The sequence below is a fragment of the Vigna umbellata genome, chromosome 5, assembly GCF_029865625.1.
Source record: "Vigna umbellata cultivar VRB3 chromosome 5, Vumbellata_1.0, whole genome shotgun sequence".
Classification (NCBI taxonomy): Eukaryota; Viridiplantae; Streptophyta; class Magnoliopsida; order Fabales; family Fabaceae; genus Vigna; species Vigna umbellata.
The window spans coordinates 14,975,193-15,033,856 of NC_142169.1; the positions used below are offsets into that span (position 1 = coordinate 14,975,193).

The 58,664-nt window shown below is 30.4% G+C and overlaps 3 protein-coding genes across 5 annotated transcripts; 2 read left to right on the forward strand and 1 right to left on the reverse strand.

The window, feature by feature from the left end:
• Window positions 1–4,623: 4,623 nt before the first annotated feature.
• Window positions 4,624–22,202, forward strand: LOC148197795 (phytyl ester synthase 2, chloroplastic-like). 2 transcript variants are annotated; one of them, XM_088091514.1, is made up of 14 exons: window positions 4,624–5,047; window positions 16,376–16,427; window positions 16,530–16,585; window positions 16,655–16,813; window positions 16,929–17,033; window positions 17,674–17,780; window positions 18,120–18,241; window positions 19,428–19,542; window positions 19,680–19,813; window positions 19,902–20,268; window positions 20,468–20,581; window positions 21,360–21,445; window positions 21,715–21,824; window positions 21,900–22,202. In XM_088091514.1, exons 1-14 carry the CDS (start codon window positions 4,723–4,725, stop codon window positions 22,088–22,090), a joined length of 2,043 nt encoding a protein of 680 aa, XP_087947640.1. In that variant the 5' UTR covers window positions 4,624–4,722; the 3' UTR covers window positions 22,091–22,202. The 2 variants fall into 2 exon arrangements, with proteins under 2 accessions (XP_087947640.1, XP_087947641.1); XM_088091515.1 differs by having other exon boundaries at window positions 19,683–19,813.
• An 18,557-nt stretch (window positions 22,203–40,759) lies between these two features.
• Window positions 40,760–41,296, forward strand: KNU (C2H2 and C2HC zinc fingers superfamily protein). Its single transcript, XM_088115631.1, has one exon. It carries the CDS (start codon window positions 40,760–40,762, stop codon window positions 41,294–41,296), a length of 537 nt encoding a protein of 178 aa, XP_087971757.1.
• A 6,441-nt stretch (window positions 41,297–47,737) lies between these two features.
• On the reverse strand, window positions 47,738–54,924 carry LOC124820084 (uncharacterized). 2 transcript variants are annotated; one of them, XM_088116416.1, is made up of 6 exons: window positions 54,707–54,924; window positions 52,163–53,937; window positions 51,788–52,039; window positions 51,109–51,189; window positions 48,601–49,215; window positions 47,738–47,971 (listed from the first exon to the last, which is right to left on the reverse strand). In XM_088116416.1, exons 2-6 carry the CDS (start codon window positions 53,438–53,440, stop codon window positions 47,918–47,920), a joined length of 2,280 nt encoding a protein of 759 aa, XP_087972542.1. In that variant the 5' UTR covers window positions 53,441–53,937; window positions 54,707–54,924; the 3' UTR covers window positions 47,738–47,917. The 2 variants fall into 2 exon arrangements, with proteins under 2 accessions (XP_087972542.1, XP_047147670.1); XM_047291714.2 differs by having other exon boundaries at window positions 54,657–54,924.
• Between the last annotated feature and the right edge of the window lie 3,740 nt (window positions 54,925–58,664).

The window sequence follows — 58,664 nt, forward strand, 5'->3', positions numbered from 1 at the left end:
AAAAGTTTGGTAAAATGTTAGAAACTCGGTTCCAGTTGATTTATTAAAAAGTCACCATTTTTAAGTTGCTTTCAAAGTTATTAATCTATAACTTTCAAAGCTCTTCGAGATAAATTCTCTAAGACCGGAGTGAAATATGAGATATGGAAAACGATATAAAAAATTGAGAAGGTATAAAAGATATTATGCATCTGGAGAAAAATAAAACTTCAGACAAATAAACCAAGAAGCGTGTTATAAAGTTTACTTGATACTTCATTATTTAGGCTTTGTTAATTTAAATAGATTTGGAGAAATTGATTGAGAGGATTTGAGAAGCTTTGTAGGTAAAATTTTTTATTATTTATTTAAGTAAATTTAGAAATAAATGAGACTGAATTTAAGTAAATTCTTTTAATATGTTACATAATTAAATCTTATACTAATTTTCATATACCTTTAACGGAGAAAGGAGAATAAAGAGAAAATTAAATAAAAAATATTGAGAAAATGACTACTGGAATAGGTATAATTTTATCACACATTGGTCGCACTGCGTTACGAAGGTTTTCTATTTTCGAAACGTTAACTATCATTATCAGTAAATAAATAGTACTAATAGATACTATGAATATTAAGATTACATCTGTAAAACAATCACTTTTGTGAAAACACATTACGACAGCAATTACTATTAGTGCACTGATTTCTCATACAATATATATATATATATATATATATATATATATATATATATATATATATATATTTATTTATATATATGAAGTGTCATTGTTCAAGTGGGTTGATGTGATACTCTATTTATTTGTCATTAATGTACTAATATTACTATTAAAATATTTAAATTATTTTAAACAATATTAAATGAGTATATCTAATTAATAAATATAATCAATATAAACAATAATAAAAAAATATATATTAAAATAATTCTTAGGTAAAATATTAATAAATATTATTTGTACAAAGATTAATGACTTGTGAAATAAGTATTAAAAAATTCATTAAATATTTATCTAATTGTTTATTATAATATTGTTTTAATTCCATTATCTTATTTATAGATTTTTAATAATTCATCTCCAATGAAAAATTCAGATATGAAAGCATTACAATCAAGTGGACTTCTTTTATTTTAAGTGTTAATAAATTGTAGAAATTTGACTACAATTTAGTAATATACGTATGTTAATGTAATATTTGGATTAATATATAGTTTTATGTACAAATAAAGTATTAAATATTGTTGATAAGGGAAGCTTGGCTTCTTTACATCTTAGTTTTTGATGATGATTGGTTAAATGATTAACCATGATTTTTTGCATAGCAAAATGACATAACAAATGTTTATATCTTATCATGTTTATGCTAGATGATTGAATCCATTCAATCATGTCTAAAACAGATTAAAAATATAGTTTATGGTATAAATAACCGATTACAGAAAGTGTATAATTTGTTAAATTTAACTATAACACTTAGAAAGCTTAAAAGGGGCAAATCACTTTGTTATGATCTATTCTATAAGTTACATAACCTATTAAAACTGAGAGCAAGTCATAATCTGTTATATAAGTGAGATAATCTGTTAAGGATGGAAAATGGATAACTAAAATGGTTAAGTGTTAATATAATCGATTACATAAGTTTGATAATCGATTAAAACAAAAAGGATAGTCTAATTTATTACAAAAATAACCTAATCTGTTAAGACCATTAAAAGAAGTAATAATAGGCTTAAGAGTTTAAATAATCGAATACACGTATAAGATAACATATTATGAACTTAACATAATCGTTTATTATGTGATAGGATTTGAAAATCCTATATATGTAACTTGAAACTTGTTTCAATAACATTTCAATTTTCAAATACTAACATTCTTGTTAAGTTCTGATTACAGGTGATTTCCAGAAACATTCTTGGAGAATCAAAGCTTATTTGTTGATTACATATCAAAGATTCTTTCAAAGATTTTGAATTACATTGGTTTTGATTCAATCTTCACTTGAAGAATGTGTTAAAGATCAGGTTTATCAACAATTTGTGCATTGTGTACCTGTGCAGGGATAACCAAGTTTGAAGAGCTGAGATTCCTCTTGTATTTGTAAGAGATTGAGTGTGTTCATCTCTTGTTTTACTATTTTGATTTTGAGTGGTGAGAGGAGTGCAATTGAGGGATTGTCATTGTATTCTTGTATACTCAATCATTATAGTGGATTCCCTTCAACTAAGGTTGTTGAAAGAGGAGTGGATGTAAGCTTATGATAGCCGAACTAGTATAAATTGTTGTGTCTTGATCTTTTTCTCTTTCTCGTTATCTTTGTTGATTCATTTGCCTTTGATTATTGATTTCAAGTTTCAAGAACTCATAAATATTTTAAAAAGATTTTAAAAAGTGTTAAAACAAATTCACTCCCTCTTTGTTTGAGATATAAGGCTTATCTTTTCTAACAAATATTATTAGACAATTTAATGTATGAAATGAATTTCATTTTCCTTGTTTAATTGAATATGTTGATTTTCATAAATTAGTTGTAAATTGATTGGATGAGATGATAAAACAAAAAAATTGATTATAAATTTATTGAATGTCAAATGTAATCTTTAAAAAAAACTGAGTTTTTATGACATAGATGGCAATGTATGTCATAGTAAGCTAATTTTGAATAACATATATTATGTTAAGTGAACAAATATATGTTATAATACATTAAAGATATTATTATAGTTGAAAATAACTACGTCATAAAAGCTCACATATATTATCATAGGTAAATCGAATTACGTCATAATATATTAGACATATTATGACGATATAACAAATGACAGAAGTACGTCATAGTAGATTGAATCTATCGTACTTTTTACTACGTCATAAAATGTGCTGACTTATCATAATTATCCTAATTATAAGGTCAATCCATTTATAATAATGTATTTATTTTGCTCATCGTCAAAAGTTTTTTTTTATATCAGTGTTTGCAGACAAACCTTCTAACTAACACTCCATTGGATATAATCAATCGTTTCCCTAAACTTTGACCGAAAGATTTTTGAAAATAATCCCACGGTGCTTAAAAGTTGGATTAGTGATTGTTATGGTTGCATGATAGTCTTCTAAGTTTGAACCATGCGGTACGCAGGTTTTACATTTTATTGTATATCTTATGCAGCACTTTAGAGGAGCAACGTGTTCTGTTCTTAAATAGTCCACGCAAAAAGCTACTATTTTCCAAATACGTATTATCCGCGGGTACGAACACACAACTTCACGTGATAAAAACACACATTTGATAAGCTTTTACTTAATGATTTTTAATCAATATTCTTAAAAGTTTAAAAAGAAAACATATACAGAAAAATTAATTTTTGTGGTGGGGTTCAATCAGCACAAATAAGCAAAAGAGACAATAGATAATTATTGATTATGTCTTGTTTGTATACGCGGATGGAGGAGCGAGAGGCTGCGGAAAGAAGACACACTAAAGACATAATTTATAATATATATAAAATGGAAATATAATGGTTTTTTTCCATTTTATCTTTTCAATTATTATTTTCTAAATTTAAATCTTAATTTATAATATAAATCTATTTTTCAATTTTATCATTTTAATAATTATTTTTAATTCAAAAACTTATTTATTATAAAACAATTATTTATTTATTTTTATCATTTTAGTAATTATTTTTGTAAATTTAAATAATTAATCATGATCCAAAAAAACTTTACATAATATTATATATAATATTTTAATTTCAATAAAAGAAACTTATTTATCTATAAATATATCAATAATTATATATACCTTTTATTTTTTTTTAATTTTAACATTTTAATTACTATTTTTAAAATTTAAATAATTTATAGCTATTTAAAAATACGTATATATACTAACTTATAATATTATTTATACTTAAGTTACGTATTTAATTATGTCATAAATATTTCTACTTTTAAAAAATAATAATAAATAGTTTTAGAAAGTAAATAAATAACATTAATAATAATTTAATTATTATTTTTGTATTTTACCTAATTAAATAACTTCATTTCTATTTTTAATTTTTTGCACTTTTAATCAAATGTTTGATTTTAAATGAGACTCTTTCGGTATCACATTCATCTAGAAAGAGGAACTTTTCCTATGTGTTTTGTTATGAAAAATAGATTCTTATCCAAAGACTGGTAATTTAAAAACTTTTAACTGTTATTTATGTCAACATGGTTTAACTGTTGTATATGTGTATTACGATCAGGCTTATTTATTATTAATTAAATAAAATTTCAATCATATATAATTATTTTTTATTTTTATAATTTAATTTTAATATTTATAAAATTATAATTTTTTGTTTAAAAATGTTGACACCAAAAAATACTCCATCTTTTTGTTAAAATCTAAAATAATTTAAGATGAATCGATGAGAAAAAAAGATATATTATTTTTTAATTGGTGTTGGAAGAAATGAAAAGTATATGTAAAAGTTTCTTTTTGATATTTGCATGTATAAATAATGGTGTCAATTATTCAACAGTTTTATGATAATGTAATTATTAAATTTCTCTTCCTTTTTCAGACTTTCTTTCTCTAAATATAAATAATTGAGTCCTCATTTGTTCTTAAACTCACCAACTTCATTTTCTAATTTGCTTTTCAGTTACCTTAATTACTTCCTCCCACCTTTTTTCATATATAGTCGAATCTTCCACCGCCATGGCAGCCACCACAGCCTGTCTCTTTCCAGCCGCGCCTTTTCTCTGTCATCCGCCGTCGCCGGTCGGAAAACTGTACTCCAACCGAACCTCAATTATGACTACGCGGGTTGCGACGTCGGTGGAGCGAGTTCTGGCGACGACGGCTGATATGGAGCGTGCAGATGAGAAGAAAGAGAACGACAAGGTAGGGACAAATGGTTGGAAAGAATATTTGGAGCAATCAAAGGAGTTGATCGTACCGGACGGTGGACCGCCGCGGTGGTTTTCGCCGTTGGAGTGCGCTGGGCGTTTGGATAATTCTCCTCTACTGCTCTTTTTGCCGGGTCAGTAATTTTTTTTCTCATCATTTAATTGCCTTCTAGTTACTCAGTTAATTTATGTATTTAAATCAATTCATTAATTTAATTAATTGATATTAAATTTATATAAATTCAAATTTTAGTATAAAATTATTTTCAGTATTGTTGAAATTAAAATGTTCTCTTTTCATTTAATTGCACTAATTATGTAGAAAGTAATAATTAAGTAATTTATAATTATCTTTTATTTTGTTCTAATAGTTCGGCTATTTATTTGCTGTGATGGTAAAAACTATCAACGTATTGTTTAACTATCATTCAATGCTGCATAATAAGAAAAAAACACTATTATGTAATACATAAGCTCAAATGATGTTAAGGAATACACAAGCTCAAATAATGAGTGTTTTTTCTTTTCAGAAATGTCGTGCATACGGAAAGAAAACAAATTGAAAGACTGAAAACGAAATTTAATATAGGAGAATGAAGTTCGTAATTCAATTTTCCACTCTCCATACAAAAGATTTGCAAAAACAAAAAACTATAATAATCAATAATACTTTTAGTGTTAAATAAATAATAATAATAAAATATTTATGAACCATAATAGTAGCAATAATAATAATAATAAATATTTTATTATTATATACTTTTACATGACTAATTAAATTATGAATACAATTGATAATTTTTTTTACTAATTATATCATTAATACTTTATTAATGTGTGTGTATATACATATATATATATATATATATATATATATATATATATATATATATATATATATATATATATATATATAATAAATAAAATACAGCAAACTAAATTAATTTTAACATTCTATTAATATATGTTTCTTTATTATAAAAAGTTACTTAATTTATGTTTTTTTAATTAATTTATTATATTAATGTTTATTAATATATATGTTTTAATATTGTATTAAAATAGATAATCAAGACAAAAGTATTAAATATTTTAATTAATTTTAATTTTGATATTTTGTAAAGTAACATATTTCAATATATTATTATTTTGAAATATAACTTTATTATTTATTAGAATTTTATAATAATTTTTAATTTTGAATTTATTTTAACTTTGATTAATATTTAAAAATTAATTTCTACTTTGAAAATTTATTTATATATTTTTTTATGAATATATATTAAAAAATTTATTTTATTACATCAAATACTAATCTTTTACTAGTTTTATTTTATTTTTCATTTTTTTTTCAGTGTAAACAGTCTTATTTTCCCTTTAATAAAAATAACTAAATGATTGAAATGATAGTTGCTTACTTGTAACTTATATAAATAAAATTCTTTTCAATTCATATTTTATTACTATTAAAAATTTATTAAAAGTTTGTTAAAATTAGTGATTTTTTATATGCATATCATTTAGTTTTTCTATCTCTTAACTATTTTTGTTTTAATAAAATTTACGATATTCTTTTATGTGTAATGCAAATATCTGACGCAAATATAATAGCTTAAAACCTACATTTTGTAAGATACTTTATTAGAACTAAATTCAAAACTTAGGTCAATATAAATTATTAAAGCGAAGATTTTATACAAATTATGTAAAAATTTCAAAAATAATGTAGCACAATAAAGTTGACATAAAATAAAATAAATTTTCATAAATGATCTTGTATTGGAAACCTTAAGTTTAGATATTCTTTTTATTGTTGGACTTTTGTAAAATTCCGATATCCTTAATATGTCTTTCATTTTCTTTGTTTTGTTTTGTTATTCTTATCTTTCATTTATCAAACCTTTCAGTTACTCTTTCCTTTACTAAAAATAGGAATATAGCCAATTTATCATTACTCTATTTGAAGAGCTTATTTTTGGCATTTTTCCATGCGAGAGCGTGACCACGGCCGGAAATGTTTGTGTAGTAACTCTTTGATGTAACCCCCTTATATTATTTTCACATAATTTTTTTGTTCTCTTTCAAAAACTTATATTATAATTGAACACTGTATTAATTATCTTTTAAATATTCTTAATTTATTAAGATATTTTACTAAAAAATAATAAATACTCCAAATTGATAACATAAAGTTTAATCTTAATCCGATTTGAAAATATAAATATTTAGAAATATTAAAATTCCAGTCCACTTATTTATATCTAAATATAGTAAAAAGATTATGAAAAAATAATATAAATTAAACCAGTTTATAAAAATAATTATTTTCGTTTTAAGTTTTATTCAATGTGGTCATTTTTAAAAAGAGCTTACTTTAATAATTTGTGATTGGCTTAATACCCTATTTTGTCCCCAGTTTCGTTCGACAATGTCAAATTAGTCAATTCTTTTAAAACGTGTGTCAATTACGTCCCTATTTAATAAAATTTATATCAATGAAATTTCTTCCGTCAAATCCGTACAAACGATAGCTGCTAAAGGCTTGGTTTTCTTTTTAGTTTTTTTAGAATTCTTCAAATTGAGTTATGGAGGTAAAAATAGGAAGAGTTTTATTTTCAGAAAGAAAATACGAAAGAAAAATACTTAAGTCATTGTTTAATGGATTTGATGATTTTATTGCTCTATTTTACATCATAATTTTCGAAATACATAGAATTTTTGATATTCTCGAGCCGTACGAGGATAAAACTTCCTATACGTTTCTAGGGGGGTATCTATATCTATCCCAACGGGCTGTTTATCGAATTGTTGCAAGGAATGTTCGACCCCAAAGAGAGGGAAGAGATCTTCAGAAAGTGGATCCTATAAAGAATGAAACCTATTTCAATATTCCTGTTAAATATTCCTGTTATTCTTTCATTTCTTTGACAAGGGGCGCTTAACCTACAGGAACTGTTCAGCATATTTAAAAAAAGGCAGGTGTTTTTATAGAACTTAGCTCGAATCAACAAACGAAATTCAATGAATGAAATCAAAAAGGGGGTGTAGATTATTTGTATATATATTTACAAAACTATGGACTAATTTGACATTGTCGAACGAAACTGGGGACAAAATAGGGTATTAAGCCTTTGTGATTTAAGGTGATTCAAACAGGAAAGTAATACTTCTAAAATAATGTAAAAATATACTCATACATATTGAAAATATTCACCAACATTTAATATATATTTATATTAAAGAAGATTGAATGAAAAAAAAAACAAAAAGGTTGGATGTCTCTACCGTGAAGTGAGCCCATGTGACTCGTGACATCCCAAAATATAGTAACCACATCATATAATTTAGGAGTCAACATTCCCAATAAAGAGAACAGTTAGAGTATGACTTGCAATTAAATACGGAATTACAGTCATCCAAAATATAATACAGAGTTTTAAACTTAGACATTTTAGAGTATTTAATCTCCAAAGGTTTAAATATCTAAATCCTAAGTAGACTGTGCAGCAGCATCATTCTCCTCCAGCTCTTGCTCCAAGGAAACCTCCTCGACAACATCTGCTCCCATCCAAGTGGATGATCATCGCAAAGAAAAACATACAAAAGCAACACACAACAAAGAAGCAAGGGTGAGCTAGATATAAAAAGCATGTTATACATATAGTACAATTAATTGATGTCATCATGCTAAATCACATATAAAAGAACAACTAACAACATACCCTTTAAAAACATGGCTCAAACACTCACACGACTCATCCGGATTTGTATAACTATCGAACTATTGGTCGTCTTTGCACTTGCGTAGTTCAGCTGGCACTCCCCAACACTATGCAAGGTAAATCCCCCAATCTGTCTATGTCTAAACTCTAAGACTATAGACGAGGACCTCCCTCTACTCTCACCACTTACACTGCTCTCCTTTATCTGAGTATGAACAGTGCTTCGAGTGTAGGGATAGACATACCAGTTCAAAGCTCCATACAGTTATACCGAACAACATCAACACCCCACACAACCACTTTCAGTCATCTCACCCTGAGATGTCCAATTCATACTCACATACATCATTATAGTTCACAACCACATTATTTCCAACCACTCATACCTCATACATAATGTACATGAAAATCTGTTAAGCAAACAATATTAATCATACATTCATATACTTTCCACATAAATATCATCATACTATGCATTCCAAACATCCCACATACAAGACAATCTGTTAAGCAAACAACATTAATCAATCCAATACACATTACCAGACAATAACAGTCCCAAGAGAACCACTAAACAACACAAAACCCCGTAACTCATACTTAGACAAAGAAAATGGCTTTGAAACCATCACCAACAGTTCCGGAAGGGTTCAAAACCTCCAAATCGACTTAAGAAACGTCCAAAACGGACATCCGGAACCCCAAAAACTATCAAAAACAAAGACAAAACAATTTTCTGCGAATACCTCGCGCCTGGGCGCCACAGTAGGGGCGCTGGGCGCGACTTTTTGCTGGATTCCCGCGCCTGGGCGCCACCAGGGGGCGCCGGGCGCGAACCAGAAGTCGTCCAGCCCCATACCAGTTGACAACAATCATTTTGCACCTGTTTTGATCAGTTTGATGACTCTAACAAGTCACAATTGACTTACCTAAGTTATCCCCACAGCCCAAATGTACTCAAAATCCTTACTTCCCAAAATCACTACCTCACTTCCTCTCAAAGTGACCCAAAACTCTACCAGCTTGTTCAAAACAGTGTATACTTTCTTTACTTTCCACTTGATCACCCCTCCAACAGAATACATACATCAACATACCAATCTCAATTATCATCTCAGCCCAACCACATCCACAATCACAAATTTCCAGCATACAATTCATGCAGCAAATATCAAAATACAATTTCAACCCATAGAAAAGGATCTAGCTCCCCTTACCTCGGAGTTGAACTACCAAGCTCACAGGAACGCTCCTTTATAGTGTCTCACACACGAAAATTCCACCACACCCGGTCGGAACGGAGAAAACGTTCGGTAGAAATGAAGCTCCCTACGCCGCGAACGCTTGAGAAGTGCCTATCTCGAATTCTTACGGTTCAGAGAGTTGGAAATCTAGAGAGAAGGCAGAGAGAGCTTTAGGGCACAAGAGTTTAGAGAGAGAAAAGAAATGAGGTTCAAGGAAGAGAATGTGTTCTGAAGAGCCCCTCCTAAGGTCAAGTTGGCCTTAGTCTGATGGGCCTGGCTGCCCCACATAAGGCCCAAAGACCCTTTGTTAAATTTACAGGCCCTCACATGACTCACATGAATTGTTAAAACGATTAAGTTGAATTTGATTTTATTTTTCTGATAAATAGAAAATTTTGTAATTTGATGCAATTCATCAAATATATTATAAAATAACTTTATTTTATATTTAATTAGTTGTTAACTATTTCAGACCTATTTTTAAAGTTCTTTAGAAAAAAAACCTATCTTATTATGTTCAAGAAGTTTTACATTATTCAAACATGAATCCTATGTTTACATATTTATAATATAATATAATATTTAAATTTCACAAGTTTTATTAATGTTCTTTATCATCTTTTACAAATTTATTCACCTTATCTTATGTTCACTTATAATATATTTATATGATTATTGCATTAAACAAAACACAAACAACAACAAAAATATAAAAAAAATCATGCATTTTATAACATTAATAAAGTTTTAATTATATATAAATCATTCAACATTAAACACACATAAATATATAAGATTCTAATTTTGAACATGAATACATATGTTGATATTTTTGTAAAGTTTTACATTTATCATAATTTTTTCTTTGCAATACATGTATTCATCAACAACAACATTTTTCTTATCTCAACATCACAATCTTCCTCCTAAAATATCATCTTTATCACAAAACCACCATGATAGGGTTAGTTTTGTTTCATTCTTTAAGTCACAGTATTATTTCATCGTATTAAATTCGCATACTAAGAACCTCAATTAACTCTTACCACCTAAATTGTTTCTCTATATGTTATTATTGCAATAATTCTAGGTATTTTCTAGTCACACAACACACTTCAATTTCAAAACAACTAACCTATATCTTACTTTTTGAAAATAAAAAAGTTGTATTTATATATTATGCCTTTTGGTGTTCGTTTAGTAATTTTTATTTTAAATTGCCCCCTTTCACCTAATAAAACTATATTCTTCAAATTCTTCAAATTAAAACTAAACTTTTTCTTTTTGAATTAAAATTATTATCACCATAAATAAAATACACAACGTTATTGTATCTCTTATCCCATAAAAGACTGTATGAAAGACGACAATAGAAAATAGGCTTAAAAAGGCTTTACATCAATTTCAAAGGATTTTTAGTTTTTTTTAGCTAATATACTAGTTTTTCTCTTAATTAATTTTTGATGGATGAACAAAAACTGTTTTATGTTCAAGTATTTTACATGTAAAAGTTAAATTAAAATAAGAATATGAACACTTTATTAAATTAATAAATTAAAATAAAATAATAATAAAATTAGTAACATCTCACTAAATAAAATAAATAAAAATAAGAAAGAGATTATGTATACCTAACCGTGTAAGATAAATGTCTAAATAAATATAAATAAAAAATGAGGTTGTAAACACCTCACTAAATTAAATTGATAGACTAAATAAATATAAATGAGATTATAAATTTCTTGTTAAATAAAATAAATATAAATAAACACTTAAGATTGAAAACATCTCATTAAACCAAATAAATAAACAAATAAATATAAATAAAATTGAAGTGGTAAATACCTCACTAAATAAAATAAATAAATGTAAATAAACACAAATAAATATAAAAAATAGATAAAAAACATCTTACTAAATAAAATAAATAGATAATAAATGTAAATAAAATATAAATATAAATACATGGAGAAAATACATATAAATAATAATAATAAAAAATTAAAACATCTCACTAAAGAAAATAAATAATAATAATTTTATATATGGTTTTCTTACTTCAAAATAATTTGTTCAAACAAAATTCCACTTCTTAATAGATTGAATTATTTTTTCAAACTACTTTAAAATCTTATCAATAAAAATATTTTTTTCCTAAAATGAAAAAAAACAAAAATAAGAAAACAAAGAAAAAAAATGAATGGATGCAAAACTTTCTTGTTACACTTCTCCCCTTATAATTTTATAAAAAATATTTATATTATTATTATATTATTATTTTAATATTTTCTTTTATGAATTCACAAATATATAATAATAAAAGGATCCTTCATTATTTAAATATTTTAATATATAATGATAAAATCATCATTCATTATTTAAATATTTTAATGTTTATTAATAATATTTTACAAAGATTAAGTTTAAACATAATCTTTATAAATAAAAAGATTAAATATGTTTTTAATTTCTGAATTTTTACACAAATTTAAAATTTGTCTATATCTAAAATTTTGATCATCTAAATTAGTATAGTTATTTTAATTCGATTACTTTAAATTTTATTAACTTGTCAAAAATTTATTATGTTAATATTTAAGGTATTTATACCATTAAACATATTAATACTTCAATATCTATCAGAAAATATATTTGATATGTAAAAAAAATTTAATATATTGGAACTATAAAAATTATATCAATGTTTAATAATTAAAATGTATTAAAGTTTAAGATATAAATGAATTATAATTTTGTGTGTCAAAGCTTAAACATTACAAACATACTTAACTTTAAATAAAATTATGATGTCATTTTTGTAAAGAAGTAGATAAGTATTAAATCGATTAGACTATAATTTGTTATTTGTTTAGTAGAAATGTTAAAGCTTATAACCAATTTTAATGGCAGAATTAGGAATGGATAGAAATGTATCAACTTATTTCCTTTGATCTGTCAAAAATGACCTGAAACATAAAAGCATCATTATGTACATTGAAAAAGGATATTGAAATTCTCACTTTGTCTTGTAACTTCCTACATTCAATACAATAATGAAATTTCTGAAATGAAAAATTACATTAAGTAAAGTTCATTCTAAAATGAATAAAAAGAGACAAAATCTTTGATGGGATATATGCAGTAACACCTGTATTCTATTTATGCTCGTGGATTACTTCTTCATCTATTTTTTAATTTAACTGTTCAAAAACAACTTACTTTTATGTTTAGATTGAAATAAAATAAAATTTTAGGATGAAAATTAAATCTTTCAAAATTGTTTCAGAATAAATTTATTATATATATATATATGCAAATTTAGGATGAAAAGGGTTTTTTTTTTCAGTTTTTCTTCTCACAATTTGGTTAAATTTGTCTCGATGTAAAGTGACATCCTGTTGATGTTCAATTTCAAGGATAAGTGTTGTTGTCTCACTCTCAGTTTAGTCATTTTATTTTAGTTCATTTTTAATTTTTATTTTTGTTTCAATTTTTCTAAAAACTAAACAATCCTCTCCAAAATAAAATGAAATTCAGTTTTTGTGTAAATGTTATAAAAATATTTTTATTAAAATTAATATTTTAATTAAATAATTTAATAATATTAAGTTATTTAAAAGTACATTGAAATTTATTTATTTATTTTTTAAATTTTAAATTTATTTGTTTTAGATTGTTATAAAATATTTTAAAATTATTTTAAAATTTGTAAAATTATTATTTTTAAATCAACTCAAGCATATGTTTAGAAATTATTGAATTTTATACATTTTAATAATATATAATAATTTAAAAGAATTAAAAAAATTGATAAATTTATTTTATTTTATGAAATAAAATTGATAAACAAGTTAAACATTTTTTTAGTTAAAATTAATTTTGAATTTAGTTTTTCTATTAAAATTATTTTCTATTAACAATTTTAAAACGATTTTAAATAAAATTCAATATAAAATATAAATATAAATATATTTAATTTTATTAAAAGTATGAGTGATTTTGCTGTAAAAATAGAGACTATTGAATGATTTAAATTTTATTTTATTAATTTTAAAACCTTGAGTGATAGTGAATAATAATTTCAGAATTAAATTTATCGTTCCTCGTTACATTAAGTGAAATTAAGTAAACCAACGATTTCATTTTAAATGTATCTTCCATTTATAATCTATTTATATTAGATAAATAATTTGATCATGGAATTATTTAAATTTGTCTAACATTGGTCTCTATCAAAGAGGAAGAAAATCGAAAAGAAAAAAAAAACTGCATAATATACAAATTTAGGTTAGTTTTCTTTTCTTAATAAATGATACCGTAATGCAATTTTTTTATAAGGTAGTCAATTGAAACTTAATCTTCAATTAATTCGGATTTCAGGTGTAGGATATTTTATAACAAATTTGGATTCTTTTTAAAATTTTTGGTACTATCTTTTTCCGAGTTTCCCAAATACACCAAAAAAATATATTGATTTTTATGTTTTAAAATATATACAAAATTTTACTACATTAATATTAATATATTTTGAAAATTTTGAAAGAAGAACAACATTAAAAAAAAAAACTCTGTAAAGAATCTGAAGTAATTTATTAACTATAATCGTAGTCCTGTTTTTCCTAAATTTTAGGCGGGTTAAATATGTTTTTAGTCCCTGAATTATCAAGCGATTTTGGTTTTAGTCCCTCTTCAAAATTTTGATGGTTTTTAGTCCTTATTGTTTTGAAACTCTGAGTAATAGTCCTTAAAATTGGACGGTGTTAAGTTTCAGTGGAGGTGGCAAACGGCGTTGCCACGTGATCACTGATATGCTCTATTCTCTGTCTGCCACGTTATCTGAAGAAAGTGGGTTCTTCTGGTGGCTGTCCCTTAGCGATGGCCAAGACGTTGATATTCGTCTACATAGTTGTCGCGCCAGTGCTGCTCTTGTTCTTCTCTCATTCACCGAAGAAGTTCTCCGGCCACCACCGCCGCCGCCTCAAGCTCCGCTCCAACTTCACCCTAGCACCGTCGCGCCACCACGCCGTGGCCTTCGACCCCTTGGTGGCGGAGCTGGAGCGGCACCGGGAGGACAAGGAGTGGGAGAAGCAGGTAATCCACCAGATTGATACTCTTGTTCCCCAAGATCGATGTGGACCCCGCCGATTGGTTCGTCACCGAGCACGAGTTGACTCAATGGAACCTCCACCAGGCACAGCGCGAGGTCCTGCATCGCACCCAGAGGGAAATGGAGCTTCACGATAAGAATCACGATGGCTTTGTTTCGTTCTCCGAGTACGATCCTCCCAGTTGGGCTCAAAATGCAGGCCTGTCCCCTTTTCCAGCCTTTAGATCCGAGTAACACTACTATAATCGACTAATGTAGTTGCGTGCTATGGATTTGAACTTGAGATCGCCGTGCGTTTAGATACCGATGATTAATCATGGTGACTGTCTATTGAATGTTGTGTTTTTTTATTTTTTATTTTTACCAGATAACGAGTCTTTCGGGTATGATATCGGTTGGTGGAAAGAAGAGCATTTTAATGCATCTGATGCTGACGGAGATGGTACAAGACCGAGCGTGCGGCGGAGGAGTACAAGACCGAGCGTGCGGCGGTCGTCACGGTCACGAAGAAGAACCCAACTTCTTCAAATCTGATTTATAAAAGATCATTAAGTGGTTAACTAACTTAATCTCAGTCCAAACACTTAAACATCCAACGTGGCACACAGAGAATAGAGCATATCAGTGATCACGTGGCAACGCCGTTTGCCACCTCCACTGAAACTTAACACCGTCCAATTTTAAGGACTATTACTCAGAGTTTCAAAACAATAAGGACTAAAAACCATCAAAGTTCTGAGCAGGGACTAAAACCAAAATCGCTTGATAGTTCAGGGACTAAAAACATATTTAACCCATTTTAGGCCGTAAGTTTATATTTATTTAGTCACGTTTCCTTTGTTGTTTGTTTTTTTCAAGGTACTTTGGTTGTCGCATTCCCTGTGTTTTCAATTCTGTTGCTAGCTATAATGTGTTTGGTAACAAGTTTTCAGCCTTTTAAACGTGCATTCAACTAAAAAGTTAGAAAGGATTATGCGTATCACTCTCACCGACAAACATAGAGGAAGTCGTTATAATGCTTATTTTTCTTACGCTTTGTAAAAGAGTTTCACTGTACGCGGCTCCTATACTACCACTTGAAAGAAACGTTTTATTATAAGTAATGGAAACGACGAATATAAATCATTGGGTTTTATTTAAATAATCAAGATTAGAAAATAACTATGAGTAACTTTTCAAGTGGTTTATTTCACTATTAAATAATTTTTAATCTTACAATTTGTCTCTATGAACATGTTAGAATAGATTTTTTTTAATTTAAAATTATCTTTTTAGTCACGTTTATTTATCTTAGCTCATTCAACCTCTTAGTTTGATAGCTCTTTATAAATGTGATTCTTAAAAGCAACACAGAGAGATTCTAAAAAATTTTCATTCTAAATTTTACAGGGATTGATGGCGTGGGACTTGGACTTATTTCACATCATCAGAAGCTGGGGAGGTTTGTGTTCAGGCCAAATTACACTCACCAGATTGTTATTTTACATCTTCTTACTGATTTTGTGAGAAATACTATTTTTGTTATTTTCTTTCTTGAATGAAGGATTTTTGATACGTGGTGCTTGCATATCCCTGTAGCAGACCGAACACCATTTCCAGGTACTTTTTCCCCTCTACCTAGTTACACATTTATCTAATCTTTCAATCATGTATTTTCCCCTGTTGCAGACCTTGTCAAAATAGTTGAGGTAACAGTTAGGTCGGAATATCAACGTTCACGAAACAGGCCCATATATCTTGTTGGAGAATCTTTAGGATCATGCCTTGCACTGGCTGTTGCAGCACTTAATCCTGATATTGATTTTGTATTAATTCTGGCAAACCCAGGTAACTTGTTAAAGCTCTGAATGACATGTAGTATACAGCATTCGAGTTGATTCTCTGTAACTGCATATCAAAGATGGACAAAATCTGATGTCACCTTCCCCATCCAATTTTGCAGCTACTTCGTTCAGCAGGTCAGACTTGCAACTTCTAACACCATTATTGGAAGCTTTGCCTGATTCACTCTCTCCTGGTTTGCGTGACATTCTCAGATTGACACAAGGTTTGTGTATCTTGCTCTGAAGTGAAGGCTAAGCTTTTTTCCTTTTTCTAAGAACTTGTTTCTAATTAATAAAGATCCATACCATATATCTTTAGGTTTAAATTTCACCTTAAGAGCTCTTTGCTATCTTGAATTAATTTTCATGATAATTCGAGCCAAAAGAAACTGTTTGTGTTTTGTTCATCTTATTATTTTATTCAAAATGTTTAACCTATTTTTTTGCAGCTGAACTTTTGAAAAATAAGCTATTATTCCCTCTTATGAAAACTCTCGTAAACTGCACTGTCTAAGAGATTAGATACTTTAAATAAACACCTTTGCTGGATATCTATGATTCCTTTTGTCTAAGAGATTAGATACTCTCGTAAACTGCACTGTGTCTCCCATTTTTTGTTGTTTTTGCTTATTTATAACTGAATATTTATGAAGCACTTATTTTCTTAGTTAATTAGAATATCAGATCACCAGCCACTTTAACTTCAATGTTATAGGGGCTTATGCTAAATTTTCTGGTTCATGATCCTTCAACACTGAATAATTTTCATCATACATATACGAAGGAGCTATATATTTTCTCTCATTTACCTAGAAAATGATGCTTTTTCTCTATTAATGCCTTCAACATTTCTCGTAACATTAGGTGAATCATTGAGGATGGCGTTGGATAGTGTGGTCCAAGGGCTTCCCCTACAAACTACTGCTGGAGAGCTAGTGAAGGATTTTACAACTATCTTATTATCTCTCCCGGTAAGCTTCAATTAGCACTTAGTTAAAAAAATGGAGACATTTATATTGGAACAGTAATGTGTGACCTTTTCTTCATGATTTTTAATATCTGAAGCATTTTGTATGAATAGTAATGATAATGCAAGGGGCATTTTCCAGAAGAATAAATTGAAAATTGGATACCGTATTTTCTCTTCTTTCTTGTAACCAAAACTTCATAAAAGTGAGAATATGCTGAAATTTTAAGTAAATTGATTGACTTGAATTAAGTTTGTTTACTTTGGATTTTTTATTTTTAGTTTGAGCTTTATCCCTAATTTAGTTTCAATATTGAAAATGTAATCTTTATTCAACTCTCAGATTCTTGCCGAGATATTACCAAAAGAAACACTTCTCTGGAAACTAAAAATGCTTAAGTCGGCTTCTGCTTATGCCAATTCACGCCTTTATTCAATCCAAGCTCAGACTTTGATACTTTGCAGGTTCGTTCTCTTTGACATTGTTCAATTATATCTGTTAAAATACTGAATCATAACTTCTTTGTTAAATTTTCGCTTTCTGTTGGAAGTGAAGTATCTTACCTTTGGACACTAATGGTAAATTATTGTTGAATCTCTCATAAAACTTTTTTCAAAAGATCCACTCAGAGGTATGATAACCGATAATTCGTCTTTATGACTAAACAAGTACAATATGATTCTTATATCGAATTGGACACGGACACTTCACGACGTATAGTCTCCAAAATGTATGACATGTGGACACAGATTTATATATCAGATCACTATGTATTTAGATTTTTAAAATCATCTATAAACAAGATTAGTCAAATTTAATAATTTAAACACATTGTCGGACACAAAAATGAATCTAATCTATATATTTAATATCCAAAAAGCGAAAAGTAGTCATCATATAAAATTTGCGCCTTATAATCAAATAGAAACATGTGTAATAAGTTTACAAGTCTATGCGTTTTTGGAAAATCATTTCATTTGTGATATTAACATTGTGTCAGAGTCATGTCAAAATAATGCGAGGAACAAAAGAATGTCTTTCAAATTGAATACTTCATCAATATGTGTGTCATACAAGTATCAATATGTGTGTCATACAAGTATCATATGTGTATTGGTGTTTAATACATGTCGAACACAGGACACACTATTTATGAGGCATGTCTGAACTTCATAACAACCGTGTCCCATTATGATGAAGTACATTAAAAATAAGAGGTATTCATAGTTTGAAATGCCTATACTTAAAGTTTGTATCAATATGAAAGGAATCACGTATAAGGAAGAGATTATTGAAAATCTAAGTCTAAATTTAACGTTTAGTACAAAAAAGAAGACCGATAAATTGATTGTTTTAAGATTTTAGATTAGAGTAATCTCAATTCCTTATATATATTTGGATTCATGTCTAATCAGTGGTGTGCCTTCGTGTTTAACTTCTCTCTCAAAAGATCCAAACAAAAATAAAAGGTTAATTTGTAGAAGTATTTGAAATTTACCGGAAACAAAATTATATAACGATGAAACTAGTGGAATTTCCCATTCTTGACTACAATCCCTTTTAATTTTTACATTAGGTGGATTGTAAGTAAATCCCATTGCATACTTTTCAATTGTATGAAGTGAAACTTACTTTATGATTTTCCCTTAGTGGAAACGATCAGCTACTACCTAGTCAGCACGAAGGTGAAAGACTACTCAAGTTACTGCCTAAATCTAAATGCGAGCTTCGTAAATTTGATGGCTGTGGCCATTTCCTATTCTTGGTATGTGATTCTCCATTTCAACTTATTTGAATGGATGTCTGTGATTGTGTTTGAATTCAAGCATGCATCATCATGGTCCATTTCTTCTGGTTGGAGAAAAAGATAAGAAAAAACCCTAATATGGCGCCTCTATCTAGCAGGAAGGAAGCATTGACCTGGCAACTGTAATAAAGGGAACTTCATACTACCGCCGTGGCAAACATCACGATTATTTATCTGATTTTATTCTCCCAACGCCTGATGAGGTGAGAAAAGTAATAGAATCATTCAGGTAAATACAATCGGGTTAATTTGATCATATATATTGATTAGCCGATACTAGTTACACCATTGACACCTTTCACTTGTAATGCTCAAAGTTTGTATAACCTTGTGGCAACTGTGATGCTCTCAACATTGGAGGATGGGACGGTTGTAAAAGGCCTTGCTGGAATTCCTTCAGAGGGACCTGTTTTGTTCGTTGGCGACCACATGCTGCTGGGATCAGACGCAATTCCCCTGTGGTGCAGACTTTTTTCTGAAAGAAATATCATTGTTAGAGCGATGGCACATCCCTTGTTTTTTGTCAGATCTAAGACAGGAAAATTGCTAGACATATCTTATTTTGACAATCTCAGAATCATGGGTGCTGTCCCTGTAGGACCTACTAACCTCTTCAAGCTTTTCTCTTCCAAGTCTCATGTCCTGTTATATCCTGGAGGAATACGCGAGGCTCTTCATAGGAAGGTAAATCCAAATGAGTATTGCGTACTATCATTTATCAACTTCATATACTAAACATATATTGCATAATGTATACATATTATTTATTCTTTAGGCTCACTTTATCTGTCTCTAAATTAATGCTCTGAAATGTATTGCATTTTTTGAGATAGTGTCTTTATATTTTTTGGACTTACAATCTTCGGCTTTGTAATAATATCAGGATGAAGAGTACAAATTGTTCTGGCCTGAACAATCCGAGTTTGTAAGGATGGCAGCAAGATTTGGAGCCAAAATTGTTCCTTTTGGTGTAGTTGGAGAAGATGACGTTGGTCAAGTAAGTTTTGGTCTTTTTCTGAATTCATTGCTCTCTCTTACTCTCTCCTATTTATTTGCATGTGTTGGAGGGCTGAGTAAAAAAAATAAATTGTGAAAAGGCATTGTATTTTGTGGCAAGAGAAATAGTTAGATAATAATAGTTGCTTTCTCACAACTTTGGCTTGCAATTTAGGTTAATGTTTTGTCGTAAAAGGATTAATTGGGTTACGATTCTTCATTTAATCTCTGAGAATAAAATAGTGTACATGAATAAAAGCCAAATTAAGTGTATGTTACGCATTAAGGACTTTAAACTAAAAATTCATCATATTTGTATAGAATAAATCACGAATGTATTATATGAATAAAGACCAAATTAAAACTGCTTAAAAGGTTAACATAGGATTGTTAGTATAATGATGTCATGGTAATAAAGGCTAAATTAAAAATGCTTAAAGTTAATCGTCAACATACGATTACTACAGACAATGTTATGAGAACATTGAAAAAATGTAGTGTTTGTATGCGTAAAAATGGATTTAATAATAAGTTTTACATAAAGAAACTAAAACACGTATAAAGATTAAATTATGAGTTTAAGCAAACACTATTGAATTGTTCTAATATTTATAAATTATGTGTTTTTCATATTTTCTGTAGATGTTATAGATATGACTCTCAATCCCTTTTATTTTCTTAATATATCAAAACGTCCATATTTGAAATGAATTCTCCCATTATATGTAGATGCTCGATTTGGATTTCCATAACGGATTATAACACATTGGTCTTTTCAGGTAGTTTTTGATTATGATGACTTGGTGAAGATTCCTTACTTTAGGTCTGAAATAGAAAGCCTCACAGAAGAGGTTCCACAATTGAGGTATCTTGTATTTTTTTTCTCATTCCAAATTATGAAATACGCAACATTTTTATTGTTTTTTTCATCAGTAATAAAAAATATATAAAATAAAGAAACATTTAGGTGGTCCAATCTTTTTTACACATAAAGAAAGGAAAGGTTAAAATTGCGGAAAACTAGAATAGAAGATAACATCCATAACCTGCCATAAAGAGGATGTAAAGAACTATAAACAGTTTACGTGACTATTCTTATATTTATGAATGTACATGATTATATTGGAAATGTAGGAGTGGTTTTCGTGGTGAGGTGGGAAATCAACAAGTGCATTTGCCTTTGATTTTGCCTAAAGTTCCAGGCCGATTCTACTATTATTTTGGAAAACCATTGGAAACGAAAGGTATGCCCAATTTGGAATGCACATAAAATGTGGTGTTAGATAATATTTTTCCTTTAATGGGATATTGTTTTACAGGAAGGGAACAAGAACTCCAAAAGAAGGAGAATTCTCAAGAGTTTTATTTACAAGTGAAGTCTGAGGTTGAGAGATGCATTGCTTACTTAAAGGAAAAAAGGGACATGGACCCCTACAGAGGCCTAGGGCATCGACTATTATACCAGGCCACTAATGGTTTTCAATCTGAAATTCCAACATTTGAAATTTGATTCTTTTACAGGCAATAGAAGCTAAGTTGTTATTCGTTATTTGTAAACAGAATTAGGAATATAAAGTGTTTATTAATTTTTTAAAGGATTAATCTTTATTCAATATTTTTAATATGTTCTCTCAGTTACAAATAATTTTGTCTTTATGGCACTCTCGGCTCGGCCATGCTGCATATCACATTGTTCATAAAGTCTTAAAGAATAATCATATAAATATTAGTGGAAACAATGTTATTTCCAATGTTTTGTGTGATATATATGTGTTCAAGATAAAATGCATCGACTGCCTTTTTATAAATCTGATTCATCTTACCATAACCCTTCAACGCTTGTTTACATTGACATACGGAGTCCTGCTCCAATGCGTAGTACAAGTAAGGCAAAATATTACATAACATTCTTAGATGCACATTCAAGGTTTATATGGCTACTAAAAATCTCAGGTTTCAACTGTTTCATTCTCTTTAAAGCCTTTGTTGAAAATCAAACCAATAACAAGTTAAAGGCTACCCAAACTGACAATGCAAAGGAATTTCTATTTTGCTAAATATCATCGACTCACTTGTACAAAAACTCACCAACAACATGGTTCAATCGAAAGGAAACATAGACATGTGGTTGACATGGGTTTATCTCTCATTGTTAGTGCTTCATTACCAAGAAGTTTAGGGTGAAGCTTTTCTTAGTGTTTTTCACATCATTAACATGCTTCCTACACCGGTTTTAAATAATCACTCACCTTTTGAAAAGCTTTTCAATAAAACATTTGATTACGATTCTCTTAAAGCTTTTGGGTTGTGCATGTTACCCTCTCTAATTAGGCCCTATAACAAGAAAAAGTTTATTTTTTGCTCTACCATGTTTGTCTTTCTCCTTGTAGCAAAGTATACGTTTCAAGAAATGTGCGTTTTAATGAACAGTGTTTCCCTACACTATCTAATAATCCTTATACTGCAAAAGACATCGTCTCCGTTCCTACAGTTCACACCAACATACCTATTTATGTTATTAAACCAACTTTATATGTCACAGCTACATTAACTCTACCACCGCCTACTTCTGAACACACGCCACCTTCTTTATCTCCCTTGAATCAGCCTTTGCATGAGGATAACTCAAGCATCACCGCCCCACAATGACAGTACTACAACTGACACCACTCATCACACTACCCATGCAACTCATGAAGTGGTGCTACCTTAGAACACACATCCAATGCTTACACAGTCAAAAGCAGCTGTATTTCCAAACCAAAAATTTTAAATGTTAATACTTCGCTTCAACCCACCTCTATTAAACAACCATTATCTAATCCTTATTAGTTCTATGCCATGCAATCTGAATACAATACTCTAAACAACACATGGACACTCACAGACCTTCCTAATGGCTCCCCTCATCGGCTGCAAGTGGATTTTCAGGAATAAATACAATGCAGATGGCACATTTCAGAGATATGAGGTTCACTTAGTAGAAAAAGGATCTCATCAAGTCCATGGTCTTGACTACAAAGAAACTTTTAGTCGTTTGGTCAAACACACTATTATATCGGTTATATTTACTATTACTCTTTCTCTTAATTGATTTATTAGACAAATTGATGTGAATAATGTCTCCATGAAAAACTTGAAGAAACTGTGTTCATGAAACAACCTCCAGGTTTTCTTTCTTTCAATCCCAATCATGTGTGCAAACTACTTAAAGCTATATATGGATTCAAGCAATCACCATGAGTTTGGTTTCAAAAATTGAGTAATACTCTAACATAAATGGGCTTCTAATCTATAGAGAGTGATCCCTCTCTATTTACTCTTTTCATAAATCCCCCACTATTTTTATCTTAATCTATGTTGATGGTATAGTTATTACTAGTTTCTCACCAACTGCCATTAACACTTTAATCACCTATCTTGGAAGGTTACATTACTTTCTTAGTATTGAAGCTACATGGATTTCACATACCCATCTTCACATTTCTCAAGCATAGTATATATGTGAACTTATACACCGTGCCGACATGCATGAGCCTAAATCTCTCTCAACTCCAATGGTGTCTTCTCTACAACTTACCCAAGATGGTTCAACATCTTTTGAAGACCTACTTTATATAGATCAATCGTTGGTGCCCTCCAATATGTCACTATTACAAGACTTAAAATGTCCTTCTGATAGGTTTCTTTGTGATAAGAAACCCAAAACAAAGCTCAGGTAAGAATCCCTGACCAACACCCTACTCTCTAACGTAGTACAAAAGAAAGAACCGAAATGTTTTATTAAATTGGCAAGAGAATGTTCGAACACTTCCAAGGGATAAACCTCCCTTCACAGAATGTAATGTTCCTGTCTTACAAAGATTACAACGAAAACTCCCTTGTATGACTCTTCTCCCCTCCTATATACTCAACTTCCTACCAAACAACCCACTATCTAAGCAACTAACAGCTACGTTCTGTTTCCATAACTACTGTTCTGGTTTTCTGTTTCTCCTAACACAGACTCTTAGGATCCTATCATTACTCACTGGCCTTTAACAACCTTGTCTTCAAGGTAAAAGTCGGGAAATAATTCCATCATAGTAACCTTATCCTCCCACATATAGCTCCATCATAGTAACCTTATCCTCCCACATATAGCTGTTTCAGGGCCTCGTTCCTTCTACTCGACTAGAACTTGTGGCACTGAATATCCTTGTAACTATATTGTTCATCTGTCCAGCATTTTGTGGCGCGAACAAACCTGCTCTCCTCCTTATAGATCCTCTGGTAGTCCCTTTTCCACTTTTTGTGTGTCCATTGCCGGTTTTAGTTAGGATACATGGAAGACTGGATGAGTCCAAGCTGTCTTTGGTAGGTGATACATTGTCGTTGAAGTTATCAAATTAATACTACTTTACAAGACAACTTCAGTATTGTCAAGTTAGTAGTCAAGAAAGTAGACGGAGTTAAAGTAATATGAGTCGTTTCCCAACGAATACGGAATTGCTTTTCAATACTTGACTCTTATGAAGACTCTAAAAAGATTAATAAATGTTATGCAATGCTTAAAAATAGGAATGAAAATATATCCTAATGAATTTGATGTTTGAAGAATGTCGTAAGTTTAAGTGAAGAACAAATAAAAAACTTAGAAACAATTATAATAAAATAGGCTAATTCCACAACTTTTCCAAAATAGATAATTTGTTATCCATATATTATTGAATTGATTATTAAAGTAGATTTTTAATCAAATGCAAGACCTTTATAGATTATTCATAATGAAACTAACAAAAGTACATTCTCAATTAAATCCTATTTTGTTCAATCATATCTATTCTTCAATCTTCTAACCAAATTAAAGCTAATTAATCAAAAAGTAAATTCTCAATTAATTATGGTTGAAATTCTTACCACTAATTAAAGTACATTCTCAATTAGTAGAAAAAATACTTTTAATCATATGAAAGCTCCTAAATTCAATAAAAATACATTTTCAATCAAACCTAGAAACCCTTAAACTCATGATTAAATATGCATGTAAATTCAAACACCTTATGATGCAAAAATCATTACTTGTAACTTAATTGATAGATGAAAGACACAGAAAAAGGTATGTTTCCTTGTGATTTAGGATTGATGTATGTGTGTTTTGAACATTTGAATTCTATTCAGGATGTGTTTTGATTTGACAATAATCGATTATCACTAGTTATAGTCGATTATTTGTGCATTTGTTTTGAGTTTTGTTCATGAATAATTGATTATCTGGGATGATAATTGACTATCCTACGAATCCAAAAATTTGATGTGCTAGAGCCACTGAAATAATCAATTATCTTAAGTGATAATTGATTATCATAGTGTATTTTGTGTAATTGTGAACTTCTTGGGAATAATCGATTATCTTATGATAATCATTATCCCAATGCATTTTTGTTAAAAATGGCGAATTTGATGAAGAATGGACGTGGACCAAACTTGAGGAGCTGTAGGACGTGGTGATAATAAGAGAGTGAGATTTGTGGTTATGTTCAGGGTCTGACTTGACTTGTGTTTGAGATTGGAGCATAAGCGGGTGTTGGGATGTACCTAAGTGTGTGGTTGATGAGCATAAGAGTGGGAAAATAAGTCTACTTATTATACATAGTAAATCCTGAGATTATATGTGGACAGGTGCTCCCTTTGGCATTGGTTGTTGAAAAAGGAGGGATATTCTCTTTGACAAATAGTTGTGGAAAAGAGAATGATGTTCGAGTATTGAACCTTCCTTGTGTGAGGGAGATGATGTTTTTCTTGTCCTTGTGTGTCAGAAATATATGTTCCTTAGCTAGATTGCGGGACTACTTGAGCATATCTATAGGAGAGGCTACAAATGATCTATAGAGGAGGCTAAAGATGGCCTGTAGGGGAAGCTAAACGAGACTGATTCTTGCATTATGTTGTTTATGGTATTGTGGGTGTTCAAGATGGTGTTCATGATGGGGTTAATCATGATAGTGACACACGTGTTGGTGATCATAATGACGATGATGCTCCAAAGTATGCTAAGTTGATAATGATGGTATCATGTGGTGTAGCTAACATGGGTGTTGTTGAGTGGATAGACAATTAGTCTACATTTATGATCTTTGTGATAACATCGGGGATCGATGATCGATGATTAAGTAATTTAGGATAGTTGAATTGTTTATGTTAGAAGATTAGGAATTATATTCTTATTACTTCTATGTATGAGATGCTTGATTATTGTTGATATAATCAGTATGTATGTATCTTGTTTTATGATTGTTTTATCGGTAACTTACTCCATACGTGTTTGTGCTGTGTGTTTGTGAATTAAATTATCGGTGATGATCGTATAATGTGTTATACATGAGCAAATGATATTGCAGATGTTCGAGATGCATGATAGATTCGTGAGATGATGGGAAAAATATTTAGGTTTTCTTTATAGTTCTTTTAATAGGACTTTTGAGATAATGTAATGTGGAGTATTTTTATTTCCTTGGTCATTTTAATTAATTTGAAAAGATTTAATTGGACATTGCTTTTGGAACTAATACGATTTGATTTAGTTACGTATGTTCAATTATTGAGGTTTTTGAAAATATACGTTTACACGCTATAAGAAAGTTTTAAAATTATCGATTTTTGTACAAACTCGTGACACCCGAAATTTGGAACGTTACATTGCCTGACTTACTTCATAGTGAAGAATTCTTCATGGCTCAAACCTTAGGCTAGGGCCTGAGGAAACCTTCTTTCTTGGGTTTTCTTTGTGGCTTAAACCCTAAAAAATGATGATGCAGCTGTGTTTTGATAAATTTCATTAAACGTGTTTGAATTCTTCTTCTTTTCTTCAAAATGTATTTTTGACTTTCTAGATTCTTCTACTCCTGCAAAATAAGTGAAATTGGGTTAATTATCAAGCATTTTATATAGAATCAAAACAAGATAAGTGTTAAATTAACATTGAAATCTATTAATCTCATGCCTTTATCAAGAACATATTTATCGTAAACGGTTGTGTAAATACCTAAAGTAATCTTCTAATTTGATAAGGGGCCGAATTAGAACTATTAAAATTTAGAACGTGACTTTAGTTAATCTAAAACCTTAAGTTAGTAGGGGCAATTTCCTTTCAAGTCATGTGGTGTATTTGTACGATTTCAACTACACACATGTATATCATAGAGCAATGACGAGTGGGTTCGAATATATAAGATTAAGGGGGCAAAATAAATTTTTTTCAGATACTTAATAATAATTATAACAAAATCAGGGTTACACCTGTACACTTGTGTATATATAGGTCTGTCACTGCGTAGATGGTAATGTAAGCCAAGATATGCTGGCTCAAATACCTTTTGACGTAGAGTTAAGCAAAATAGCAATATCTATGTAAGAGAATGCTAAAATTGTTAAAAAGAAAGGTAAATGCTAGAAGTGTTAAAAATGTGTAGGGGCTAGTGCAAACAATTTAATTGCATTCGGTAATTGATGTATTTGAAGTTATGGATTAATCAATTGAAGTAAATGAATTTTGATTTTGTCATAGCAATTTAATTAAGTGGCTTTTGATTAAGCACTTGAAACAATCTTGGAAAGCAGTTAAATTCTTTAGTTTAATTGAAGAACTTGAAACTGGTTGAAGTATATCTACACGTGGCAGCAGGTGCTGAATTGGCACCAAAATTCATCTGTTTAATTGATTTCATGTAATCCAAGCAAATCCACACGTGTTTATTTGATGTTCGCTGATTTTGAATTTTGATTCAAGCAGCTGATTCATACACGGAAGCAAGCCTGAGCCAACATTCTATTCAAACACGACTCTATCAATGCCTTTGAAGTAAATCAAGGGCACATTGAATTTCTATAAGTGGATCACACATCATATTGGGTAATAAATATTTAAATTTGAAGTAAATTTTAGTAAAGGACTTTCACACTTGTGTGTAAAAACCTTATATTTTGAATTGAACCTTTTACTGTATATTTTTGTATTTACTTTTATATTTTTTTATATTTAGAGACTTTTATGCTTATTTTTTTATGATTATAGTTTTCTTTTTATCTTTGATTTCTTTTTATATCTTTGATCTTCTTAACTGTTCATTAAAACATTGTTAAAAATGGTTAAGTCGTTCTTAATCTTTCGGTAAGTCAAATTATTTCACTCCAACCTTTTTATATCTAATATTCGACTTTATCAATCTTCACTATGGATAGTGACATGAGTTATAATGATTATGAAATAATTAAATTATTAGCGTGGATAAGATAAGTACAATTAGTACGAAGAATTGATAGTTACGCGATTTCAACCATCGATATGACTTATTCTATTGTATTTTTTTTTTCAATATTAACAGTGACAACACAGTATTCAATAAATTGATCATCTTATTTCATTAAATAGGCGTTATTATTTTATTAAATGATAAGTTTATTGATTTTCTTTCTCTTATACAAACAAGAAAAAAAATTAATAAGTGAATTTAAAGGTAAATTTATATATATATATATATATATATATATATATATATATATATATATATATATATATATATATATAAGAAAACAACCTTCCGAAAAAGAAATAGAAAGCTTCAGTTTTATAAAAATTTATAACTATATAAAAATAATTCCTTTTTTTCACATATTTATTTTTTAATATATCTTTCACGTAAACTTCTTTATTTATTTTCTTTTGTCTTATCTTATTATCAGAAGAGAAATTAGTTTAACAAAATATTTAATATAAAATTGTTCATAATACATTAGTATAAAAAACTCATTTAACGTGTTCTGATTTAAAAAAAATTAAAGTCTACAGTGATATTTTTAAAATTATTGAAAATATTTAAGCTTTAGTTCTAAGTAAAACCGAAACATATACGTAGTTTACTTTAGTTGTATGACAATCGGTATCTAAAAGTTTTATTATTATAAAAAAAATGTCATTTATATATTTTTTATTTAATTTTTGGATAAAGTTCTAAACTTCAGTTATTTGTAACACAGATGTCTAAATGTATTTAGATTTTAGTTTTATGAATAACCAAAACCTATACATCTACTTAAAGGTTATTTTTTCTGAAATTTTACATATGCGTCAAGTATTTTGTATTTATAGAAGTTGCTTTCTTCTCATGTCCACTACTCCTCCCTCCTTTCCTCATTCTTCTTTGTTCTTGAGCACTTTTACCTAATATTGCCACTGCTCAATGTCGAGTGAAGGATCATTAACTTTTTTTTTCTTCCTCATTTGATCTGTTTTCATGCACTTTTTATTGAGTTTGTGTTTTTCATTGAGACTCCACAATGAAGGTGACCCACATGGGTTTTGATTGATATTTTGGGTTGTCCTAATTTTTGCGGATTGTGATTTTTGGTGCTCTGATTTTTGCAAATTTTGATTTTTGGTTGGACTTGAATTTTTTCAAATATGGATTTTTTTTTTATGTTTGGTTGGATTTGAATTTTTTTCAAATATGGATTTTTTGCAGCATGAGCTGGGTTCTTAATGTAGAGATGAAGATGATGGATCTCATGCCTTAGTTTTTTTTTTTGTATGGAGGTGAGAATATGATGGAGAAAACAAAGGTTAATGAATATAAAAAAAAAACAAAAAAGTGAATGAAAGAGGAAGCTCAAAATAATGAAAAATAAAAAAAAATGGATTAGGCTTTAGTTTTAGTAAGAAATGAAGCCTAATACGAAAGTTTAGGTAAAAAAATCTACCATTTTTTACCTCGATTGGATATGCTTTGGGTGTTAAATTGAAACATAATGTCCAAAATAATCAGTGTTAAATATTCCTTAATACTAGTGAAAGATTGAAATAGTCTAAACTATAATATATGTATAGAGAAAAACAATATATATTGATGATTTCACAAGAATAATGTTACTAAACTAATGAAGATTAAGGTAGGTGTTTAAACATAATATGTATATTGATAAATACAACCATATATATGATAACATACGTTAGAGAAGTCTCTTAAAGAAAGAAAATCGAAGAATTGATGTAGTTTGACTGAAGAGATCTTAACAACTATTAAAGGTTGATGATTTAGTTGAAATCCAAAATGTTCAATGGAGTAGTAACACTTTCACAACACCCATTCAAAGTTGAAATTAATGATGATATCAATCTAAGGCATGTGAGAGACCAATAATTACTGAAGATACTATTGAGAAGGAGTTGATTATGTTCAACCAAGAAGAAAAATATATTATTTGTATCCCTAGAGAATATTTACACTAGAACTTAGTTTGAAAGTTATAAGGACATGCCTTCGTGTCCAAGATGTAATGTTGTATTTAATTGTATAACAATAATATCCTTCGATTAAAGCATGCCTTGAGCCCAAAATAAGGACTATAATGACATATTTATAGTCTTATAGAGAAGCAAATGGTCCAATCATCTATGAGAACAAGGAGGTCACTTTTACCTTAATCAAATGTACCAATTGTTAAAGGAGCCAACAAAATCCTTTTATGTCTAATGTCATTACTCAACAACCACGGAGGTAGGGTGTATTTTGACGAACTCCTTAATGAATACCACTTCTTCATATTTGTTCAAATACCAACAAATTCATTTGTTTCAGATTCTTTAGATCAAGGGTATGTCGAAAATTCAAAGGAAAAGATTTCAAAGAATAAAGAAAACTAAAAGGGAATTTTTCATAGAACAAATCAATGGTTTACTCATCTATATGTGGATGTAGACCACCTCCATTTATGTGGACCTAGATTGGTTCGGCCTAACTTGAACCTTAATAGACTTAGATTGACTTAGGGTTCATCTTGGCTTAAGTTAAGCCCTAACTTTGTGATAACTCTCTATATTTGCATATTTTTCTAGGTTTAGAAGTCTTTCTTAGTCTATTTTTGTTTCTAATTGTTTAGAATTAGGCTAGTTTTAGGATTTTTCTTTATATTTGTAGTTTTGTAAAATTGTAGTTAAAATTAGGTTTTTAGGAGTAATTTTTAGTGTCTGTAAATAATTAGGATATTAATATTTTTTTTAGAAAATCTTTTGTTAAACATTCTCTCTTTTTACTTGTTAAATTTCTTTTACTTTCTTTAATTTTTGTACTGATTTTTCTTTATTGCAGAAATCTTGGGCAGAATGGATTAAACTTGGGCTGTTTTGAATTGGAGCTGATTGGATTGAAATTGGGCCACTACTGTTGACAAGAATCAATTGAAAAGCTTTGGGCTGAAATGCAAATGTTGCTGCAGATATGGATTGGGCTGGCTGGACCTTGGGCTCCAGTTAGTAGGACGACGTCGTTTTGGTGTGTGAAGCTGATGTCGTAGGGGTCTCTTGATCCAGCAATTCATTTGAGCGAAACACTCTCTCGAGCAAAGGTCCAAATGAGGAAAAGCACTCTTTTCGAGCTAGGACAAAAGGCGAAAGTAAGACGAAGAGAGAGAGCTCCATGGCTCAAGTGCCACTTACTAGAGCGACCCTGCCCGGAGAAGAAGAGCTGACTAGAGCTGCCACGTGGAGATGATCGGATGGTTGGAGATTGAGCTCACAAAGAAAGAACGGATACCGTCCGATGGGAAGCACGAAGCGTCCAAGCTGCCAAGGTTTCCCTTTTCCCCTTTCCCTCTGTCTCTGACCCTATAAAAAGGCGTGTAAATAGATTTTTGAGGTGTGAAGGGTGGAGGGTGACAGACTCCACTCACGAGACTTGGAGATCGCGAGAGCGAGAGACAACTTTTACATTCTTTAGTTTCATAGAGTAGAGAGTGGCGAGTGACAGACGCTACGTTCTAGGTTTATCGCTTTCATAGGCTAGGGTTTATCGCGTTTTTCTTCGATTCTAGATTTCACTGAGTTGCGAGGGTGACAGACCGTGATTTTCGGTGATTTTTGGTATCATGTACTTTTATCTTCAAAGTTTAATGAAATTCTGATTCCTTTTATTGATTCGTTTGATTGGTTGATAATAGTTTAGGTTTTATTACTTGATTTTAGTTGCTGTTTGTGATGAGTTGAATATGCTAGCTTAGTTTAGCTTATAGATTTAGCATTGAATTGCAGTATAGAAGAGGTTTGGTTTTATTTTTGTTGGTCTTGATTGAATGTGAAAATAAAATTGTTTGGTGATTAGGTTTATGTACTTTGGTTTGGTGAATGAGTGTGAATTGCCAAAACAGGTTTTGTAGTATGAACCAAAATACTCCAAAGTGAGTTTAAATCTTTAGAGGATGTCTTCCTGAAGTGCAATTGTGACTTTTTCATCCAAATCAATTTGCATTTGTCTATGATTGTGAATTTTGTGTATGTCTTTAGCTCTATTCTTTAATTCCTTTACATTTGTTGAATGGTTTGTATGTTGGTTTTAGTTTAGGTAGTGATCTCCTATTATTTTGAATGTTGCATTTTAAATAAAGTTTGCTTTTGTTTACTATTAGCTTAGGTAGATCATACTAGTTGAGTTTTAGATTCTGTTTCTATTTTAGGTAGTTTAGAATACTAATTTCTTTTATTTCATTTCATTTTAATTTTCTTTCTATCTTTTAAACAAATTTTCTTTTTAGTTTCATTTCTTTTCATTTTATTTTTTTTACTGTCCCCACCTTGCATTAGTAGTTATTAGATAGTAAATAAATACAAGACTTAACTCTACATTTTAAAACTTAATTCTGTTGAATCCTAGAAGTGATATTCTGGTTGCCCTATGCTACATTAGTGCGGACCAGACTTTGTTCTGAGTTTGTGCGACCAATCTCAGTTTAACACTTTGACTCAACCTAATTTGACACAATGTGGACTTTCCATGACTTAATATAACATGGACCCAGGCTAACACAACCCAATTTTATGGCCATTTAATCTAAAGTGGACTTAGAAGACTAGCTCGATCTAAGCACTAGTGCAAAAATAACGTATAACGTCACGCGTTCAACATCTAACCACTGAATAGCCAACGTTAAAAATGACCTGTGACATTTTTGTAAATAAATGCAATTAATATACGTCGTTTAGAATTATAATTCGAGGTTAATTTGTTATATTGGGTAAATTTTGCGAACATGGTTGGCGCGAAGGTGAAAATGTATTTACGTATGACGTCGAATTCCCTAGAATTAGACGTCAAAAAGGATATAAAATGTCAAATAACTCAGCGTTAGACGTTAAAAGGTTAGTGAATTCAATAAAAGTTTGAGCGAGAGATTGAGAATTCATTTACTTTATCTTAGCGTGCGATACCCTCTTCTCTGCTCAAACTTTTCTAGAACGAAGTTTGACGACCATCACATGTAATCTTTCTTTCATTTGTTACAAATGCATGTTAATTAACTGCTTTAGGTATGATTTTTGTTGGTTTTGACCGATTATTTTCGTGTTCTTGTCCTTCATAGGCACATTCTACTTTCTCTCTCACTGATGGCAACACTTTATTCCGACGAACCCACCTTTTGAAGGTTAGTTTTCGTTTTCACTTTGAAGAACATATTTGTTAAACTTGTCAGTTGTTTTTTTTTGTTGAATTTGTTTATTGTTGTTGTTTGGTTGAACATGTTTGTTGTTGTTGTTTGATTGAACTTGTTTGTTGTTTGTTATTGTGGTTTGTTTTTGATATTGCATCACACGTTCATAGTTCATACTTTATAAAATACCAAAAACTGAAATTTGTTGTTTTTCTGCTTTTCAGGTCTCGTAGAGTTGTAAAAAAAATCACAATTAATTAAAAAAACAAAAAAAAAATTGATTAACATCGAATATTGACAAAATTTGGCGTTAATTTGCTTTACTATGCGTCGAATTGTTCTATGTTCGACGTCAATTTAATGTCTTCTGATATGACGTCAATCTCAAATTCGACGTGAAAGGCCAAAAAACACCGACGTTATACGATGTTTTTGTACTAGTGAAGCCTATGTTATCTCAACTTGGCCTAAGCTCAAACTGGTTTTATTTGATCTTAACTTAGAATGACTTTACTTGGCATGGACTTGAGCTGTCTCGGCTCAACTTGGATTCGACTTACCTTAGCCTAACTTATGCTCTTCCTAACATGGATCTCATCTTGATTCAACCCTATCCAATTTAGCCTGACTTGAACTTGACTTGACTTATCCTATCTATTCCCAATTTGACCTACTTGACATGGTTTTGATCTAACCTAACTTGAATTGAGCTTAACCTTATTTGATTTACAACCTACCACTAAGCCAAAAACTATAATTAACAATTAGGGCACAACTATTCTACCCATGAGAGTAACAAATCAAGTGTCACGAGATTTAATTATGACATCACTCACTTGGTCTCCACCACAAGATAATTGATTTCGCTTTCAACAACAATCTCTCCCTTAGTAATTATCTCACTAAGAATACTCAACTTGGCTTTGATACCATTTGTTGGATCGAGTGCTTCCACTAGGCTAAAAGTTATAATTATAATCAAGTACGACTATTGTAATTAAAGAGTAATAACTGAACTGTCATTATTCGATTGTGAGTTGACCCACTTGACTTTAATATTGGAAAATTTATGTCGCTTGCAACAACTCATCTCCCTCTTTTTTTTTTATTTTATTTTCTTCTCTGTCTCCCTCCTTTTCTCCTCCTCACCAGGCCTTCAACGTTGTCATTGTCGTCGTTGCGTCCATCTCCACTATCAATGAATCTAACTCCTCGTTCTTGTCCTCCTCTTCATTCTCCTCCTTTTTCTCTTCTAGCTTCTTCTCCTCTTCTTCCTCCTCCTTCAACTCTAGCTTCCATTGTCGTCCCTCTGCGTCATTGACTACCTCTACGTTGTCGTGATGCCTCCATGTCATCATCCCGCTTTTGCTACCCTAACCGGTTCTAGCTTCTCATTCTCCTTTTCCTTATTCTCCTCCTCTTCCTTCTCATATTCTTGCTTTCTTCTTCTCACCAATCTTTTCTTAATATATTAAAAGAAATAATCAAACTTGGCACAAAAATATGTCGGTAATATAAGTTACAAGTTACCGGTGAAATTTATTGATGGAGTTGGCCGTAAGATAAATTACTAATGAAAATATCCATTGGTAATAAAAATTCTAAACTATCAAGGGATCTTACAAACAAATTTTATTAACAAATTTATTACAAACATAAATATTTGTTGATAATTTAAATTATAAAACTCGTTAATAGAATCCATCGGTAAATTTGGATTTACCAATAAATTTATTTCCATCGACAAAAATACATTGATAATGATGAAAGTTCTTGTGGTGGCTAAGCACTCTCAACTAGTTTGATAAATGTTGAACATAAATTATGTTCTTACAAAGCTTTTGAGCATAGATAAAATTTGGTAGAATTTCAACGCTTGCAAAACAATGGCTTATCTTTTATGTATATTCTCTTCGATGTATATCTTTAAATAGTAACTTGAAGAAAGTAGTCATTGCAAACTTTGTTTTGGCCATTGACTATATTTAAACCTTTTTCAACCTCTTTTTATTCTTCTATCATCTTTCGAGATGGATTGTTGAGAAGCATTAGATGTACTTCATGAAGCATTAATTATTATTCTCTTCTTCATACATAATCCTTGATAACTAATAGTACTTACCTTCCAAGGTTGCATAGCTTTTTATGCCAAATCATAGTAAACTTGAATACTATACTAGTAAGACAACTGAGCCACGATTGAAATACTTGTGATTGGATAGTTGGTGATAAAAAAACTTTTTCTAAGAAGAGTTTTCCAATTCAACGGAAAAATAATTTTCGTTATATCGTCCAATAAAAGTGTCAATGCAAAACCATTGTTTTGAATTCTTTCAACCTTTGTCTCTAGGGCATATTGATGTAGTTGAGATGAAGCACCTATTGTAACTTGCTAGGTCCATCGACATTGTCACAGGTTTTGTTTGGTGTTTGGACTAACTTCCTTCTCATTTGAGTGTTTTTCGCTCTCAAGGTGTTCATATCTCACTAGTGCAAAAAATCCTTTTTATATCGATTAAAAAAGGTTTTTTATATTGATTTTGAAACTGGTATAAATATATTCATTAAAAAAACAATTTCTTTCTATACTGATTCCAAAACCAGCATAGAAAGTGCCCCTTTTTATAAAAGTTAAGACCGAAATCCATATAATAAGTTCCCATTTCTAATTTCGTTCAATATTACCCTCTTTCCTTCCTCCATTTTTACATAATAGAACAAACCTTTCATTTTCTCAATGAATCTCTTGATTTCCTACGAGCAAGCTTCACAATGTATGTAAACTTTCGAAACCACTGTAATATCTAGAGGCTTCATAAATAATCTTTGATGAGATAAATTTGAAAAGCATAAAACTAACATGTAAAAGGAAAACAATAAATTAATTAATAAACCTCTTCTTTCTTCTTCTTTGGTTTCAACTTCCTTTCCTCTTTGGCTACCATCATTGTACTTCAATTATAACACCACCTACCACGAAAAACAACAGATCACACCAGATATTCATGATCACAACACTAGTGACCACCTGTTTCATCATCGTCGACACACCGAAGCAAATTAGATCACCACCATGTAGGTTTGTGAGGCACTCATCCAAGTTGTGAGCCGCTTTGGCAAAGACGATGGGAGGGAATGAGAAGACAGAGAAAGGAAATGAAGTAAGGGTGGTTTGGAAGAAATGATGGTATGTGTTTAAAGAATTGATGTGGAGAGAAAAAAGAAGGAGAATGAAAGTTAGGGATTTGAGAACTCCTAGTGAGTGTTTGTGTTACAAATAAAAAAAAAATAAGAAACTACTTTCTATACCGATTATAACATAATCGGTATAGAAATGTTTTTCTTTACTATAAAAATGTCACCATGCACACTTTCTATATTGGTTATAACTAGAATTTGTATAAATAGTTTTTTCTTTATTACAAAAATTTCATCGCGTTCACTTTTTATACCTGTTATAGCGAGAATCGATATAAAAAGTGTCAACTTATTTATTGTTATGTCACTATTATGTCACTTATTATATTAGGTGGATTTCAATTAGTTTAAAAACTCGCTATGAAATGTGATTTTTGTGTTAGTGTCTTCATCTTTTCATTTCTTGAATTCAAACAACTCCTCCCAAAACTCTCCATGAGTAATTTCATCTCATTGGCATGGTTCTTGTGTGTCTCGATTATTTGCTTTCTCTCATTGTCATCCATTTTTCTTGCATATACCATATGATGTTTAAACTCGAACTTGGTCTCATAGTAGGTGTGAAATATTCTTATAAAAGTTTACAAAACTAACAAATGCTCCTCAACTTAATGTCTATACTTGTCTTTGTTGTAGATTTTAATATATCTCATTCAATATTCATTGACGGAATAATAGTGTCTAGAAAGACATTATAACACTTAAATTAGCAAGAAGTAATAAATATACAATAAATAAATAGTAAATAAACAATGTTTACTTAATTAATGTGTCAACCTATTTATAATATTTGAATTAAGTTTTACCTATTAATTTCATCCAAAAGTTTTAATACCTAAATTATATTTATCTAATATATTAAATATCCTAATACTATTTAAACAATTAATCCAAAAGATATCCATATAAAATACCAATGTTATCTCGTCGAGTAGTACACTTAATATTTCTTTTTGTTAATAATTTATAACTGTAATATCATTATTCAATTTATTAGAATTTTTATATAATAATCAAATTTGATTATTTTTTATAATTAAAATTAATTTTTTTTCAAGACACTAAGCCTTATTGGAAGGGAATGACAGATATCGCGTGCCGCATTAACTCACAACTTGACGGCAAACAGCTCTAGAAAACGTAGTATAACTAAAAGAAAATAAATAAATATGGGTTTTGTTTTAGAATTTGCTTTAGGAGAATATGGAAACTTGAGTTTGTGAAGTTGGTGTGCTCCAACAATAATGGAAAAACATTGTCACTCTTCTAGAGTGTATATATCTGGAGAGTGGGTAGAGAGAAACATAAACCGTACGAAATAAAACAAGAGATAGATTCAAATAAAATATAAAAAATTAAAAAAAATAAAAATTAAGATGTGATTTTATAATTATTTAATGTATTTCGTGTGCACTCATGTTTTTATTGAGGTTATAATATGTTTTGTATAGAAAAAAATAGTATACTTACTAATACTTTAACAATTAAACTGGTATATACACACACATATATATATATAATCAATTTCAATAATACTGTATAATTTATGTATATTTTGAATATAAAAGTATATAAAATTAAAAGGTTTACTGTATGCATCGCAAATAAAGATACTATTTCCGTTCTACTTTTGGATTGTTTAGTCTTCATTCTATTGTTGACAAGAAGATTGAAAAAAGGGTTATTCTATTTTACTGTTGTAAATAGCATTGTTTTTGTTTGGTTTGGTTTTATTAACTACACAATCATTTAGTTGTACAAAGGGAATAATCAGCGACGTATAAAAAAAACAGAATATACTTCTTAATTAAATAACAGTAGTTTATTCTATAATTTGAAATTACCTAAGAAAAAGTAGAGACGAGAACATGGAGAGACGCATCGTAATTAATGCATCAGATAACCTACATCTGTGCGTCTTATCTGTGTTTTTTCTGAGTCCTAGCTAGCTAGTTAAAGAAAACGTGACAGCCAAATTTCATATGACCACAGAAACCTGCATGATGCCGTTATTCTATTCATCACGCGATTTCACACCTGGAGAGAGAGAGAGAGAGAGTGAGAGAGGGTGCAATTTGGAGGCTGAACATCATAGAACAAACCCATTAGGGTAAGCGAAAGGAACATGAAACGTGAAGGCAGAGGTATCTATAGATGACATATGACCCATATCTCTGAATTGCAGTGAGAGAATGTGGCATGAAACCCACTTTGGCTTGGGAGGAGGAGAGTGATTGAATAATTTCTGCCACTCTGCTTGCACCGCAACACACCACCACACAACACAAACCCTCAATCACTTTGATAATCTAATCAAATGTCCTTGTCATAATCCCTCACCATCCCCCATACATACGTTCAACAATATTCCTTCTAAGAAAACTTGTTTCAAATATATTTATATAATTGCTTGATTTATCGTTGGGTTTAGTTTAGTGTAATTGGTCTCTCTCATACGTGGCCCCTAGAACGAGCGAGGTGCCTCATGGCCTAACCGTATTGGTGAGGTGTCGAATAATGAGAGGGTGACATATTGAGAGAAAAGCGAGTTGCGGGATGTGTGTATGTGTGTGCGATGTCAGAATCAGACGCAAACACTCTCATCCTAACTGCACTCTCATTCCTCACACCTCCACACACACACACACAGAACCAGGCTGCTGCTACTGTAGTGTCTAGTACTACCAGTAAGTGCTCCCACTTCTTGTCCTTTTCTGCATATCACTCACGTCACGTCCTTTGATTCCTCTTACCATTTTATCTTCTTCCCACACTGCCCTCCTTTTCAATATTATATCTCTTTTGTCCCCATCTTTCACACACCAAAAATACCAAAAAACAAACCAACTCTTAACTTTTCGCCCTCCCCGTTTATCTACATTAAGTCCTTAAGTTCCCACACATTCTCCTCTCTCACTCTGCTAACACCCCATTACTTTATAATAAAACCATCTCACTTCACCTTTATCTTCTGCCGTATATACTTTGCAATCCCTTTTTTTTGTTTTCTCCATTCCCCGTAACGTTGCAACTAACATTACCCTGTTAGAAAAGCCATCTTTCGCGGCCATTTTTTGCATCTCAAAACCTCATCACTATCGCCCAAGTATATATATATATATATATATATATATATATATATATATATATATATTTGCTTCAACTATTGAACACTCATTTACTACGTGTATTTAGTAGAGGTAAAACCTGTTATCATAAACTTAATCATCATTTTCCCACCATGTTTTATTAAAAAAAAAAAAACTTATTTATAAGGTGGGTCATGGGGAAACATTGTCGGAAGGATATAATCCATAGAGGGTAGGCAAATCGGTCATTTGATATACAAACCAATCGTATTCGCCCAACCCTGAGAAAAGAAGGTTGCTTCACATACAAACCAAAACTTACAACGAGAATAAACCCTTAACCCTTCCACCCTCTCCCTCCTCTTCACATTATATAAACCATTCATACTATTCTCTGTTCACATTGTTCACTCTCACCACCACAGATAAACATTGCAATGGCAGACCCAACGGCCATGTATGAGTTCCTGAAGCAGCCCACAAACGGTGGTGTAAAGAGACCACTACCACCACCTTCCACCACCGTCAACACTACCACAACCACCACCACCACCGCTGCAGCCACCACACGCACCTTCCAATGCCATTTCTGCCACCGCAAGTTCTACACCTCGCAAGCCCTCGGCGGCCACCAAAACGCACACAAGCTGGAGCGAGCAGCCGCGAGGAGACAGACCAACGGGCTTCTCCCGCCGCCCCCCCTGCCGCTGGAGCCTGCCCTCAAGCAAACCGAGCCCAGACCCAGGCCCATGTTGGAGCCACTGGAGCCCTCCACCGGGCTCTTCTTCCACCATCCCTACTGGCTGGATGTGGAGCCCCTGCAGTTCCAAACCACTCACCCTTACGTGACCGCCGCTACCCTCCCCGTTCCGTTCCACGCCGCGTCTTCCACCGTACCCCAACAACAACAAGTCCTTTCCCACAATGTCGACGCTTCCGACCACGTGAACCTCGACCTCACTCTCCGCTTGTGAACACGCTCATTCGTTGAGCTCCGCGTTAACGTCGTTACTTAGTTTTCTTAAAAAGGTTACAAACGTTTTCATTTCTTCATTACTATGTGTTACGGAAGCGGAAGGGTGTCTTTCTCTTCCCCTTTCTTTTCTTTCTTTTTGTTAGGGCTGATGAGAACGGAATTCGTCATGTGGTTTGTTTTAGTAATTATCAAGTGCTAGCTAGGTTCAGTCCAATATCCCGACCTACTAATGTTTTAGTATAATTGATATCCCTTATTTATATCAATTTTCTCATGCTTTCTTAACTCTTAGGTTAGTTTCATTTTTTTCCCTTTATCTTATTTTCCGTGGTTTCTTATTTTCTCTATATTTGAAATCAGATAAGTTTTTGTATTAGGTTAAATATGAGGAAGAAAAAAAGTTAAAAGCAAGTTTGCATTGTTTTTAGTTGTTTTTTGGCGAATGGGTAGACGAAGCATGATTGATTTTGAAAGGGATTTGGAGTGATTTAGGTCAAATAATGAGTGTGTCCTCGTTTGTTGTGTGGTGTAGTAGTTATCTTTTCTCGTAATTTCCCTTTTGGAAAAAAAATGGTAAGAGGAGAGAGCTGGGTTTTGTTGATAAGCTGAAAGGGGGAAGAGATGGGTGAGAAATTGAAGGGGAGTTGTTTGAGATCGAGTAAAGTGGATTCCTACTCAAAAAGAGAGTTTGATGAGACCTTGGTGTTTTCTTTCTGCAATTATTATTCATAAAGCCTTGCGAGGGACCTTGTCAATGTAGTTCCTTCTCTAGCCAAATTATTATCAAGCTATCTATCTATCTATACCTACCACACACCACCATTTTCTCAAACCATTTCTAAACGACACACTCTATCTTTTCAATTCTCTTAACCTATTCCAATTTTTTCTTACATTCTTCTTCAAGACAAATTAAACCATCAATCACATGCTTATTATAATACTAACAAACTTTCTACACGTCTCAACAATAATCAAACGTTAATGTAATTCATGAACTATTGTAATAATAACATATTAACATGATGAAAAGGAAACATAAAACATGTTTCCCTCCCTCCGTCACCTCATCATGATAATAAAAATGGTTAATATATGTTTTAAAGGATATACTCATGAAAAGGAAAAAAAATCATTAAAACAAGTGCAAGTCAATCAATTCAAAGGATATATATATATATATATATATATATATATATATATATGAGATAAAAAATAAATGAACTAAAATATGTTTTAAATAATTATTTTAAAATATTACAGATTTTTTTTTTCTGTAGTTCATATACTGTTTGAGAAACATAGAAGAATAATGTATTTTACTAATGGACAAGATTTATTCTGTGTGATACAGAAGTTTGATTGATTGTGTTCCATAACCCTGACAAGCTTTATGAGTATGCTAACTTAATGTAGCATCAATTTCTTGTCTCTTCTTTCTATTCTTTTTTAGTTTACTTACTGTCTTTTTATGCCTTTATTATTACTATTCAAGACTAAGTATATAAATATAATTATATTTTGTTTGAAAAATGATAGTTAATCTAAAAAGAAGATAAAGTAAGAGATAGGTATTTTTTTTCTAATAGAAAATGTAACAGTATACCATCTTAGTTTACGTTTAATAATATCATACAAATTCATTCAAAAGATAAACATATAACATTAAGTTAATCTCATATTAAATGAAAATGCATAAATATTTATTCTAAAATACAGGGAATATTTATTAGTTACGTCTGTCAAAAAAACATGTTCGACAAAAGACAAGTCACATAATATTTTGCTAAAAAAGTTAAAGTTATTTTTCTTCAACAATCCCTTAAATTAATACTCAATTATGAAAGTATTGTTTACTTTGTACAACATTACAATTTAGAATCCAAAGATTAGAATGTTGAAGAAAAGGTAATTTCTTGAGGCGAAAGAAAAACACTACAAAAAAAAAAGCGGAAATGTTCAACGACCTCAAATAATTTTACAACTATTTTCTTTAGAGCATGTGTAAGACATTTCAAAAAGAAGAAAAAAAAGGAGAGATCATGCATGTTGTATATAGGACTAAAACATTACAAAACATTTAAGCCAACTTAGCTTCAAAGTATCATAGCGGCTGCAGTAGAATGATTAGCATCGAATAACAAACCAAGAGGGTTTTTAATACGAACGTGTGCCTTTTAATTTCTACTCAATTAAACTTATCAAGCAAATAAAAAAAATAGAGTAAGGTTGAGAGAAATTTGCACAGATGATTTTATCCTAATTCGGATCTTACCAATCCTACATCCAGTCGCTTATCTTAAATCAAGATAAACAATTTACTACTCACAAAACAATTACAAATTACAATCATAAAAAAACAATTTGTAAAAGTTTAGAAATCACCTCTCTTGTTACCCCAAGAGATGAAAGTCATTTCCCCTATAACCCACAAGGTATGAACACCTCCTCTGAATCTTCACAAAGGATGAACATCTCCTCTGAATGCTTCACAAAGGATGATAGGCTTTTAACTTAGCAACAACAACACTCAATCACACTCTCTGTGAAAGTTCTCGCTTTGTGCCAACACACCAAGTTCTCAAAGTCACAACACAAGGGTTCAACAAACCCTAGAACACTTATCACCGCACACTACAGATAAGATTTTTCAAAATACACTTATTTCGTATTTTGTATTTCGTATTTTAGAATGAGAGTCTCAATCTAATTTATAGAGATATCACTCAACGATACATCCAAAAATATCAATTATCCAATTTTGATAATTAATTATGCATTTAATGAATGCACAGTAAAAAAAACTTCCAACCTAAGACAAACAATACATAGAATCAAATCTAAACAACATCTTATACATAAATCTACTACATTATAGAAGCTTTAATATAAAAACAAGTCTTCATGAAGATCTTCCTCCAATAAGAGCACTTGATACTTGAGACATCATCAAAATTTCTGCTCTTTAGCTTTATGCTAACACAAAGAAGATCATCATTTATGTTCAATAAGCAAGCTAGAGGAGAATATCAAATCCTCCATACATAAATAAAAGATCAACCTTTCTAATAAGCAACTTGTGATCCTTGATCACTAATTTCTACAATTATCTTATTTTAGTGAGTTGTAATTGTTAGACAAAGAATATTTAGTTATTAGTCAAGTGGTTCTTGTTCAAAGAATTCGTTTAAGAATAAAAGTGATTTTTTGAAATAATTCTTATCAAATTAGTAGGGATTATAGTGGAAGGGCCCAACCAACTTTAAAACATTTGAAAAAAAAAACTAAAATCACTAAAATATTCATATTTATAAGAAATTTAAAACCTAATAATACATATTTTACTTTTTCATGTGGACATATGTAAACAATGATGATGCAAAGTAACACTCACACCACACTAGTTGACATCAAAATTAAATAACAAATACTTAATTGAAAAATTACAAATATTTTATAACCAATAAAATATGTTTTTTTTATAAGAAATCAATTAAAAATATTCTTAAAACTTTCTTAATCTCATGTTTGACTAGGAGAATCTATGGTAACAAACGTGTTACTAAACAAGTGAGGATTAGCTGTCTTCAAATAACGTTAATAGAGAAAAATAACATTTTCGAAAACCATTAAAATAAAATAACATTTGATAACTCATTATATTAATAAAACATTGATATCTTAATTTAAAAAATTAAAAAAATAATTAAAATATTTAAGTTATTTTATTTTTAATGAATTGCCAAATTATCATATCTTACATTGTCTGCGGAAGTTACTAAGGAATACCACCTTGCTGAGGTCTGGATAGCAACAATAACACTTAAATTGAATTTTAGTTTCTATCATTTTATAAATACGTTTTGATTTGTAACAAAAAAATATTATATATTTATTCTTTTAATTTTTCAAAATTAAATTCTCTTCTAACTGAAAATATTTATGTATGAGTAATCGTTAGTTACTTATTATCCTAAAATTTAATAGAAATCCTTTCAGAAAAATGTAATAGCAGGGTTTAATAATAGACTTTAATGTTAATTATCAAGCTAGGTACATTAATATTTTTTAAAATTAGCTGATCCATTAATGTTGAACTAAATCTGTTTAATTTTGAAATGAAAAGATAAAAATATACTTACCAATAAATTTTATAAAGATCAAAATTGCAAACATAATTAGCTAGAAAACTAAAAATAGATTTAAGCCTAAGAGAAAATTCAAGTACCATTATGTCTGAAAAATATAAGAGAAGTTTGTTTGTTTGTTTCAATAAATGAATGGTTGAAAAAGGAGATATATTAATGTTTGTTTGGGCGGATACTAATTGATTTGTGATTATGGAATGAGGGAAAAGGACAAAAGAGTGGCAGTGGGAAAGAATAAGAAAACAAAAAACGTTTATATATTCCTTTTATTGCATTGAGACATGTTATTCTTATAAGAACTTCTCCCCTTTCAAATTGTTTTGCTTTCACCTTTGTTTTTTTCCTCCATTATGATATCCTACACTGGCCTGGGTAGTAAACTAAAACATGTTTACATTATATCATCTTATCAGTATTCAATCACATAATTGATTAAGACAATAATTAATAACAACATGAAAACTATAATTTAATAACTTATAATAATAAAGATAATTTTATCACGTTATAAATATATTATTTTTTAATTCTTTTAAATGGACTTTGTTTATTAAATCTTCAAAAGTTTTTTCATCGTTTCTCTTCATTTTTCATTCTCTTCTCATTAATCTAAACTTTGATAAAACATAAATATGAAAAAAGTATTTTTTGAAATCTTATGTTACATATTTATTAATTATTAGGTTTAATATCACTTTTTTTCTTTTTTTAATTGATTTTGTTATACGTGATATTGTGTTCCATTATGATATTGTGTTCAATTTTGTCTTTTTTCATAATATTGTCTAAATATTTAATGACATATTATCACTATATGCCACATGTCAATTTGTGATTTCTTTTAATTTTTTTAATTCTTTTTAAAAATTAATAATTATTTTAGATTTTTTTCTTAATTTAGAAGAAGTTATTCAAATATTAAGTGAATATTATGCCACGTAGCAATATCAGTGTTATGTGTCAGTCAATGTCAGTGTTATGTGTCAAGTGTTATTATCATGTGTCAGTGTCTTATATTCAATTCATTCTTAATTTTCATTAATTTTGTTCAATTTATTACCAATTTTTATTAATTTTGTTTAATTTAGTCATAATTTTGTCCCTCTTTAAATTGAGATTGAATTTATTTTTTATTAAAATTCACATTTTTATTAAATATTTTTTCATCATTTTTAAACCAACTCTAACTATATTATTAGAATATATTATTAAATTTATGTTTTATTTCTTTTACATAAAAAAATTAAGATTAGAGTTAGTTTAAAAATAATAAAAAATTTATCTTCTAATTTTAAAAATAATAATGAATTTTCATTTAAATTTTAAAAATAAATTAGAATTTTCATTCTAAGTATTGAATTAAATTAGAGTATTTCTTCTAATTTTAAAAATATTAAAGAATTTATTTTATAATTTTAAAAGCAATGGCAAAGTTTTTTTTTCTAATTTTACAAATAATGAAAAAAATTTCTTCTAATTTTAAAAATAATGAAAAATTTTTGCTTTCGATTTTAATAATAATGAAAATGTTTTCTTTTAATTTTAAAAATGATGAAGAATTCTTTATCTAATTTAAAAAATAACGAAGAGTTTTCCTCTCAAATTTAAAATATGAATGGAATAAAATGAACAAAATTTGAGATTGAACTAAAAAAAAATAAAAACTAAGAATGGAATACACATATACTAACGTGGCCGTAACACCAAGATTGTCCCATAACACAATATTGACTTTGACTTAAAATGTGAATAAAAAAAGTTGATAAAAAATTAAAATAATCACCAACTAACACATGACAATAATTTAAACGATATTATAAAAAAAAAAACAAATTAAATATAAATTACGATCATTCTGAAAAAATTAAATCTCACATTAAACAAAATTAACGACTGAAAATAAGGAAAAAAAATTATATGAAGCCTAATTATTGTAGCAAAACCACAAAACTCGTGTATATCAAACTACTACACTTTTAAAATCCATTCTATTATTAAATAATCAACAAGTATAACTTGTATCTCCTGCAGTGCACTGATATTTTAAAGAAACCAAATAATTTAGAATCAGCGACCAAAAAATCAATAATAACTAGAAAAAACGTAGGTATAACAAAAGAAAAATTCGCTAATCTCACTAATTTTTTCAAGAGTCCAAGTTTGATTGTAACCATTTACCACACGCAGTTCTTAGAAAGCTGCTCTGGGTCTGTAATATAATTCAAAGGGTAATCAAGTTCCACAATGCACATCATCAACTTTTAATGGTAATTGTATAATTAGGTCAGGAATTGAAAATAGTTAACCCATTAAATTATTGAAATTGTTTTAGTATTTACATGAGGAAAAGGGTTAGTGCTATTTTTCCAGAAGACATGACTCGAGTGGAGAGAAACTTGTGATTATGTACAAGAGGGTCAGCGAAAGCAGCATGCTTTTTTCTTTTTCTTTTTTTGAGGTAAACTAGTATTTCAGTTGATGTCAAAGTACCTTGGATCTTCAGGGAAATGGTATTCCACATTCAACTGCCAAACAAACCACAACAGGACTTGTCACATACTACGCAGAGCAAGAAATGCAAACATAGATTCCAAATTGCACAACACACAAACCAAGACATCAATCATATTCTTCCTGCAACAGAATTCTTTTCAACCTTATAGATAAAAGGGAAATGATTAGACATTTTTAATGAATTTAACATCCTAGCATGGGTTTCAATCAACATCATGGGACAAGGATTCAAATTTATATGCCTCCTAGAAAACATGACCACTCACATTAACAAGCCAGATTGGTCATCATTGATGAGCATAAGCCTTTTTTGATATGTTAAGCTTACAAAACTGAGTTTGTGACCCTTTTAGCTCTTTTTAACTTATTCATAAGCCACTTAGAAAAGTTTAACCAAACACTTTCTTGAAGCAATTTCCATGTGTCAAGTTTGAGCAACAAACATAACACCCAAGAAGTACAAGGATGCAAAGAATCGCTCTAAATGTAAAGATAACAAAGAACAAAACACAAGAATAGTAACAATAAAAATGAACCAGAAAAAAAAAAGTTGAAAAAGTTTTCCACACAAGCAATCTGAAGCCATATTGCTGCTTTTCCACACAATCAAGTAACAGAACCACAAGACATATGCACATACCTTGCCCTCATCAGCATCTGAATGACGTTGAGGGAACACAACCCTCAAATCATTACATAAGTAGAATCTTCGTTCACCTTCCATGTTTAATCCAGATTTTTCTTTAAGAGAAGCATGTTTGCTTTTTTGAGCAGATCTATTGGTCTTCTTAGGAAAAGGGCAAATAAAGCGTAGGTGGAGTGCATAGCGAAGTGGACCACCACTACTAGAATTGTCCTTCACCTTTGAACAGGAATTTGGTGATTTCCTTGATCCATCACATGTTTTATCCCAACAATCCTTTCTTTCATTCCTCTCACATTTATCAGCAATATATTCATAGTCAGGCTTTGCTGCAGAAGGGACTCCAACCAGTTTTGTGTTTGAAGACTCCTCTTTGTTCATTAAACTCAACAAGCTACAACCCTTTCCATTTCCCTGATTAGTAGATTTCGTCTTATTTACAACATTAACTGCATCTCCATGCATCACTTCTCCTTCACATGCAATGTCATCATTCTTTTGCATTGGTGCAATCCCCTTATCAATCCAACTTCCAAAACCAGGTGATCTCTGTTTCAACTGAGGGGAAATGGACCCGGAAGATTCAAGGGTCACTTTCTGGCGCAAGAATGTCTACACCATATATAACAAGAAATCAGAAACTGATAAGTAAATAACACATAGGTTTGAAATATAACTCAAAGACCACTCATAAATTTGGAATCATAAATCAAATGTATGTTTTATCAGAGGAGATACATGAACCTGATTAAACGTGAGTACCATCATGGAATATGAAAAATTATCAAGAATTCAATTTTACAATGACAAAAACGTTGACAAGTGAAAACAATATCAACATTCTGTAAAAGCAGGAATTGTAAAAACATTTTCTCAAACAAAAGTCCTCTGAGCTGTATTTGAATATCTTATAGTGAGTGAGTGGAATAAAATAGAATCAGAGTGGAAAAATTTACGGACAAAATTTACACTTTATATAACAGTTATAATTAGTGTTATTCTCCAATCAAATTTGGAGTTTCACTTTAGTAATTACCATTATATTAAATGAATAGTATCTAAGTTTGTCCTAAACTTACCCAGCCATTATTTGCATGATGGAATGAATAAAAAGGGTTTCATCTCATACCTCCAAATTGAAGGTGAAGAAGGGCATGGAATGGAAAATAAAGGATGAGGATGAAAAGTAACATTTTTCATAATTACTTGAGCGTTTGTATGAATTTGCACAGAGGGCCAGAGGAAATGAAGAGAAAGACAGAAGCAGGGTGGTTGGACGGTTAAAGGTGAGAGAAAAGTGAGAAAATCGAGAGAGGGACCAACATAATCAGAATCCGTGCAAGATTGTGAAGAAAAGCATAGAAAGTGAGAACAACCATAACATAATCAGTTAATTGATTATGATGTACTCTTTTAACTATAATTCACATTAAAACAACCGCTTAATCAATTATGGGGTCATTTAATCCATGATAGATTTTATTTTTGTTTTTATTCAAATATATTTTTAATACAATGAATGAATAAAATAACACTAACAATGATAAATGAATAATAAAAATATTTTCTCTTCAGCCAAAAACTTTCATTTCCACTCTACTTCTCACCTATTTCTCTTCCTTTCTCTTCTCCATTCTTCCCTTTCCACCAAACAAAGCATAAGAGAAACTTTAAGAATTCAAATTGGTTCCAGAAAGGATTTATCATCATTGGGGGACCAATTGGATGTTACCAACAAATGGAGGATCAATGTAATGTAATGTTTAGAGGAAAAAAATGGGCATTTTCTCTTTAAAAGAAATCTAAAGTGGTTTTATATTGATTTTGTTCAATAAATACTTGCCATAAGTATGTACTTAAACAAGAAGCATTCTATGAACTACAGATAGGTATCCATAGCCCCAGCTAATGTGGAGAAGTTAAGTATTAATAACCCCTAGCCTCCCATTTCAAATCATCCTCATTTACACTATAATTAATAGATTTCTACATTTGAGCATCTCATACAACTACACATAATAACCAGATGCACCCAAAAGAAGAGCATCCAGATGTAGCAGGACATGCTGGGTACCACTAAGTTTCAACTTACAAGCTAACCCCCACAGATCTATCGAGACCCAGTAGAAAAACCATAGAAAAAAGACAATTGGATGTTAGAGTATTTTCTCTCCTCTGTTCCAGCACTTCATTTGAGTATTTCAACGATGATAATACTGTCTAATGCGGCTGATGGTTGATTTACAAATAAATCTTATAATCAGGTTCTAATTTTCTTTTTCTTTTGAATTAAGGCAGGTCACCTTCTTGAGGAAGCCACCCTGCCCACAAATATTTAAGTGGGCAGTTTCTTGGGTTACCACCTCTACACATCTCTCATACAGTGACAACACTGATCTCAACAAAGTTAAAAGCTAAAATTAGCCATGTCAACAATTATGCCATTGGGGAGCAAAATGTCCAAATCAATTGAGCAATAGATTCAACCAGACTGATAAATCTTACTTTGGTACCAACTGGCATGTCACTCAAATCATAGTTGCAAAAGAAAGTATGAAGGGGAGTCTTTTCTGGATTGCTTAGCACCTGCACAGAGCAATCAAATGTAAGGCTTTTGCTGTGCACAAAAAGATGCAAATCTGCACAAATATCATGAAAGTAGAAACTCAAAAATGGAATATGTAAGCAATATTGAAAAATGAGAAGAGAAGAACGAGAATAATTGAAGCACAGCTTATATATTTGTTTGTTTGTAGGAATTTGAGAAGGAGTAAAGCAGACAAAGCACCGAAGTCCATTCCAATTACATCAATCGTTTATCTTTCCTTCCACCTAAAACATTCTCACTCACATCATGGCACAAATGAAGAAATGCATATTATATATATATATATATATATATATATATATATATATATATATATATATATATATATAATGAAAGAAATCAGTACCTTCTCAATGATTGAGAAGATAAAACATCCATTGACTGTGTATCCCAACCCCCTCTATTGATAGTTCCATACACAACTTTTTATTAACAGTACATCTGTTTTCTCCCTTAATGTTAAGGGTACCACAATATTCCCTGCTTGTATAAATTGAAGCCTCTAATAGGTTCATCAGGAAAAGGCACTCAGATACAGGGGTTAAAACTTATAAATTGAAACAAGTATATCAATACCAGTTGAATCCGTCCCTTCACTGGTATACGCAATCGGCTTTTTACAAGTTGTGAATCATCATTTCTGAGCCCTGGTTTTAGAAATTGGCCTCCAAACTTGCTTGAAGAGGAATTTCCTGCAAGATCTATTGATGCATAATATAGCAAATAGCAATCTCCATCCACGCTAGTAACAGAAAATGGAAGCTTCTGTGATTTAGGAGAAAAGCTTCCACCAGTAATGCTTAGCACAGCAAGAAAACCATCAATTTTCTACATGAAATAAACACAAAAGCAAACAAACCACAGGTCAGTTTACTAAAACTTTACACTGCACTGAAGTTTAGAATCATGAACAAGATCAATTACAGTTTTGTAATTAGCATAGATCCAGACCTTACTACAGTTTCCAGATAAGAATCGTCCAGATAAAAGAGACTCCTCAAATGAACCAACTAAAGATCTCCTGACCGAAAGCCCACTCAAACTTCTAGTAAATCTCATGGAGTGAGAGGTGGGACCTGATTCTCGAGATAGTGACCAACTCATGTCCCCAATATCATCCAGAGAAGATGGACAGAAATCTTTGCATAAGAATTCAACAGCATCAAAAGATTTACATGCAACTCCGGAACCATCATCCTTATGATTTAACATAAGGCATGTGTTAGAATTGTCAAGTGATTTTTCTATGCTCCGTGCAGTTATATTGCAATTCTTTATCTCTTCCACAACTTTCCTACATCCACCAATAGCTTTTATCCTTTCAGAAAATTTAGGACCAAGTGGTGACATAGAAAGAGGAGAGCTCACGCTTTTAGGAGACACAGATAATATGCCACTTTGAGGCCTAATCTGACTTGATTCACTAAAGTGATCAATTCCTGCTGTGGGTGAACTACAATGAGACAGTAGTCCTGTATTTTCCTTCAAAGGATCATCAGATTGGAAAAAAGATTCTGTACTGTGCGGCTCAGTTTTTTGCTCAAAGCAACTTCTCAAGGACCAAGAAGACATTGTAGTGATTTTACTTCCAATATTTGCCTTCTTATTATCTTGTGCCATAGAATTGCTAACATTATCATTCCTTACAAGGGGGTCGACCGCATTATTTCGGCGGCCAATGTCAAGGGGATCACCTTTAAAATGGCTTGGGGAGAGCATACTGCTCAGTGGAGATAAAAGTCGCTTCCTGGCCAATGAACTAGCAGAATCAGTGTCATTGGATGGGAAATTAGTAAAAGCAGAAGAATGAAGATTTGCAGCTGGAACATCAGCCAAACCATCTATTGAAGTATTAGTTCTGCCTGATTCAAAACCAACAACCCTTGAAGCAGGAATGTGAACATTGCGTCCAGTTTTTGAAGCAAAAGGAGTACTTCTATCCGTTGAACCAATCTTCAAACTGTGGACATTTGAAGCAACTTCCATGGCTCCTCTATAAAACGTACTATCAGAAACATTTGAAGTTTCTAATGAGGCATTCTTCGGGAAATCGTGAAAAGAAGATCCTCGAGTACATGCAGCCAACCCACCTGTGTTAACAGATACACTGTTCATGCTGCTTATAGCAGAGGGGCTCACATCAGAAAACTGAGGTGAGCTGTTTAAAGCTGCCCCCATAAGTGCAACCTTTTCAGCAGATTCATTTCGGGGTAACTGGGGCAAGCCCATCACAGATATTCAATTCAGTAACGTGGATCTTAAGATCTTCTTGAAGAGATAAAAAATTACTTTGAAATTACCAATGTGATCCCTCGGGAAGGTCTCAAATGATCATTTCACTGTTTCCACTACTAACAGACGATCATGGCATGACATTCAACCATCAACTAAGAACTACAGTCCTAGCCTCCATCCTAACCAATTATACTATTCAATCACACATGCTAACCTCCTAGATCCTACAACTACAACTGGAATCGGATAATCCAAATCAATTAATTGAAAACCTATAAGAAATTCCAAGTTCCAACTATGTCATGTATCCATCAGCGGCATCCACATTTGGTACATTGCAATCATCATTTCCTTAGCAGGGCATGTGGAGAAAGTCCAGGACATCAGGATATACATCCAAGAACTGCAACATGAACATATCTCTCGACCTCCATACTGGCAGCAGATGAATCCCAAACAATTCATGGTACATAACAATTCAGTTTCTATGCCTGATACAAAATTTTATCAAATACATGAGATCCCTCGGCAAGCAAAGCCACAAGAAACAACAACTAAAAACACATATACATAGCTCGTGATCTTCTCAAGCTCACCACTCCATTGACCACATTACATGTTCATCTTTATTTTTACTTAACAAAAGAGTCATATTAAAAAAAAAACTAACTTCATTTGTTAATCCTTGGGAGAAGACTGGACTGAATTTCATCTATCACAATAGGGTGGTAAGGAAACTGAGAGAAAATAAAGTTGAAAATACATCAGATAAAAACAAATAATAAAAGTTTAATAAATCATCCACCTGAGCCTATTTTCAAGCTGAACTAAGAGTAATCAATGCCCATAGACAGAAGGTTTCTTCAGGAAATATCAACATGAAAAGAAAAAAGAAAATCTTTTACCAAAAGAAAATAAAAATGCAGACTTGCGATACACACATTCACCGAAAACCCACAAAGCTTTTGTGTTGTCATCTCCCACAAGCAACTTGTTATTTTATTTAAAAAAATATATATTATATTTTATTCTTTTTAAGCTGTTCTAGAGAAGAACCTTACAGAACAGAAACCCCCAAAATACAGTTTTTTGATACCCCATAAACCCCAAAAGAACAAATAAAAAATAAAAATAAACTGAGAAAAATCAAACCCAAGTCCAAAAAGATCAAGATGATCAAGATAGAAAATAAAAAAAGCAAAAAACGCACCAATGAAGGCTGATAACAGATGAGTTCAAGAGATAAATCATATCAATAACCTTCTGCAATTCCACCTATAGATCAAATGATAATAAGAATCACCCCAGAGAAATAAAAGATTAAGCAGAAGGGTGTCCCAAAAAATGAAAAAGAGATCTTTTCGTAATAGGAATTGCAGAAGGTGAAAACGAAGATGGGAAGGGGGTGTTAGGTGTTGGATTTGGGGTGTGGAGTTGAAGGAAGACCCATGTGTGTGTGTCCACAACAGCCTGAGACTCTGTCTCATCCCATGTTTATGTTTATAAATACCAAAATTCACAAAATTCACAAAGTTTAGCCTCATCCTTTCCACCGCAGCCATAAGCATGTTTTACCTTAACCAAAGTTATGTAATTATATCATGAAAAAATATTGTGAAAAAATAACTTTAAGCACATCTTTTCTTCTCACATAAATAAAAAAAAATTGAGTGAAAACAACATTGTACTGAATTGGAATTAGAATAAATAATACAACATGAAAGAGTTTATGTAATAGGATCAATTTTTGTAAAGAGAAAAGAAAGGCAATGTTCAATAACTAATCAAATAATTTTACATTTAAAGGAAAAAGAAATTAAGTTGCAACTGTTAAAATTTATTAGGGAATGTGCCTTACTCTAATAATCAAATAGTTTTTTCCCACATATTTTTTTTTAAAAAAAACTATTATTTAAAACTTCCAAACATATGCATAATTGAAAAATGACTAAGATACCTAATAGCTAATATCGATAATACATAGATAATACACACTATATCAGTGTCATTTTTTCACATCAACTTTTAATTACAGTAAATTATATTTATATTTTGTTTTTATTTTTACTTTAATTACTTTAAAAAATGACTTTTGATGGTTTAATAATGTATATTTTTATTGAAATATATATATATATATATATATATATATATATATATATATATATATATATATTTCTATAAAGCAAATGAAACAGTTTTATCAAAAACTAAACTCTTTTAATTAATTTATATTAACACAAAGGTTTCATGTGTTATTTTGTGGCTATGGATTTTTTCGACTTTTTATTGAATATAATTTTTTATCTTATTTGATATTATTTTTTTGCCAGTTAGCTTTTGCAGCTTTTGTTTTTCAGTATTGACCCTTGAAGATCGCAGAAGTAGTTTTAGTTTCTAAAATTTGAAATTCTCTTTTAACTGATTTGATTTAATTTTCAATTTTGTTTTTTCTTTTCATTACAAAATATTCACATTCATAATTTAAGTGTTCAAATTATTTATTTTTAAGTGGAATCTAATAGAAGATTTACTATTTTTGTTAATGGTGAAAAGTACTCCGTAAGTTTTAAATTTAACTACGTCATTGATTAAGATTTTGTTACTATATTAAAAGAAAGATATTAATGATTAAAGTTGAACAAGTTGAAAGATTAAAATATTTTGAGGAGTCCAATCCAAATTGTCATCTCTTCCAATCCAAGAGGAGAATACCGGGGTTCTGTGAACTGAATTGGACTTTTAGTTTGCGTTTTACTTTTATTTTGTTTGTATTTTTTTTATCAATCATATTATTATTGTTGATGTTAGTTCGGTTCTTCTTTTACTTAACTTGTGATTAAATGAAGTAAATAAGGTTATAAAAGATAAGATGGGGTGAAGTAAAATTACACAATAAAATAAAATTATCATGTTATTTTATAAAACGTAATAAATAACAGAGAAAATAATATAAATTAACGTGTTTTTTTTATCTTTAATGATAATGATTTACCTTTTAATAAAATGGTATAAAATTTGATTTTTAACATCATTTATACATTTATATGTAACATTTCAACTCTTTTATCATTTAATCACTATCAAATTTATCACACTTTCAATATTACATTACATAGAAGTCAACTTAAAGAAAACTAATAAACTAATAAGACTGTATTTAAAATATCTAGATATAACTTATAATAACAAAAGATATCAAAAATCTTACATAATTATGAGATATTACACGAAACCAAGAATGTAATAGATCTTTATGAAAAGAAAGAAATTGAAACCGAAGGTCCTACCTTACACGTCTCAACTCCATATCTTCCTAGCACCTGCTCACAAGAGACATTCTCCTAAGCTTACACTATTAAGGTGATAATTGCAAAAGAGAAAACAAACACACACAAACATAAAAAGACAAAAGGGTAAGCAAATGTACAAAAAACAATCATATATCAGATTTATAGATTTAGGCATATAACACAAATAAAACAATCAATCCTAAGTCATACAATTTTTTCCCTCTAGATTTGACCATCCGGATACATGTATTGATGTCGCACTCTTAGGGGACCTGCCCCATCTGTGGTGAAACAATTTGCCCACATCAAACAACCACTGCATCAACTACCACACATTAAGATTAATTCGTCAAACATCTATGGTCAATACATGACCATCAAACTAGGGACATCTTACTAGTGTCCACGCCATACTCCACCCTTCTCTACTTGAGACTGGATGTGTATTCAAATCATCTTAATCATCCCTCATTTTGGAGCTAACCTACATCAATACATTATACAACAACACAACACAAGGATCTTTCCCATGGAATTTCTTTCACCACATACTTAAAACCAAACATAAAACCATCATTACCATTCACAAGACATTTATAAGCATCAAAGGATATACATAGCATCATAATACTTAACTTAAAACCAAACAAGAAATTAAAGCCAATAAAACAACATAAAAGACCAACATAGGGTACCTAGCAATTTTCTTCTAAGATAATCGATTATCTCACCTAATAATCGATTATCCCATAAAGCTCTTTATTCTAGAATAAATCTATACCTAAAATAATCGATTATCAAGTAAATAATTTATTATCCCTATCAATTTTTCATCTTTCCTTACAACAAACTTTGATTTTTGATTTGGTTGCCTCCTAAACCAATCCAAAAGACCAAATTGGTATCCTTGACACTATAATTGATTTGAAAACATGTTTATGACCAAAGTTGAATACCATTTTGGTCTTTTGGCCAGGAATAATATGCACCAACTCACACCAACACTCTACAAGCTCACATATTGGATTTTACACATTTCTAATCAGATTTTGGTGAACTATGATGCTAAACAAGTCTTAAATGACCCAAAATAAAACTCCCAAACATCAGGTTTCTCCCTAAAAAAACTCCTCTAGAAATTCGCCTATCAAAACCTCTAAATTAGACTCAAAAGTCATCCAAGAACTCTCACCTTTCACTACATTAAGATTCAACAACAACCCATTATTCACTCAAACTCCTCTAATTAAACCAACAAAAACCTTTTCAAATTAACAAATAACTCTCTCCAAATTTTCTTATACTAAACCAAAAACTTCTAGACTTAAAATTCTATTATTTTACCATATCACTGAATTTCAAATTAACAAATAACTCTCTCCAAATTTTCTTATACTAAACCAAAAACTTCTAGACTTAAAATTCTATTATTTTACCATATCACAGAAGTACCTGAAAAACACTAGAAGGGGACGGGGGGTTTGACTAGTGCTAATTGGAAAATTTCTTTTCGCAACCCTTTTGATATAACATGTAATTAAGCTCTTAATGTATCTTATAAAAGCTTAGACGCTTGACTTAGTATAAGTTGTAAATGATAGTTGCTTTTGAAAACTTAATATAGAAGCTTAGACGTTTGACTTAATGTAAACATTATATTTCTTTTCTTTTTTTTAAAATGGTTATGTAGTGTCAAGATCTATATCAATGTGAATGTAGTGTCTTATATTTAATTCAGTCTCAATTTTCGATAATTTTATTCAATTTTGTTTTTTTTAAATTAAGACCAAATTTAAATTTTATATAAATATTATATTGAAATTTTTATAAAAATTCACATTATTATTAAATAGTTTTAGAATTATTTTTAAATTAACCCTAGCTATGTTATTAAAATATAATTATTGGATTTATTTTTACTTTTG

Excerpts from the sequence above, each read along its gene's own strand:
- KNU (XM_088115631.1), top strand. The coding sequence starts at position 40,760 with ATGGCAGACCCAACGGCCATGTATGAGTTCCTGAAGCAGCCCACAAAC.
- LOC124820084 (XM_088116416.1), bottom strand. The coding sequence starts at position 53,440 with ATGGGCTTGCCCCAGTTACCCCGAAATGAATCTGCTGAAAAGGTTGCA. Across the intron at positions 52,040-52,162 it reads TATCTGGAAACTGTAGTAAG|AAAATTGATGGTTTTCTTGC; the intron begins GTCTGGATCTAT and ends TATTTCATGTAG. Across the intron at positions 49,216-51,108 it reads ACATGCCAGTTGGTACCAAA|ACATTCTTGCGCCAGAAAGT; the intron begins GTAAGATTTATC and ends TATATGGTGTAG.
- LOC148197795 (XM_088091514.1), top strand. The coding sequence starts at position 4,723 with ATGGCAGCCACCACAGCCTGTCTCTTTCCAGCCGCGCCTTTTCTCTGT. Across the intron at positions 17,034-17,673 it reads CATTCTCAGATTGACACAAG|GTGAATCATTGAGGATGGCG; the intron begins GTTTGTGTATCT and ends TCGTAACATTAG. Across the intron at positions 20,582-21,359 it reads GAGAAGATGACGTTGGTCAA|GTAGTTTTTGATTATGATGA; the intron begins GTAAGTTTTGGT and ends TGGTCTTTTCAG.